At 40.9% G+C, this 72,089-nt stretch overlaps 1 protein-coding gene and 1 pseudogene across 2 annotated transcripts; one reads left to right on the top strand and one right to left on the bottom strand.

Moving 5' to 3' along the window:
• The first annotated feature begins 35,697 nt into the window (after positions 1-35,697).
• LOC308610241 (UDP-N-acetylglucosamine--peptide N-acetylglucosaminyltransferase 110 kDa subunit-like) lies at positions 35,698-38,912 on the top strand. Its single transcript, XM_081259452.1, has one exon. It carries the CDS (start codon positions 35,743-35,745, stop codon positions 38,881-38,883), a length of 3,141 nt encoding a protein of 1,046 aa, XP_081115578.1. The 5' UTR covers positions 35,698-35,742; the 3' UTR covers positions 38,884-38,912.
• A 7,054-nt stretch (positions 38,913-45,966) lies between these two features.
• Positions 45,967-52,604, bottom strand: LOC308610242 (ferritin light chain-like; annotated as a pseudogene). Its single transcript has 2 exons — positions 52,074-52,604; positions 45,967-46,025 (listed from the first exon to the last, which is right to left on the bottom strand). The product of its transcript is annotated as a ferritin light chain-like (transcript).
• Between the last annotated feature and the right edge of the window lie 19,485 nt (positions 52,605-72,089).

The raw sequence follows: 72,089 nt of genomic DNA, 5'->3' as shown, positions 1-72,089 counted from the left end.
TTTATAAAAACTTAGTTTGGACATTTCTGAACCTCTTTTTTGTTTCCTTATGGAAGAAAGTTGCTTGTTTAGGGATAATACTAAATCAATGGGGGTAAGATTTACACAGGACCAACCCTAACATTCATAGTGTGTGGCACAGGAAACAACTCTGAATGGCCATTTCAAGGAACAATATACTTAAGTGTATACAATGAGTAAAATGGATGAACTACACAAATTAATGAGTTGAAAAACCATAGAATCATAGAATTTTCTCACTGTAAAGGCTCTTACTTTCATAACTTTTCAGTTCCTATGGGTAAATACCAAAGAGCAGGATTACTAGATCACTGTATGGTAAAAGTACGTTTCTTTTGTCAGAAAATGCCAAGTATCCCGCTAGCCACAAATGAGAATTCCAATTGTTCTGCATCATCACCAACTTCGGTATTTCAGTTTGGGGATTTTAGCCATTTAAATAGGTGTGTAGTGGTATCTCATTATCGTTCTAATTCAAAATTCACTGATGACATGGAATGTGTAGCATCTTTTCATATGCTTATTTGCCATGTGTCTATTTTCTTTGTTTAACCATAGTAGTTTTGTTGTTGTTTTTTTTTAACCAAGGCCTGCTAACTCTTGTCCTCCTATGTCTATTTATGTTGTCTTTTTTCTTTCTTTCTTTTTTTGAACTTTTGATCATTTAGTCTTTTTCCTGGTTATGTCCAATTATTTTTTATACTAAAATTGGGCTTAACTTATTTTAGGAAACTATAAAGATACCTCCACATTCTGGATGTTGTTATCTTTCTCTTCAGAAGATTTACTTTGGCCCATGGCAGACAGTTACTATAGGGACTGGTAACCTTAGTCCATTCTCAGTTTGAGCTCATTCAAAGCCGTTTTTCAGTCTGTGTGAAGGTTGGTCTATTCCTGTCTTGTCCTTCCTCTACGGGTGTTGCCCTTTGGGATTACCATGTGAAAGTTTGGATTCTCCCTATTCCCAACTACCCTTGTATTTGTTAGGCTTTAAATGTAATGTTTCCCACAGCCCTGTGAGACTAAAGATACACTTAGCTTGTCATTCCATTAGTTGTTGCCTTTAGCTTGAGCTGTTGCCCATTGGCTTCTGTGGTTAGAGTCTTTTGAACTCCTTGGCTTTTCAGTTCGTAGGCTGTAAGATTTGAATCAGCAAATGCCCAAAGGAGAAAAGCTGCACCAAATGTCAAGCTTGTGTATGTGTTTCCCTTCTCTCCACAACTTGGCCCACGTCTTGGTGTCTCTCTAACATTCAGATGGCAGCGAACAGATGTTTTCTTACTTTATCCAGCTTTTCTAAAATTTCTTTAGACTTCACCTGATCTTATGTTATTATTGAACTACCATCTCAATTACCCCTAGGAAGAAAATTGACAATGTTATGTTTTATTTTTTTATTTTCTATATTACCTCAGTTTCTGTAGAGACCTTTTACCTCACTGTTCGGTCTAGTTCCTGTGTTAGCAGTAAGATGGAGATAAGCTGGAGGCTAAGAATACTGGGGGGAAATCACTGATGAATCATATGTCTCATTCTTTTTGTTTTTCCTCTCCTTATTTATTACTCTGGCAGCCTACACCTGCCTTTCTTCATTTGACCCAGTTGCCCAAATAAGAAACCCACTCTGGTAAAGACCAGACTTTACTCTCATAAATGTCTGCATGTTAGGATTAGCTAGATGATGAACACCATGCCAGAGTTCTTTGTGTGAGACTTTTGCAGACTTTTGTTAGCCCTTTAGTTTGCCTCTTGCAAACGCTGCTCAGATTGTTGAGGTTTTCTAAGATTCTGTAGGTCAAACCTCTCTACCTGCATACCAGATGAGCCCTTCTCTCTTTCCTGACTTCACTTGTGGGAGGTTAGCCCTCGGTTCTTCTTTTTCCTCATCCAATCATAATTGTTCATGAATTCCAAAAGGCCCTCAAAGTATCTGTCGTCCCTTTCTCTCTTCTTTTTATCAACACTGCTAAATATTAACCATATATTTGCATACCTCTTTCTTACTTACAGTGGAATATTGGAAGGCTCGATCATTAAGTGTGAGCCCCACCAAACTAGGACTCATACAACACTCTCCTCCAGGCCAAAACTTTTGATATCCACTGGGTTTTTTTAATACTATCTTATATGTAGCTAAATTTGTAAGGATTTAGTTAATGCCTGAGTTATGTGACAATAAGAAATCAGTCAAATTAGCACTACAGAAGTGCAGCTTAGACCTAGGGACCAGAACCAAGGACCACAAAAACCTGTTAACCAATAAGTTTCACTTGTACTACATGTTTAACAACTGCTGAGGGTGAATGGGAAGTGAGGGAAAAAGAGTTTATCACAGAAACTTGCACTAAAATGAAGAGGAAAATGACCCAGTTCCTGGTTCAAGTCACTGTAATCTGCTTCAATAAATAATAACAGCACACAAGGAAAACAAACACTATATGATAGGAACAATGGATAATTAATTACCAGATCAGGGAGGACAGATTACACTTGCTATGGGATTTCATTAAAGAAGGATTCCAAAAAGTACTGGCTTCTTCTGAGAAGACTTCTCAGAACAGGTAGCATTTAAACTGAGTCTTGAACAAGTATATAGAGGGTAGGGAACAGGCCTTCCGGGCAGGGAACAGGCACAGTGTCAGGAATGGCACAAAGGGCTTATGGAATAGGGGACAAAACTGGCTGAACACAGGAGTGCTACGTGTTGGGGAATATGGGGGAAGGCTGGCTGAGGTTGGTTAAATGAAACATAATTAGACGGAAGAGAAAGTAGGTGCAAAGACACATGGAAGACTGTAGAAAGCCCCTGAAGATGGAGGTCAGCATAATAATATGAAGAACTCAGTGGTACTTTGACACTGTATGAATGTCTAGGTTTAAAAAAATCAGGAAAACACAATAAAAGAATAAACTACTGATATAATGATATGTAACCAGAGGCCAGATACCAAAGAATACACACTGTGTGTTTCCACGTATGTCATATATGGTGATAGAGGTCAGCTTAGGTGTTGCCCTGGGAGAGTATGGAACAGAAAGAAGTAACAGAGAACCGTGTAGGGTGTTAGAAATATTTTATAATATCTTGATCTGGTGTTGGATACATGGGTGCATAGAGGTGTAAAAATTCAGTTATTAGCAATGCAGTTAACCTACTAGAGTTTTTTTAATATATGCGTACATTAAAAAAAAGACTCTAGTAGGTTAATTAGGCTGTCAGTTGTATGAAGTAAATTTTGATCAAGGAATAGCCAAGGTAGTAATGCAGTAATAAGTTATAAATGTACTCACTGTGCTCTAGAATGTCACAATTGGAATACAAGAAATATGTGTAAGAAAAAAGACAAATATTCAACTTTGATGGTTGGATGAGCTGAATAAGTTAGATCACTCTACTTTCAATTTAAGAACTTGGCCAGTGTTTGGATACCTTTGAACAAAGAAAAAAAAGAAATACAATTTTTATTACGCATATGCTATGTATCAATCCCTGACTTCTATTTTGACGCATATAAACATGGGAAATATTGCACCTTGTAACTGAGACAATGAAGATGAATGAGGTAGCTGGTTTTGACACTAGAGGCTGAGAAAACCATCAGCTCATAATTGTAAGAAGTCTGAAGTCGGAGGAAAAGAATCAAGAGGAAATAGTGGTAAGTGCCAGGAGCTTCTGGAAACTACATCACAGATGAAGACTCCAGGATTGTTGAGCTTTCTAAGAGTCCCAATAACTCAGATAAAAACAGAGGGCTTAAAACTGAATCCTGGGGATATATGTATGCATATAGCTGATTCACTTTGTTACACAGCAGAAACTAACACAACACTGTAAAGCAATTATACTCCAATAAAGATGTAAAAAAAAAACAAAAAAAAAACTGACGCCTGCAAAGTAACAGTTGTTAGGACAAACAGTAAAGAATTATAAGAAAAATAATCACATGCCTGTCCCAACAGAGAAATAGCCTAAGCTCCATCTCACCATTTCTCCGATTGGCCTTTCACAAAATACAGTCCCATCAGCTGAATATAGGTTTGTCAAGTAACTGTGAGTAAGACTGAATTAAACAAAAATAAATCAATTCCTTCCTCCAAAACTTTTCAGAGTATGTAATGAAACAAAGTGAAACTTGAATTTCATGTCGGGATGTAGAGTACAGTTCTTCCCAAATGCTTCTGTCCTGTAACTACATTAACATCATCTAAAACCAGTGTTCTGCAGGACAGAGATTGTGAAACGCTGCTCTCATCATGTAAGATATCAAGTCTTTCTGAAAATCCATTCTTCCTTCTGCCCTTTCTCCTGTTGTCCCTGTCACCTGGAATGTCTGTCCTAAGCTCCACCTGCCAAAACCCTACCCATTTTTAGGATCCAAGAGATAATAAAAGGCTTACATTACTGAAAGGCAGAGAAAGAAATCCCTTCCTAGGGATCTACATTTCCTTCCTAGGGAAAAGAAAAATTGTAAAGTATACCACGGTGACCTTAAGTCTATGAATGTAACTATGTTGTGTTACTTGGAGTTCTGTAAAAGTCAATGTGCTACAATATACATGGATATGAATGTTTGATCTCTTACAAGTAGAACTTGCTGATAACTTTCATCATGAGCGAGGTTAATGATTAAGGGAGCCATTGTATTTGGCTCAGCCCTTATAACTAGGGAATATTAAAATTGGAAAGGTCCCTAGATATTAGCAAATCTATCCACCTCATATTCTAAGTAAGGAAACTGAGACCTTCATAGATTGGATACTTATGTTAACAAAGGAAAAGGATATAAGATAGGCAGACCTACCTTTTAGATTAAGAATTTTGAGATTTTTATAGACTACTAGGACATTATGTCCACTGATACTGAGACAATGTGTTTCTTAGTCATCATTTCCTATTGCACTGACCAAGCGAGGTGGCAGTCAGTAGTTGTACAAAGGGAAAAAGAAAACTTTAGAAACTCCCAATTTATATACACAGGGAAATTCATCATTCATGTTATTTAAGCTAACTGGATGCAGTTTATCAGCTACATTGAGGAATGGTGAAGTGAAGTGTCTTTACAATTTACATGTTAGTTTGTGTCATGACCTCCCTGGTGTTCAAGTGAGTTAACGGTTAGCACTCAACTAGGCACTTAAGAGTCCATTATAAATCTAGACTAAACATTTATTTGTGGCATCTTTATTCTTCTTTGGTGCCCTTAGGCAGAATTAGCCCTCTTATATTTTGATAAATTCAAGTATTAAACAGGGCTAAGGTTTCACAAGTTCTTTGGCCTAAACATGGGGGTAAGGGAGACCAATGAGCTGGAGTACTTCTAGATTTAAGAATGGTCAGATTCAAAGCGAAAGAGAGGCATGGACATATATACACTACCAAACGTAAGGTAGATAGATAGTGGGAAGCAGCCGCAGAGCACAGGGAGATCAGCTCGGTGCTTTGTGACCGCCTGGAGGGGTGGGATGGGGAGGGTGGGAGGGAGGGAGATGCATGAGGGAAGGGATGTGGGAACAGATGTATATGTATGACTGATTCACTTTGTTATAAAGCAAAAACTAATTAAAAAAAAATAAAAAAATAAAAAATAAAAAAAAGAATGGTCAGATTGAGGAAGAAGAGTCTTATGCCAGAGGTGAAAGAAGACTGATTATAATTACCTATTTTTAAAAATTCCAACCCTTTTCAATGTTCTAAAGTGATCAGGAAGTACATGGGTATGCTAGGAAGTAAGGGAGTCAAGCAAGAATATTCTCTAAGAGTTTGTGGATGGCAATGAAGAGGAAAGGAAGATAGAGACAATCCTGGAAAAGGTTTTGGTTGGCCATAATAATGAAGTCAGAAGGAGAAGAAGAAGAAGAAAAAGAAGAATGACACATGCAATGGGAAAGAGAAAGCAAGAATAGAGAAGCAAAAGGGAGAGTAGAAAAATGAGACAAATTTGGAGAAGGAAATGAGGAAGAAAACTGGGTGAAAGAAGGAAGCACTGATGGTAGACCACCTGACACTCAAACATTAACACGATGCACATTTAAGATGTGTCATCAATGGCCATGGTCATTACCCTCAAATAGTTTACAGTATGTGTTTCAGAGACATTTATAAATTGAAAATGACATTAAAATAAGTGCCAGGGTATAAGTATTCATGGAATTGTATGGGAGAATAAAAAGTCCCCCGTCAAAGAGCCTTCTGAGACATCGGGAAAAAAGGAAAAACCTAAAAAGCATAAGACTCTTCCTATTTTCATTTCCAATGATACATCCCAATCTTGATGATCAATCAGCGATTTAAATATCAACTATAAACACAGTATTTTATGAGCTGCTATGCAGTGTACTAGAGCAATAGAACAGAGAGGACCTCAAACCCTCTGTTCCCTCAAATTGAAAGGCACGCTTCCTGACCTCTCCAGACCACTACTGGACACAGGGAACACACACTAATGTTTCAGGACCCCAACCAGCAGTCACCTGCTTAGTGATTACTTCCATGACACACCCTCACTAACACCACTGACTTTCCTGCTCCTACGGGACATGACATAAATTTCCTATTTTAACACATACCACAGTGCAGTATGATTGCGGGTAGATGTTCTAACAACTTAAAAGAGAATGATGACTTTTTTGCTCTTTACATCTTGTTATTTCCCTACTCATAATATTTCTTGAAGAGAAACCATAAAAATATAAACAAACACAAAAAACAGATAATATACAAAACGTGTGCTTTGCACCTTAACACAAACTTAAGTAAAATTAGTTCTGACAGTATCCGGCATGACAAACTTCCATGGTACAAATGAGAATGGACCAAGGTTTGAGCAGGTACAGGAGACAATCCAGGCATGAACAACACCAAGGAAAGGTAGACAGGAAGTAACATGGTGTGTAGGAAATCACGAGACCAGTCTGATGGGAAGAGACTGAAACAAGACTGAAACTCACTTTCTAAACCTCCATCTCCAATTGGACAATTCACAAGACACAGGTGCACCAAAGTGGCCAAATAGTCAATCCCTTTAATGGGGAGGAACAGTTTAAAATTTTATTGCTTTAGTTTGCCCAAAAGTAACTATCAAATGTTGGCAGGACACAATGAAGGCTTACCTTTGTTAACATAGTTAAGTCTCTCTCTCTCACAACTAGCCCACTTGGCTCCACGTTCCTTAGCGCATCCGATGCACTTACACAGCATTGATGGGCTTTACACAGCTGGAAGGTCACATCTTTATTTCTTATTGCAGGAACACAACATCTGGAAACTTTATTTCTATCGGAAGCTAAAGCAAAATTATTGTAAAATGAGTCATTTAAACCATACATTTTATCACCGTTAAAAAGCATCTGCTCTGTGCTAAGGATTAGAAATGACTCCTGTCCTTAAAGCCTCATTAAGGAGGAAGATCTATAAACTCAAAATTTCAATCACATGAGATAAAGAACCATAACCTTTAAGCACAGAAGTGCCTATGGAGGCCAAAAGTTATATCTAAGTGACGGCTTCATGATAACCCTGAAGTACAGTCTAGAAAGATGAGGCTATGCAGAGCTGGAGTAAGAGGTGCATTAACTGCACAGGGAGCACCTGTGCAAAGACACTCAAGCCTGACACCTGCTGGGCACTGTAAATACTGCAGGTGGGGATGACTAAAGACCAGGAGTCCAAGTGTGAGAAGAGACAGAAATAAAAATAGAGATGTTGGCCCAAGCAAGCCTGGGAGAGAGCATGGCTTGTATCCCACAGGTGATGAGGCCTGGGGACCACTGGCTGAGTAAGGGTGCCTCCGCTGATTAGAAAAAGGCGCCCCGCTGCTGAAGGACCAATTAGATAAAGGGAGTGATCACAAAAAGCTCCCCTTCCTCAAGGCCAAAGAGCCCCAGGAGGCTTGGCAAAGCACAGTTCAGACTACAGGCCTCTGTGCAGAGCACACGCTGGGCGGCTAGTATGCACTAACTCTGTGTGGGCAAGCCATTAGCAGCATTATTTTAGGCATATCTTGTCATGTTAGAAGATCACTCAACCCGAGTAGGCAGATGAACTTAGAGGACTGAGACCAGGGGCCGTGAAACCACCCAGCAGTTTCTGCCATAGCCTGGGCAAAATGTAATATGGATGAAGAAGCAAATTTAGGAGGAGGCCAAAATTTACAAGATAGACCCACTGGATGCAAGACATAAAGAAAGTTCAGTGAAGGAACTCTGAAGAGAATGGGCTCTACAATAAATTTTTCTTACATTCAATGTCAAATATCAGGCAAAATTAAGTACAGTGGCCTTTAAGGTCCCTTCCAGCTCTAATTTCTTTTGATTTCTAACTTATTACTCTGGTTAAGTAAAGTCCCTTCAGAGGTACAGAACAGTTCTTATACCTGAATGGGACGCAAAGAATAATCTGACTTCTCTTCACCAGGGGAGGAGTTGAACTATCCTTGCAGAAGAGATAACAGATGGTGTGAACCCCAGATCCTAGAAAAGGGCCAGGCACACGATAAGTATTCAGCTTTTCAAAATCAAATGAACAATCATTTCCTGTCCTAGATCTTTACACCCTTCCTCTGCTGGCTACTTTCTCACAGCTTATAAACATCCTCAAATATACCCACTTAAAAATCTCTCAGACCTATGATTCTTTGGATCTTCTTGTGGATAACCTAAGTCTCTACCATGCCTTCAAACACCTCTCCTCCCCAAAAGCCCAGATCTGAACCTTGGGCCCAGACCTGGCTACCAGGCCCCTCTAAAGCACTGAAGATGAACTAAAATCCTCTCCCCACCCCCAATACCTTCCTACGGTGCTCTGTATCTCTCAAAAAGATGCAGCTGTAAACTGTCACCCACGCTTGCTGCCCTCCCTTTTCTAACTGGTCACCAGGCCCCACCCATTCTCTCTCAGATCTGCAAAATCCAGTCCAACCTTTTATAACTTAAGTGGGAACCTTAGATTACAATTCACCCTGCACCCAATCAAGTGCCTTGCACATGGAGGTCCGGGTAAGTCTCTAAACCAGAAGTCCATCTCACTGTTCTTTAGGGTTTCCCACAGCCTTCAGGATAAACATCTAAACTTCTGACAGGACAAACAAGGCCCCGTTCTGTTGGGCCCCACTAGGTTTCCAGTATCAACTCTCATTTCTTTCCCAAACCCTGAGTTCCAGTCCTATACCTTAGTTTTGCCATATTTTCTTATATTTCTCTAACTTTGACACACACTGCTCCCTCCTGCCACCCCAGTAGCTTCTACATATCCTTAGAAAGGATGGCACCTCCTCCAAGAAGCCTACCCTGAACTTTCCCTTCCAAGATTCTGTGCTCTGCAAAGGGGAAAGGTGGGGGGGGGGATACATTAGGACTTTGGCATTAACATAGACACACGACTCTATATCAAATAGATCATCAACAAGGACCTACTGCACAGCACAGGGAACTCTACTCCATAGCCTGGAACAAACTGTACGGGAAAAGAATCTGAAAAGGAATGGATACATGTATAACGGAATCACTTTACTGTACACCTGAAACTAACACAATATTGTACATCAACTATCCTCCAATATAAAATAAAAATTAAATTAAAGAAAAAAGAGATTCTGTGCTCTATAGCACCAGAACTCACTTCTTCCAGAGCACTGACTACTGTGCTTGTGTTTACTTGCTGCCCAGTAGAAGGGAAGATTACCTAGGGCAGAAGCATCCTCTCCAGCAGCCCTTGGTTCTGACAACTCATTCAAGTGCCAGGCTACTTTACACACATAACCTGCTTAATTCATTCTAAGAACCCACAGAAAGAGTGGTTATTAATGTCATTTTACAAGTGTGGGGATTGTAGTGCAAAAGAAACCTGCCCAGGCCACAGACAGCATAAGCCCTGGAATTCAAACCCTAGGCTGCCTTCACACCAGTGCTCTTTCCACTATATGATACGACTACTGAAAAACAGATTTTTTCTTTCCTGAGCCCTGTTTTAATGGAAAGGAAATGAAGCTGGGATATATCCATTTCCTAATCGCTTTGGTGTGTACCAGGCAAAGTCATTCAACAGACCAGGTAACATCTGTGCAACAATTAACGATGCTCCAAACTGTGCTAAGTGTTCTACTTTGTAGAGTCTAGAAGCATTAACACAGTGCATCCTTGTAACCGCCAGAGAGACTGGGTCCTGTTAAGCCCACGCTACAGATGAGAACACTGAGACCTTGAAGCCTTAAGGCACTCGGCCGGGGTCACCGAGCCGGCAGGAGTCCTAGGCCACACGCCCTGTCTAGTGCACGCACACCCGGTCACTGGGCACTGGTTCTAGTGCCCACCCTCCACCTTGCACCATTTAAAACCCCGCTTCTCAGTGCCCACACGAGGGGCCCTGGAAGCGGGAAGTACAAACCTGTCTCGACACGCCGTGGCTGGAAGAAGCTCTGGACACAGATCAGGGGCAGCGGGTGCTCAGGAGCGGCGCCCAGTGCACCCCGCGGAGGCGGTCGGCCTTAAGTCCAGCAGGCCCTCCTGTAGGGAAGCGCGCACGGAGGGCAGAGGCACCGAGTCCTGCAGCGCGCACAGGTCCTCAGAGCGCGGAAAGATATCGGCCACGCCGTCCCGGCGCAGCTTCACCAAGGGATCATGGCCCGAGCGTGGCCTCGGGGACGCTGGCTGCGGACATGATGCCCACACCCGCCTGGGGGCCCCGGCTCGCCTCCCGGCCCCTCGGGCGCCCACCGCCCGGCGGCTGCGGCCCCACAGCGTGCGCAGGACCGGCGTCGCAGCCAGAAGACATAGGGCCACGGGCCCCAGCTACGCCAACCCCCCCATGCCGCGCTCCGGAGACCCCGCACGGCCTGGTGTTGGCGCACGCACCTACGCCCTCCACGCCGCGGGGCTGCCGTTTATAAGTCAGCGGGCGGGACCGTGGGGGCGGGGCTCGAGGACGCCAGCACGCTCGCCGTGCGTCGCGTCCGCATGCAGCCCTGTCTCCCATGGTGACGCGGCCTGAAGAGTAGGGGCTTGAGCTCTGAGACTAAGGCAGCGCGAAACGTTGGAGGTGTGGAGACTTTGGGGCTTCCAAAAAGCGTTTGCTGACTCATCCAAACAAAAGTGAGACCTGGTTGTATCAACGCATTTGAAAAGTAAACTCCCGTAAGTGTCTGTGCTCCCCCCGCCCAGGAGAGAGCGTGTATTCCGTGAGGGACACACGAAAGGCTGAGTGAACGTCTGCCTGTGGTCCCTTACCTGGTGCACGGGTGTGTGAATTTATGCGGAGAGCTCTTAATTTCCGTAGTTTCTGCTAACTTGACACGGTAGTTGGCAAATGGTGACGTGTTCCATGCATTCAGGACATGATCGTGGTTACTAATAATCACTTTGTTTTGTACTGACAACTCCACAGAGAATTTACTACTGAATATCCACTTTACAGAAGAGAAATTGAGGCGTAGGAAGTGAAGTGGCCGAGTAAGAGTAAGGACTCAGACAATTGGTGTTAGTAAATGAACCCTGCAAGGAGGCCGTTAGCCTGCGGTGGCTCTAGTGATGCGGCCGCCTACGTAAAGCAACCGAAATCTAAGCCTGTCAACGCCTCAGGGTGACGCACAGCGCTGAGGACAACTAGTCAGAAACCACCAACTAGGCTTTAAAGCGATAGCAAGTCAGTCATTTCCTTGCTTTGCTTCTGCCCTTTGAAACTAAAAATCTCTGCAGCTCCTGTGGCTGGAGTGCTCCTCACCACTTCCGCTTTGGCGGTGCCTGAATTGAATCTATTTTTGCTCACGTAAAGTCTTCTTTTAAACATGCCTCAGTTTGTCTTTTAACATTGGCCGTAGAAGTTGGATTTGTGTCCAGTTTCTAGAACAGTGGTCGTCCTCTGGTCAGGCCTTAGGCGTTATGCATACAACGTTCCTCTTCTACCACCACCTTCTGGATGCCTCCACCCACTACCAGCTCCCGCGTATCAGATCCCCTAGATGTGGTCAGCAATGGCTTTCACATGCAGCGTGCTCACATTATAACATTGCAGACACTCCTCCGTTCTCCAGCCAGCGTGTGAAGTGCAACATTACCATTCCTGTTGAAGAGCCTGCTGTGACCACTTTCCCAAACACAGCCACTCCCCAGCTGACCCTGGGTGACCACTCTTCTGAACTTGGTCTCCATCACTGCATGGATGTCTTTCTATTTAGGCTACATTTTTAAGTATTCTTAAACCTCATATAGTATTCTACTATGTTTTCTCTTCTTACTTGCTTTTTTTAGTGTTATCTTTGCTAGGTTCATCCATGCTGACACGTAAAGATCTGTCTAGTTCATGTAGTTTCCTCACTATGTAGGATTCCCATGTAGGGAAATGCAATAATTTATATGTGCATTTTCCTGTTGATGGACATTTAAGTTGTTTCCAATTTTCAGTATGATTTCTGTTGTAAAAAATTTTGTATACTTTTTAAAGGATACTTTACATCTACAGTTATTACAAAATATTGTCTATATTCCCTGTGTTGTACAATACATGTTTGAGCCTATCGTACACCCAGTAGTTGACATCTCTCACTTCCCCACCCCGTATTGCCCCCTCCTCCCCCTTCGCCCTGGCAACCATTAGTTTGTTCTCTATATCTGTGACTCCCCTTCTTTTTTGTTATATTCGGTAGATTGCTGTATTTTTTAGATTCCATATATAGGTGATATCCTACAGTGTTTGTTTTTGTTTGACTTATTTCACTTACCACAATGCCCTCCAAGTCCATCTATGTTGCTGCAAATGGCAACATTTCTTTCTTTTTTAAGGCTGAGTAGTATGCCATTGGTTATATGTACCACATCTTCTTTATCCATTCATCACTTGATGACACTTAGGTTGCTTCCATATCTTGGTAATTGTAAATACTGATGCTCCGAACATTGGGGTGCATGTATCTTTTCAAATACATGTTTTTGAAAACACATGTTTTTGTTCTTTTTGGATTTATACCCGGCACTGGAGTTGCGAGGTCATATGGTAGTTCTAGTTTTAGTTTTTGAGAACCCTCCATACTGTTGTCCACAGTGGCTGCACCAGTTGACATTCCTACCAACGGTGTACCAGGGTTCCGTTTTCTCTAAAAATTGTAGATTTGCTTCCTAGGGTTAATTGAGATGATAGTTGAATAATAACATAAGGTCAGGCGAAGTCTAAAGAAATGTTAGAGAAGCTGGATAGAGTAGGAGAACTTCTGTTCGCTGGCGTCTGAGTGTTAGAGAGACACCAAGACATGTGGGCCAAGTTCTGGAGAGAAGGGAAACACAGACGCAAGCTTGACATTTGGTGCAGCTTTTCTCCTTGGGGCATTTGCTGATTGAAATGTTACAGCCTAGGAGCTGAAAAGCCAAAGAGTTCAAAGGACTCTAACGACAGAAGCCAAACGGCAAGAACCGTTTTCCATTGATAAACAGCATTTTAACTATGTAGAAGCAGAAAATGAAAAGAAAGAACTTTGCATTACATTTAATACAAGTTTAGGGAGATCTTTGTGGTATATTAGTGAACTTATTTGTGGAAATTTAGCCATGTACATTGTGTTGGAGAGGCACCAAGGGTTCAAGATTTCTCACAATTTGAGGACACAGTTGCCTTAAATGTAGGCATGGTGGCATCCATTTACATAACAATGATTTGGAGGATGTTGTGTTAGTCAGCTCTTGCTGTGATAATGCTTTGGAACAAATCACCCCAAACTCAGTTACATAAACAAGAATTTATTTTTCTTGGACCTATGGGCTAGCTGCAGTGGCTCTCTTTTAGACCTCTAGATGGCTAGTTTTGCTCCGTGTTTTGGGTCAGTTTGAGGTCTGTCACACACCTCTTCGTCTGGAGCCCAACTGTGAGGCCGCAGCTCCCAGGCCCTGTCTTCTCTAAAAGTTCACTGAAACATAGGTGAGCCCAACCGCACAAGCCCATTTAAGGCCTCTTCTGCTCATTTAAGGCCATCATGTCTGCTCATACTTCAGTGACCAAAACATGTCACAGGTCTAAGCTGTATTTAGAATATGTGTATTTGTTTAAAGTTGGGTGCTCTCACAGAAGAATATTGCATTTTGGACAGTGTTAGCTTAGCATTTCCATCGGCATTTGCAAACGTGATAAACGTCGTGTGCACTTTTTCACCTTTGAGAACTTTTTGAAATTGTGGGACAATTTCTATGGGGAAAGAGGAAGGTAAGTTTTAGAACTCAACTCTAGTTATGGCAGTGTTGGGAGAAGAATTAATGAGATAAGGTCAATACAAATGAAAGATTTGGGATTCACATATTCATAATTAACATCAGCATTTGAAAGAACATTCCTGGAGAATTGTGATGCTTGCTTTACGTGATTTCTATCATAAATCATTATAATCTGACCAAGCCACTTCAGTAAAACATACATCATACAGTACATCGCATTTTAGTTTTTCCTACCACTGCACAACTTATCATCAGGCACGAAAGGCTACATATGGTATGGTTCCATTTCTACGAAATGCCCAGCAGTGGCACATCCATACACACGGCAAATATTATACATTAGTGGTTGCCAGGGGTTTGGAACAGAGGGAAATAGGGAATGAGTCCTTAAAATGGGTGTAGGTTTCCTCTTGGGGGGATGAAAATGTTTTGCAGCTGGACAGCGGTGATAGTTGCACAACATTGTGACAGTACTAAATTCCACTGAATTGTAAAATGATCAAAATGGTGCATTTTGTGTTCTGTTCATTTTACTACACTAAAAAGGAGAAAGAATTAGGGAAAGACTTAGAGTTTGGGAAAGTAAGGTGAACTGGTCAAGAAAAAGACAGCTCTACTGTTCAGTTTTCTCTCAGCTCTCCCAGTGCATTAATCCTCAGCAAAAAGTAGCCTGAACTTGTAGATGATAGTCATTCAACAGAGTCCAGGGAAAAGTAAATAAAATAAAAGCCAACTCTTCTTCTTTAGCACATCTACGAAAGGTTAACTTCCTGCTCAGCCACATGGACATTCATGAAGACGTTTCACTTTAGGTGTCCTCTACTTCAGTACTTTACTCACAGCTCATTCACACATGTAGGCAACAGCATTCCTTAATTCGATGGACTCTGCAGTGCTGGTTGTGATCAGTCTCATGAAAAGAAAGGGAAGGAGGAAAAAGCCTCCACATTGACTTGGTGGTCTTGACAAAATGGATGCAGAAGACAGCTTGAGTGTCAAACTGGAAACTTTTATTTTCCTTTTCCTTTGCTTTTTATCTTTCCTATCAGGTCTTCTGCCCACTTCCCACCCCCTTCTTTCAAATGGGAGAGACACTAATTAGCTGCTTTTTTGTGTTTGTGCTAAAACAACTATTGTTTTGGGTTTCTTGTTGTTCAGTGAACGTTATTGCTTTTACTGCCAAATGAGCTTTGGTGGTCGATGTAGGGGGTCTCTTGGGAACTTAACTTTTTCCAGTTTAAGTGGAAAAGCTTTTTTGTTTGAATGGGCTTTTACTGGGTGCTTCAAGGTTTGGTCTTGGCTCTTTGATGGGGGACTGGATAGCACTGTGTTTCCTTTGAGGCTCCGATAAACAAAGGATCCAATGTCCTCCTGGGCACTTTGTGTTGATTTTGCTGTGTGTCCTCTCTAATAGCCAGATGCAGATTCCAGGAAAATGACATATAAATGAATAGAAGTAATCTAATATTTTTAGAATTTGCTTTGGCCATACTCCTGGTCTTATTCTACTTGTAGCAGAGCATTAGTTATGTATATATTAAGTATAATATACCAATATTAAATATTATATTGATATATAAATGTAATATACTAATATTTATATTAATGTATAACAGTTATGTATTATATTAATATATATTTTTGCCTAGCATATATTATATACAAAATATATGAGTAATGAAATGTATTTATATGGTTAATATGTTCATAATATTAATATGATATATCCTGTAATATTGATTATAAAACAATTATATCATAATATATAAATTATAAATATATATATATATATTATAAATATATAATTATTATTATCTGATATAATACACTATAGTTAATATATTCTATATAACACAATACATAATGTATTAGTATAAGACAATTATATTATGTAATATAAATATAATACATCTATGAAACTATATATATTTTAATTATACATTACACATACAAGTATGTATAGCTATTTATAATTTTATTTACATAGGAATCTGTTCATCATAACAATTGATGTAAAAATATGCAGTATTTTCAATCAAATAGGCCTTAACCTCACTACCTACACATAACTACTTTTACAGTCGTGAACCCTGTCTAACTCATGCTTCCATATCTCTCAACCTGCTTTTCTACACATGCACATAGACACACATTTATACACTATATATATGTATACTACCAGTTTTCAGTTCAATGTGTATAACTATATAATATATATAATTATATTCCTGTGTATGTATACAAATATAAATCAAAGGTATGTGTATAGGTATGTATTTCATATGTTTATATAACTAGATCATACAAATAATGTATGTGTATATAAATACATGACTATATACATACATACACAGAAATATACTTATTTAAACAAAAGGGACCTAAATAAACATAGTTCTCTAAGAATAAAACTAGTTATGTCTCACTGTTTCAATAAGAGTGTATAGTTTTCTACTGTATGTGCTTCTATAATTGTTATGAACAATTCCCATTTGTTGAATGTTAAGTTGTTTTAATTTTTTGCCATTATTAATGAAGCTCTAAAGAATACGGTGGGCAAGATTACTTGAAAAACTCTCCTAAAGGAAAAGGGTTAGGTATGCTAGGTTAAATGTACACAACTTATTTTTAAGTGCGTGGTTGATTTTTGAAGTGTGCAGTAGAAATTTCCAGGACCCATGAAAGAAGGGTGGTACATGCGTGAGAGTTATAGCTATATTAGGAGTGGATTGAAGATCTTGATAGCTTAGAACAGAAGCTGGAAATCCTGTTTTTATGGAGCCAAGTGGCAAATATTTTAGGCTTTGTAGACCAAAGAGGCAAAATTGAGGATATTATTTAGGTACTTAGGTAACCGTTTAAAACGTTACCAGTTAAAATGTGTAAATTATTCATAGCTCATAGGCCATAAAAATAGGCCTCTGTCTGGATGCCTTAGTTTAATGACACACCTGACATAGAAACTTGTTTTTAAATGGCCATGACCACATGAGAGGCAGGAGGTAAGACTCCATTCTTACTAGATGGGAAGTTAGAACTAAACCTATCTATCCCTAGCTTCACCTTCAATGAAAGGGTGTGCCAGGAGAAAAAATATCTGCTGGCAAAGGGAGACTAAGACCAAATTCTCTTGGCCTCTGCTCTGGGTAGGAAACAGGTAGGAAATCTTCAGAATTCTGAACCCCAGATCTGTGTTCCCAGTGTTTGGGTTGCCAATTTATGTGCAGTCTTGCAAACAGAAGCTAAGAAATTAACTTAAAATGCTCCCAAATCGGTGGTATTCCAAACACAAAACTAAACCCTTTCTGGAGAGGTAGACCTTCAACACAGGCCTATAGCATTCCCACAGATAAAGTTTAGCTAAACATGAGCTCATGATCTAAATTTACACAATAATGAAGAAATCAGCTAGAAGTGAAGAGAATCAGCAAAAAGCAATCAATACCAGAATTAGATTCCCAAGGCCATCCATCAGATGTTGGACTAATCAGGTGCAAGGCAGAAAATATACATAAAACTGGAACTGAAACAAGGAACAAGGATGTTTTAAAAGACTGGGTAGGATCTTTAAAACATTTTTCAAGTACATGTCATTGATAAAGCTAAAAACTCGAAGGTCGTGTAATACAGCAGATTAATCATGGAGAAGAGTGAATTTATGCTGTTTTTAAAAATATGGCAGATCAGATTTTCTGCCTAATTATATAAGTAGATCTATCTTTAAAAAATACACATTATTTTAAAGACTTATTGGCTGTAAAATAAGTTAAGGGTATTTCAAAGGGCTTCTCTCCAAAGAAAAGTGAGAAGTAGCAAAACACAGAAAGTCGAGGGTAAAAAATGTCAATATATACATTGCAATAGGGTGAACTAAGCCTTAGGCTAGCAACAATGTGGACGAGCTGACCCTTAGATACTTACAACTAAGCTGGAATCTTCAAAAAGTTCAACTATTTATAACTAAAAAGATTTCTAAAAATTAATAATCAAGTGTTTTAATTGATATCAGAAGAGTAAAACAATAAACCCAGAGAACATAGAAAAATAGATAATAAATACATGAGCAGAACTTAATAAAACAGAAAAAAGTATAAAATTGAGGTGATTTAGTAAGTCAAAGGAATATTCTTTGAAAAGATTTAAAAAACACACTTTGATTAAGCAAAACAAAAACATAAGTAAATAATATACAGAAAGAATCAGGACAATGTTATAGCAGAGCGTACAAACAGAGAATATATAAAATGCCAGTAAATTTGAACATTTCTGTAAAGTGGACAATTTCCTAGCTCCTAAAGTTTACCAAAACTGACACAAGAGGAAATCTATAGCTGGAGTTCTTTCACCAGTAAAGGAATTATGTCAATAGTTTACAATCTTTCACCAAGAAAATACCAGACCCAGCCAGATCATTTGGGAGGTCAATTCTATCGAACTTCTATTAAACAGGTAACGTTAATATTAACAAAGAAAAACTTCTAGAGAAAGCGACGGAAGAATGCTCCTTTATTCATCTTATGAAGTCTATATAATCCTAATACTGAAAATAGATTAGGACTGTAAGGAAAAAGAAATTTACAGGTCAAATTTCCTTGTAAATATAAAAGCAAAAATTTTAAACTATGATATTAGCTACCCAAGTTCACTAGAGTAAGAAAAAGCATGAGCAAGTTAGGTCATCCAATGAATGAAAAGGTAGTTTAAAGTCAAGAATATATATCAATAGATTGAAATTACCACATTTTATTTCTTTCATCTGTCTCTTTAAAAAATTGATAAGTACTTATATTGATCTCTCTTGTACTAGGCACTGTGCTAAGGCACTTACATATTTACTCCTTTAAACCTTCTATCATCCCTGTGGGAAAGTTCTATTTTGCTTCCATTTCGTAGCTAAGACTCTAACCCCCAGGAAAGTGAAGCAACATTTGTAAGTTTTGTGGATGGTCAGTGATGGGACCAGTACAGGAACATCCAAAGTCTGTGCTTGGGAACAGTGCCACATGTTCACACTCACATTACAGATGAAAGGAAAGGAACCATGCACTTACCATATGGATTAAATCTCACATTACAGGTTAAAGGAAAGGAACCATGCACTTACATTATAGATGAATACCCCCATAACAGGTTAAAGGAAAAAGAAACATGTGCTTCTCTCAAAAGTTGTAAACAAAGCATATCCATTTCTTAATATATTTCCCAATTTCTTTTGCTTGTTTTCTGACCTTTGTAGTGCATTTTGCCATGAGGCAAATTTTAATTCTTATATAATTAAATGTATCCTTTTTTCTTTGTATCTTAGAAAGGTATTCCTCATGAATACTTTATTTCATGTCTCCCAGGTTTCTGATACTTTTACAGTTTCATTATTTTTTTAACTTTTAACTAGTTGCTGTATCTAGAATTTAGTAATGATAGCCATATTTTCCCACTTTTGTTGAATAATTTTTGCTACTGATCCAAAATGTGAATTTTATTTTAATCTCAATTCCCTTATGCTCTTGCATTTAATTTTAAGATGCTTCCTATTCCACTGGTTGTTTTGTCTATCTAAAACAAAATGCTACCTTAATTATAATGTAATTGTAATATAATAAATGTAATTAGTAAACATAATACGAAATATAATAAATAGCATATATAAAATAACAAAATATAATTTACCATATAACAAGGTCCAAGGAGAGCCAAACTATACAATCACTTGAAATAGCCCCCAAAAGATAGTTTATAAAGTTCAATATTCATTTGTAATTTAGAAGAAAGAGTAAAATAGGGATTGATGAATGCTTCCAAAATAAGAAGAAATTATATGTCTAAAAGAGAAAGAGGTAAATGATAAACTTTAGTAACACTGGCAATAAATGCAGGACAAGATGAGGATGCCTGATATAATGTTAAAGAAAAAGTATTATGTAACATTGTTTTTGCAGCACTGATGAGTTCAGTGAAAAGAGAATCTCATAGAAATGAGTATCTCGTTCTTCTTAATGTCTGTACACTTGTCCATTGCATGAACATAACAGCTTATTTAGCCAATATGTTACTGATCTGCATCTGGATTTCTAGGTTTTCATGGAATTTTATTATGCACAATTGTTTCAAACACTAGGACTTCCTCTCATGTTTATAACTTTTGAAAGAAACAATATCCCCACAGATGATTTATCTGTGCTGGCTGCTAGCTGACTTTGGGTACTTCTCAGTTCTTCCTTTTACCTTCCTTGTCAATATGAAAATGGAAGGCAAGAAGGTCTCCTGTTTAGAGACTGTAAAGATAGATCTTGATGATAAAGTCTTGGTGGTAAAGGCTAAAAGTATTAACCCAGAACAAACGTTTTTCCAGCTGTAACTATGTGTGATTCCCTTGGCTTGATTCCGTAGAGGATGTAAGACAACACTGTAGAATCTGCGTCAAAGTGCTTCCAGTGGGATGGGCTAAGTCAAGTATGGTGGCATATGTAATTCAAGACAAAATATAATGTCTCCTTTTCTCTCCTAGCAAAACTTGGTGGAGTGAATGTAGAAGTCACTGTATGCTTTGAATTAAAGGAACACAATAAATCTTGTTTTGGAAGGTAAGTATTCTGGTCTCTTTGTGGAGATGAATTGGAAATTGTCTAGAAGAAGGAAAATGAGGTTAACCAAAGTTAAACTCATAAATAATTGAGCATTAATTAAATAACTGTGGTCTATGTTTGTCTTTGATCATAATTTCTCCCAATTTATAGACCTCTTTGCTACTTGATGAATCCTTGTCAGAGATGCACTTAACAATGATTATTACTTGTGTATTAGGTTTTGCCTGGGCCCTGAAGAAACTACCCTAAATTACCAGCTATGATTGTCACTTGATTTCCTCACAGAGAACAATCAGAACTCCTTGTCTTAAGTGGCTTGGAATGTGAAACTAGTTAGTCTCTTAGATATTGTTAGAGGACCCTACAGAGCCCATTGGTGAAAGTTTGGAAAACACTGGGCTTCTTAAAATTGATTCTTGTAGTGCTTTAGGAAAGATCACTGAACCAAAAGGATAACGGTGTTTCTGGTTCTGTTGTTAGCATTCTCCATAGAAACATTGCTGAAGCTTCTGGACTCAATTTCCTTCCCCATGTGTGAATGTCACTGAAAATACCAACTCCATTCTATCCCCATATAACTTCAGAAACTAAGCAAAATGAGGACTCAAAATTCATTTCAAATAATGAAATGAATATATAACGTAGAATGGAACTGGAAAAATACCTGGTTTAAATTCTGGAAAGTACCAACTATACAATTCTGGATAAGTTGCTTACTCTTGCTTAGTCTAATTTAATGCCCATCTCACAGGATGTTATGATGATTAATTTAATATCTTTGTATAACACACAGTGTTATGTAATTTCTTCTTGTTTTTCTTGAGTAAATTCATATCCTTAAGCAACTCACTGTAAACAATAGTTACTTACTTGCTTAAATTACTCTTATCTTCTATTATCACCTGAACTGTGTCCTGCTCAAGTTAATATGTGGAAGTCTTAACCCCCAATACCTCGTAATCTGACTGTATTTGGAGATAAGGCCCTTAAATAGGTAACTGAGGTCAAATGAGGTCAAATGGGTGGGCTCTAATTCAATATGACTGGTGTCCTTATAAAAAGAAAATATTAGGACACAGACATGCACAGAGAGAAGACCATGTGAAGACAAAAGGAAAACATGGCCCCTACAAACCAAGAAGAGATACCTCAGAAGAAATCAATCCTATTGACGCCTTATCTCAGATTTCTAGCCTCTACACCCGTGAGTGAGTAAATTTCTGTTGTTTAACCTCCTCAGTCTCTGGTACTTTGTCATGGCAGCTCTAGGAAACTAATACAACTTTTTATGGCCTCCTTGTCTCAAGTTGAAAGTTCAATATTTGGCATCACAGCTAAGAAACAAAAATATCATCTACATTCCTTGTTGTAGTCTTTCTTCCCCATTCTCATTGCTAGTAATTTTCATATTTGGGTCTGTTTTCTGTATCTTGTAAACAGAGCATTACGCTCATTTCTAGTCTTACTGCTAACATACAATAAATGTGCAGATACCGAATAGATTTTGGAGAAGTGCAACATATAGTTGGTACATGTGTGAAATGTGTGTATTCATATAATTTATACTGTTTCTCTATTTTCTTCCTTTGGTGTGAGCTAAGATTCTCTGCTTTTGTGACTAGCGCTCCTGAATACTAATCCCTGAATTTAATTCACCAAAAATTGTCAATAATAATAATAATATGGGGAAAGAGAGAGTGATAGAGGGAGAAGAACAAACAATCAGGCAAGGGCAGTACTGTGAATTATTAGGGTCTTATTAATAACATTATGTTAGTCTAGAGGAAATGACTGTAAGTATCATCAGTGAGCCCAGTTGGTCTTTACTGACTGCTAGACACATCCCTGAGTTCTGTTCTTAGTCTCCAACTGTATGATGACTACTGTCTGGAAGTATTATCTGAACAACTAAAGTCACTTAATGGAAAAGGAATATGTCTTTAGAGAAGCAACAATAACTTTTCTATCTTATTAAAAAGCAATGTTGACTGTCTGGAAACCTCAGTCATATTTGTAAGCAGAAAAGCATTGGCTATTAAAAGTGGATGATGTAAAGAGATGAGCAGAAACTTTGGCGATAGGTATACCTGGATTTAATTCTCACTTCTACCACTTGGCAGCTGGATGGCCTTAGGCAAGTTTCATACCTCCCTGAAATTCACTTGATTCAGTCTGTAAAATGGCATAATAACTTATTATAGCATCCTTTTAGGAATTTTAAATCAGTTATTGAAATAAAAGTACACACTATATAGACAAGTATGGATTCCTCAATAGGTGTTTGACCTTTCACTTCTCCAGTATCCCACCCCCATGAAATAAAGAAAAATACTGTTTAAAATGTATGAATATTTCATTGTTCTAAAGTTAAAGCCATAAAAATAAAAATAATCAAATGGCCTACTATCATACCATTAGAAGAACAAAAAAATAGGTGTTCATGAGAGTTCCAAATTAGAATACAAGTTTTCATTAGGCACCTGTTTATGTATGCTATTCTGCTCTTTACAATAAATAATTAAATTTAAAAGACTTATTTCCTCACCTTTAAGACTTTATGAGTTTACAAATTACATATCGACCTATGCTAAAGTTTATACCGACCCATGCTAATGAATTCAGTACAGAAAACAAAAAACACTGCACTCAAGCAAACTACACATATATATATATTACTTAAATGCATTTATATCCTAGCGTGTCTCATAAAGCATTGTGGTAACTCACCGGAATACAGACAATCAAATATAACTGCAAAAGCACTTAATATAAACAGGGCCAAGGATACATAGACAGAAGATGAAGAAAAGATGAGGGAAATGTGAACAGGAGGAAGTGTAGTTAATCGAGTTGTATGTTTTGACCTTAAGATTCTCTGTGTGGGGACTTCCCTGGTGGCACAGTGGTTGGGAATCCACCTGCCAGTGCAGGGGACATGGGTTCGAGCCCTAGTCCGGGAAGATCCCACATGCCACGGAGCAACTAAGCCCGTGTGCCACAACTACTGAGCCTGTGCTCTAGGGCCCATGAGCCACAACTACTGAAGCCCGTGTGCCAAAACTACTGAAGCCCCAGCACCTAGAGCCCATGCTCCACAACAAGAGATGCCACAGCAATGAGGAGCCCGCACACCACAACGAAGAGTAGCCCCCGCTCACCCCAACTAGAGACAGCCTGTGTGCAGCAACAAAGACCCAACACAGCCAAAAATAAATAATAAATTTATTTTAAAAAAAAGATTCTCTGTGGATAAAACAACATGTAAATAATTGGTTACAAAGCCACATTATTTGAAGGTGCCAGACTGCACATTAACAGTCTGACACAAAAGGACAGCACAGGAAAACTATTCAAAGGTAAAGATTTTTAAATCTTTGCAGTTTGATCCTTTTAGAGCAACTATAATGAGCTCGACACACATTTCAACACTCAACATTTTAATCACATGTTCAAAGTATGTCTCAGAGTCATTGGAAATAGCTGTTGTCTCTGTCCCTGATATCCAAAACTGATCTGTGATGTGTAAAACTCAGGAGGTATTGATATCCACTTTTTGGCATCTGAACAGGAAACAAAGTTGTTTTGCAGTGATAATAAAGAATGAAGTAAATGCAAAAGGTTACAAAAGACAAAGTACTGAGGGAATGTATTAACAAAACGAGTCAAACTAAATTCTGGTGAACTGGGGCCTACGATTTTACACACTCCATGGAAATACCCCAGCCTAAATACTGGCATAGGAGGAAGGGTACTGCGAAGCCCATCACAGTATAATCCTTTAAAATGTCCCTTTCAAGGTTGGCTCCACTCAACACTGAGTATAGGAAATCTTCCCATCAGGCAGAAACACTGGCTGCCCAATGATTGACCAAGAAATTAACACACTAATGAATAAATGATGCTAATTTATTTCTATCCCTGACAACGGAAAACAGCACACACTCTGTGTCAATGGTATGTCCTCTTTCCCACTTTTCTAAATGGTAAATTATGCTTTTCCCTTCATTGCTTTATATCATGTGTGGCAGGCATGATGGGAAATGGCTATCAATGGTTCTGTTATTGATTTCTACCTTCATTTCACTGTGGCTAAAGAAGATACTTTGTATGATTTCAATTTCTTAAAAATGTATTGGTACTTGTATTGTGGCCTAACATATGGTCTTTCCCGGAGAACGTTCCATGTGTACTTGAGAAAAATGTGTATTCTGCTGTTGTTGAGTGGAGTGATCTATATATGGCTGTTAGGTTTAGTTGATTAAATGTGTTATTCAGTCCCCCTACCTCTCTACTGATCTTCTGTCTAGATGTGTTTTCCATTATTGAAAGCAAGGTATTGATCTCCACCTATTATTTTAGAACTATCTATTTCTTCCTTCAATTCTGTCAATGTTTGCTTCACATATTTGGGGGTTGTTTGGTACATATATGTTTATAGTTGTTATATCTTCTTGATAGATTGAACTTGTTATCAACATATAGTGGCCTCCTTTTCCTCTTGTGATAGTTTTTGATTTAAAGTTTATTTTGTGTGATAGTAACATAGCCATCCCAGATCTATCTTCCTTCCTTCCTTCCTTCCTTCCTTTCTTTCTTTTTCTGTCTCTCTTTCCTTCTTTTTTGTTACTATTTGCATGGGATATATTATTCTATGCTTTAACTTTCAAGTAACTTGTGTCTTTTGAAATCAAGTGAGTTTTTTGCGGACAGCATATACTTGGATTATGGTTGTTTTTAAAGTCCATTCTGCCAATGTTTATCTTTTTATTGGAGAGCTTAATCCACTTACTTTTTCAAAACTTACTGATGAGGAAGAACTTAATTCTGTCTGTTTCCTGCTTGTTTTCTGTATGTCTTATGCATTTTTTGCCCCTGCTTTACTCCATTACTGCCTTCTGTGCTTACCCGATTTTCTTGTGGTGAACTCTTGATTCCCTTTTCATTTCTTTTTGCATATAGTCTATTGATATTTTCTTTGTGGTTCTCAAGAAGATTCCATTTACCATTCTAAAGTTAAAACAATATAATTTCAATTGAAACCAACTTCAGTAGCACACAGAAACTCTGTTCCTCTACAGTTCCATTCCTCCTCTTTACACTATTGTTGTCACAAATTACACCTTTATACTTTGTGAGCCCCAAAACATGGATTTATGATTATTTTATGCATTTGTTTTTTCAATCATGTAAGAAATAAAAAGTAGAGTTACAAGCCAATAACACAATACTGGCTTTAGTATTTGCCCATGTATTTATCTTTACTGGAGATTTCTATTTCTTTCTACAGCTTCGAGTTGCTGTCTAGTGTCCTTTCATTTCAACCTGAAGGTTCAATTTAGCATTTCTCCTAGGGCAGTGGTAGGAAGCTGTAAAATAAACGCCCTCAGCCTTTGTTCATCTGGGAATGCGTTAATTTCTCCCTAAGTTTTGAAACCAGTTTGGCCAAATATAGAATTCTTGGTGGACAATTTTTTTTCTTTCAGCACTTTAAATATGTCTGGCCTCTTGCTTCCGTGGTTTCATATAGGAAATTAGCTCTAATCTTTCTGAGGATCCCTGCTTTGTAACAAATTTCTTTTTTCTTTCTCCTTTGGGAGAAAAGATTCTTTCTGTGTCTTTTGGCTTCTGAGAGTTTGATTGTACTGTTTCTTGCTGTGGGGTTCTTTGAGTTTCTCTTAGTCCTGAAATCAGCCAAAGATTTATAGCAACCAAACACATACTGAACCAGGGAAGAGGCAATTTGAAAATGGCAGGAAAGCTTTGTGGCATTTTTACCTGCCCTTGCCCCATCCACTGTTAGTGTAGTGATGGTCTTAAAGTGGTGGAGTCTTAATGCAGTGATAGTCTGAAAGTAGCAGCAGACCATTCCTAGTATGGGACCCTCAATCCTGCTTCAGGAGGGAGCAGAAGAGACCGTACTGTCAGATTATCATGTGTATCTGTTCTAACCTGTCTGGGAGCTACCTGAAGGACTGACACAAGATGCTTATCTCTGTCTTAGCTAACTTGGAACACAGTCTGGAAAAGCAGCGGTCATTGCTCAAAAAAAGTGCAAGGTGAACTAACAAAGCACAGATGGCTGGGGCAGAAGACTGTGCATTGAAATACACTAGACCACAGAAGATGCAGGAGCCAAAGTTGGGGGAGATTCTTTGGGAAATTAGAACCTACAAAAAGTACACATGTGCCCAGAGAAATTCAGAAAGCCACATGCATACTCAAGATAAGATGCATGTTCTGAAAACACCAGAGGAGTCTCTAAGCTTTGACCATGGGTTGAGCCCTGAACTCAATGCAGGTCAGCTAAATGTTGAAGGAGTGATCCATCAATCTGCACAATGGGCAGAGGTGTGTGGTTTTGAGTGTGCCTGTGGATGTGCTTGTGTATATTTGTTTTTGTTTGTTTTAGTTGCAGGAATTCAAGGAAATCTCTGTCAAAACATTAGCTAAACATGAACTAAAGGAACAGAGACTTCAGTGCGTACATACAATAAGGAAAACAGTCATTGCAAAAATAGTTTGGAAAGGTCCCTAAACAAACAGACTACTACAGCCTTCAACAATCAAAAGCCCAGAAAACCCTGGGAAAGTGGGAGAATCTGATTTCCATAGATACTACATTATAATATTTGAAAGACAAATTTTCAACCAAAAAAATCACAAGGTATACAAAGACATGGAAAAGTATGGTCCATTTAAGAAAACAAATTAATTGATGAAACCATCCCTAAGGAAGCCCAGACATTTCTCCATTGCATATTCTTGCCTCCTTTTTCATAGACTCATTGACCATAAGTGCATGGGTTTCTTTCTGGGCTCTGTATTCTGTTCCAGTAATCGATGTTTTGTGCCAGTACCACACTGTTTTGATTACTGTAGGTTTGTAGCACAGTCTGAAGCCAGGGAGCATGATTCCTCCAGTTGCGTTCTTCTTTCTCAAGACTGTTTTAACTATTCAGGATCTTTTGTGTTTCCATACAAAGTTTAAAATTATTTGTTCTAGGTCTGTGGAAAATGCCCTTGATATGTTGATACAGACTGCATTGAATCCGTAGATTTCCTTGGGTATGATGGTCATTTTAACAATATTAATTCTTCCAATCCGTGACCATGGTATATCTTTCCAGCTGTTTGTGTCATCTTTAATTTCTTGTATCAGTGTCGTATAGTTCCCTGGGTACAGGTCTTTTACCTCCTTAGGCAGATTTATTCTTATGTATTTTATTCTTTTTTACGCGATTGTAAATGGGATTGTTTCCTTAATTTCTCTTTCTGATAGTTCACTGTTAGTGTATAGAAATACAATAGATTTCTATATATAAATTTTGTATCCTGCAAATTTACCAAGTTCATTTTTGAGCTCTAATAATTTTTTGATGGTGTCTTTCAGATATTCTATGTATCATGCCATCTGCAAACAGTGACAGTTTTACTTTTTCCTTTCCATTTTGGAGTCCTTTTATTTATTTACTTTCTTGCCTGATTGCTGTGGCTAGGACTTCCAAAACTACCTTCAATAAAAGTGGTGAGAGTGGGCATCCTTGTCTTGTTCTGGATCTTAGGGGAAATGCTTTCAGCTTTTCACCATTGAGTATGTTAGCTATGGGCTTGTCATATATGGCCTTTATTATGTTGAGGTATGTTCCCTCTATGCCCACTTTCTGGAGAGTTTTTACCATGAATGGATATTGAATTATTTTCAAAAGCTTTTTCTGCATCTCTTGAGATGATCATATGGTTTTTAGTGTTCAATTTGTTACTGTGATGATGAGAGACCTAAGACAGCTACAGAGGCTAAGTGACCTTTCCTTCCCTGAATGGGTAGGTATCCTTGTTCTGCCTTCTAATTGAGTTAGTATCTGAGTAAAGAACTGCCAGGTGTCATTTAGTTCACAATACACTGCTGTGGCAATATAGAAATGAATTTGCCTAGATCATTTGACTTTTCTAAATTATAGTAAATGAATATACTGAATGAATACTTCAACTTAAGGAAATGTTCTTAAAAATATATTAATGTAGGCAGTTCAGCGGAGAATTGAAAGCAAAACAAATAACTCAGGTAAAGGGTTGAAATTAAGGTACACTCAGTTGTATCCAGTTTCCTTTTGTAAATCTCTCTTTTTAATTAGAGTGGACAATCACTGGAGAATATCTGACTTGGGGCTAAGGAAATCTAAGCCTTCTTGGCCACATTGTATTCTCTTAGGTCGTTTAATAAAGACACCAGTTGGGTTGCTGAAAAAGTAGTGGGAAAAATGAATCCCTCACATCCAAAGGGCGGCTCTTGAAAATATGTGGATTGTTGTAGTCATTTTGCTCTTCTGGCCTCAGAAGTTCTAATCTTAACCTTAGCCCTTCATGCAGAGAGACTTTTTAAACCAATTCCCACATTACTCATTATGTGACTGTTGAATAAGAGAAACCCAGCTCTTTTCTTTTTTTTTTTTGCGGTCTGCAGGCCTCTCACTGTTGTGGCCTCTCCCATTGTGGAGCACAGGCTCCGGACGCGCAGGCTGAGCGGCCATGGCTCACGGGCACAGCCGCTCCGCGGCATGTGGGATCTTCCCGGACCGGGGCCCGAACCCGCGTCCCCTGCATCGGCAGGCGGACTCTCAAACACTGCGCCACCAGGGAAGCCCCCCAGCTCTTTTCTTATGCTTTCAACCAGTTATCTTCTTCAAAAATTTGTTTGGATTGTTATACCTTAATCTTCCCGGCAAGGGACTTATGGGAAGGTTCTTATTGTTTGAAAGTTTGGTGCCAGTATCTGCAAAGAAAGAAGAAAGTAAAGAAGGAAAGGTGTGTTTATCAATCATCCCAATAGTGAAGGTGTGTGAAAGCAACTTTTGAAAAAGTTAATCTGTCAGAGTTTAGCTGTATTATTACATTTTATTTTATTCATTGAACATAAATAATTATCAATGAATCCTTTCTAGATTTTCTAGTTTCCCAAAGTTCCCTGTATTCACATTCTAAGCTGAAAAATGGTATTTTAAGTCACTGTTCTCCACCTTATATTATTTATAATCACTCCTCATGACCTCTTCCTTCAAAGAAATGTGATCCTGAGAAGTGTCCTTTGTTTGTCTTTGTGGAATAAGTGATGGGGAGGTATCCTGGAGACCTGTGAGATGTTTAAATTGTGGCCTAATGAAACTAGGATGGAGAGTTCTGGAAAGATCTGGAAAGATGGCTGGTAGAGTGTGGCCAGATGTGGGAGAAGAGAGACGTACAGAGAGAGGGAGAGGAAATTTTCAGAGGGAGAAAATTAAACAAAGAATTCAATAAGTTTTGTTGTGTGGTGTGGGATGCAAGCCTTTCTCTCTCCCTTTCCTTCACAATCTCTTTGTTAAAGACTGTGTTTTTCATTAGTTTTACTAAGATAGGATTTGCCGTTTTGTTTGGATACTGAGAATGGACCCATGGAAACAGTTACATTTGGGTTATCTCTGACTATCTTTAATGAAGAACATAAATATCGGCCACACTATCTATGCACATGCTATCACCATGCCTTTTTTGTTCTCTGTTCATATATCTAAGTCCTCTTCTTTAAGGTCAATCTCAAATCTCATCTGAAATATACATTTATTGATAGATTCAACCCATAATGAACTGTCCCTTCTTTGTCCTCCTTATGCTCTGATTATCTATAAAAACTAATTTTTGAACTTAGAAACTGTCCAATATGATATATTATGATAATATGATATATTAGTTATTTCATCAGCATCCTCAACACAGTTATAAGCTTTTGTGGGGCTGGGATCATACATTCTGTAATTTTTCTCAGTACTTACACTTACTTTGATAAAAAGCGCATTCATTCATCTAAACATCATTTATTGAGTGTTAATTAAATGTCTCAACTCAGTAAATATTGTTTGAATAAATGCATGCATGAATGAGGGAGTATGCAATAAGTAGCCTAATGTACCGCCCAATGTGAAAAAACCAAAAACATAAACACAAAAGCAAGCCAAAAAGTGGACCAGGACTTTCTGTAAAATATCCTGCTTTTTGTTGGATGAGGCCATGAAAATCAAGATGCTCCTGAAAGGTCTTAAGAGCTGACCAAGAATAGTAAACAAATGAAATTCTCTCAGGCTTATTCAACCCTATCACTGGACACATTTATACCTCTCAGGAATGTTATTAAAATAAGAGATTAATAAAGCTTTTAGAGATGAGTTGATAAATCTCTAAATATTTAAATCTTCATTTCCTCCTAGGTTTCTCTATTTTGGGTTTCCAAAAGATTTCAAGAAACCACAGGATAATTAAAAAATTAGACATTATCTTTCTTACCTTCATGTTTTTTGATGGCAAACACCGTTTTATTTTCTCCATAGTGCCGCCCAATTTCCACCAGTACAGTTCTTAAGTGAATTTTGCTCTGGATGGTGGGATATATAAGATGTAAATGAATTGTTTGTATATGTTTTCGAATTCTTCAAAAGGGCCTGGCCATGGAAATGCATTGAATATTACGTAAATAACTAGAGTAACTTCTTCAGAATTATTATTCTATTCTGGTTAGGATACTCTCTGCTCTGGTTTGTTAAAATTTCCCTCTAGAGTGGTTTTAATTTTGTTTCTGATAGGGTCCTAGGATTTATTGCCACACCCATCCTGCATCTGTTTTTCTTTGAATTACTCTCCTTGCAGTTTCTGATTCCTACAGGGCCTTACAGGTTAGTGACAACCTGGCCATCACAACTCTGGGAAGGACAGGCCTACTTTTCAGAGGTGTTGATGTTTTCTGTACCTGAAGGTTTTCAAGAGATATCAGTCTTCCTCACCATCTCCCTTGGCCCTCTTAATGGACTAAGCAGTTCCTCATGAAATTTCTGTAGGATATCTGTACTAACTTCTCAATATTGTTCCATCCTGAGTCTAAATTCCTGGCCTCAAGGTAATGTTAGATTTCTAGCTCCAGCCCCTATTTACATAAGGCCTATACTAAGGAACGGAACCCATACACATCAGTCTGCTCTTATTTCTCTGGATTTAATTTCTCTGTTACTTTCTGAAACATGCAGGTATTCCTTTCTTTCTTTTAATCTCAGCTATGTGCTTTTAACTTTTTCAAAATTGACCCAGAATTTACATGTGTCTCCAATAAGAGTACATTAAATTGAGCTTAGTCTGCTCTTCTACTGGCATATTTGATACCCAAATAATTTGCTACTTAACTGGATTCAGTTACCTGTATTTTCAGGCACCTAAAACTCACCATGTTCCAAATTTCCCCCTTTATTGTTAGTAATTTTCTTGGGAATCTGGATATCATTAGACAGAATAAAGTTAGTGAGTGGCCCAGGAATGCCTGAAATTTTGTTTGTCAGAGTGGCCAGAGAAAGTTAAGCAAAGAAGAAAACCAAATGAAAAGCAGAATCACATTATTATGGCTGAGACAAGATTCCATGCAGAGCTCTCTGTGGAGCTGGGTTGGGTCATAACTTATGCCAGAGCTCTAGGAGGGGTTGACACCATCTCATGCCAAGCTCTCAGTTCTGGGCTAATGTCAACTCTGGTCCACTCTATGGAGTGGAAACTTTGGAGGAATGGCCAATGTGTTCCACGGTGTAGGAAGAGGGAAATTGTGAATGTTACTTTCTAAATTGTGGAGGAACTAACCACTGTAAATGTGCCTTGAACTATGGTGTTTAATTTGACCAGTCAGATCAATGGCTTTCCCCTTGAATGAAATGCTGCTAAGTATATGAGTGGAAAAACAAAACTGGTGTAAGGAATAGATAACTAGTGGGAAGCAGCCGCATAGCACAGGGAGATCAGCTCTGTGCTTTGTGACCACCTAGAGGGGTGAGATAGGGAGGGTGGGAGGGAGGGAGATCCAAGAGGGAAGAGATATTGGGACATATGTATATGTATAACTGATTTACTTTGTTATAAAGCAGAAACTAACACACCATTGTAAAGCAATTATACTCCAATAAAGATGTTAAAAAAAAAACTAGTATAAGGAGATGGAGAGACTGGGAGTCTTATTTTCCCAGCAATTAACTTTTCCTCGACCATGACCTTCCCTTTGAGTCTCCTAGACCTTGGGGATGATTGCAACCCCTTGGGTTGGGTGATGGCAACCCCATCTTCACTAGAACCTCTATAGTTAACTTTGATTTTTCCCACTCCGTCTATCCATCCCATGTATGCAGTCAGACATTTGATCTTGGACTTTTACTGACAAAATATCCTTGAATATAACCATTTCTTTTCACTCCCACTGCTACTGCTTTTGTCACTGCCTTAACTAGGGCTTTATCTTTAAGTCCTTTATATAAATATATAAATAAAATATACAAATAAATAAAATATAATATTAATTCTGATGATTTTAAAGTCTTTTCTTGATAAAGACTTTTCCTGATAAAGATACACAATATCTTATATAAATATTTTTGTATTATCTGTTCCTTTCTTAGAATTTTAGTCAAATGATTCTATCTCTTGGTATGTCTAGAACTTTTTGATTGAATGCTGACTATTTTATTTGGCTTTTAAAATTTTTCTCCGTGGAAATGTTGTTTTGCTTTACTCTACCTGGAAGTAGCAAATCTTCAAATTACAATTTTTTAAATGCTTTCAAATATCAATACTATAGGTGTCACAAAATCTAGAAAAATGACATTTGAAAATTCACTACTGCCAGATGTGTCTCTATAAAACTTTTTCCCCACTCTTGTAGCTATATATTCTTTAACTTCCTCCTCATATGACAGTTTATGTGTTTTAGAAATAAAATTTTCAGAAATAAACTTTGTAGTTTATAGACATAGATTTCTTTTAATGGTTGATTAGAGTTTGCTTTTAGTTATTAATAGTTTAGAAAAGTTTATTTCAGCGTCACAATTTATTATTGATAATGTCACATTAATTTTCATTGTTAACTTTGAGAAAACCTCTATGGATTACTTCCTCATAACTATTTACTATTATAAATGCATTACTGATTTCACTACTGCTATAGGATTGTGCATTACAGGAATTCTGATAAAATACTCATTCACACCATTCCATTACACACATTATTGATGGGCTATATTCTTTTATTTATTTATTTATTTATTTATTTTTGACTGTGTTGTGTCTTCGTTGCTGTGCGCAGGCTTTCTCTAGTTGCAGCGACTGGGGGATACTCTTTGTTGCGGTGTGCAGTCTTCTTATTGCAGTGGCTTCTCTTGTTGCAGAGCACGGGCTCTAGGCACGCAAGCTTCAGTAGTTGTGGCTCGCAGGCTCAGTAGTTGTGGCTCACGGGCTCTAGAGCACAGGCTCCATAGTTGTGGCACATGGTCTTAGTTGCTCCGCGGCATGTGGGATCTTCCCGGACCAGGGCTCGAACCCGTGTCCCCTGCATTGGCAGGTGGCTTCCTAACCACTGTGCCATCAGGGAAGCCCCTGGAGTTTATTGTTTTTTTGTTTTTTTGTGTTTGCGGTATGCTGGCCTCTCACTGTTGTGGCCTCTCCCCGTTGCGGGGCACAGTCTCCGGACATGCAGGATCAGTGGCCATGGCTCACGGGCCTAGCCGCTACACGGCATTTGGGATCTTCCCGGACCGGGGCACGAACCCGTGTCCCCTGCATCGGCAGGCAGACTCTCAACCACTGCACCACCAGGGAAGCCCTGGAGTATATTCTTGACAGAAGGAAATGTCCGTTTTGACTAAGCATTGAAGAAAACTGAATCTTTGACTTATCTTTCACATGCCTGATGATTGAAATAATTTTCCACAGAATAACTTCTGGTTTTATACTTTTCAGTTTTTTTTTTCTTCTTCAAATGCACATGCTTTGAGAGCTGTGAAGTGCAAGACATGGCTATATTGTAAGGTGGTTTTTGTCCTTACATTTCTGTGTCTTGTGCTAGTTAAGTCAGTAGAGTAGTCAGTAAGAGTACTGGAAGTTATTCCTGTAATGGGATATTATATAGTCAATTACATATGGTGGTGTCTGAAAATCACATAATAGCCTCACTTAAAACATCTCCTTAGCCAGGTTTCAAAAAAGCCTGTGACCAATCCAATATGATCCAACATAGCGGACTATGATAGAAGGAAAATTGGCAAAGAAATAGACGCTGGTCTTACCTGATGGAAGTTAAAATATCTCACTTTTGACAATTTTGCAAAAACCTATAATTACATGAACTAATTTCTAGGGTTCTTCGTAGGACCTAAAAAGGAACCCATAGAGTTGTGGAACAACAACAGAAGCTACTGTGATGAGAAGCCCCGGCACCACAACAAAGAGTAGCCCCCGCTCACCTCAACTAGAGAAAGCCTGCACGCAGCACTGAAGACCCAATGCAGCCAAAATAAAAATAAATAAATAAAAATAAATAAATTTATCTTTTAAAAAGTAACACTCAGGTTTGAGTCATGAGAAATTTGATGAGGAGAAATTAGCTAATGTTTTCAGAACTTTTAAAATATCAAACTCAGTCTCTAAGATTTTAGCATCATATACAACATCGGTTACTTATTAGTGGTTTGGGAAGGCCAATTTAAAATTTTCTCATCTTACTGTATTGAAATTCATGGCCCTAATGTTTTCCACGTTGACTATATGAATGATGAAGAAAAGTCAATCATGTATCTCATTTCCAACTGGACAGAAAACAATATTTTAAAAAGTGTTTGGACTACTGACTTTTGATTTCTTGTAAGGCAAATGGATAGGTAATTTTTATTCCCTGATTAGCAGAAAAATGGTGGAAGAGGGCAGGGTTAAGAATTAAGATTTCAAGAGCATGAGAGGTAGATGGCCAACCAGAGTTCCTAAGGTTCGGTGCCTGTAACCGTTGCCGCCGCTTAAGCAGCAGTACGGCTGCTGCGCTCGTGTTTGCTACCTCTAGAAACATTCTTGCCAGTAGTGGCGGCAGCGGGACTCAATTACCCCCTTTTTTCACTCTCTCCAGAAGCTCCAGATGGCGTCTTCCGTGGGCAACGTGGCCGACAGCACAGAACCAACGAAATGTATGCTTTCCTTCCAAGGGTTAGCTGAGTTGGCACATCGAGAATATCAGGCAGGAGATTTTGAGACAGCTGAGAGACACTGCATGCAGCTCTGGAGACAAGAGCCAGGCAATACTGGTGTACTTTTATTACTTTCATCTCTACACTTCCAGTGTCGAAGGCTGGACAGATCTGCCCACTTTAGTACTCTGGCAATTAAACAGAACCCTCTTCTGGCAGAAGCCTATTCGAATTTGGGGAATGTGTACAAGGAAAGAGGGCAGTTGCAGGAAGCAACTGAGCATTACCGGCATGCATTGCGTCTCAAACCAGATTTCATCGATGGTTATATTAACCTGGCAGCCGCATTGGTAGCAGCAGGCGACATGGAAGGGGCAGTACAAGCTTACGTCTCTGCTCTTCAGTACAATCCTTATTTGTACTGTGTTCGCAGTGACCTGGGGAACCTGCTCAAAGCCCTGGGTGGCTTAGAAGAAGCCAAGGCATGTTATTTGAAAGCAATTGAGACGCAACCGAACTTTGCAGTAGCTTGGAGTAATCTTGGCTGTGTTTTCAATGCACAAGGGGAGATTTGGCTTGCAATTCATCACTTTGAAAAGGCTGTCACCCTTGACCCCAATTTTCTGGATGCTTATATCAATTTAGGAAATGTCTTCAATGAGGCACGGATTTTTGACAGAGCTGTGGCAGCTTACCTTTGTGCCCTAAGCTTGAGTCCAAATCATGCAGTGGTACATGGCAACCTGGCTTGTGTATACTATGAGCAAGGCCTGATGGATCTGGCAATAGACACCTACAGGCGAGCTATTGAATTGCAACCACATTTCCCTGATGCTTACTGCAACCTAGGAAACGCTCTCAAAGAGAAGGGCAGTGTTGCTGAAGCAGAAGATTGTTATCATACAGCTCTCCGGCTGTGTCCCACCCATGCAGACTCTCTGAATAACCTAGCCAATATCAAAGGAGAACAGGGAAACAGTGAAGAGGCAGTTCGCTTGTATCGTAAAGCATTAGAGCTCTGCCCAGACTTTGCTGATGCCCATTCAAATTTAGCAAGTGTATTGAAGCAGCAGGGAAAAGTGCACGAAGCTCTGATGCATTATAAGGAGGCTATTCGAATCAGTCCTACCTTTGCTGATGCCTACTGCAATATGGGAAACACCCTACGGGAGATGCAGGATGTTCAGGGAGCCTTGCAGTGTTATACTCGTGCCGTTCAGATCAGCCCTGCATTTGCGGATGCCCACAGCAATCTGGCTTCCATTCACCACGATTCAGGGAATATTCCAGAAGCAATTGCTTCTTATCGCACTGTTCTGAAGCTTCAACCTGACTTTCCTGACGCTTATTGTAATTTGGCTCATTGCCTGCAGGTTGTCTGTGATTGGACAGACTATGATGAGCGAATGAAGAAGTTGGTCAGCATTGTGGCTGACCAGTTGGAGAGGAATAGGTTGCCTTCTGTGCAGCCTCATCATAGTATGCTCTATCCTCTTTCTCATGGCTTCAGGAAGGCTATTGCTGAGAGGCATGGGAACCTCTGCTTGGCTAATATAAGTGTCCTTCATAAACCACCGTATGAACATCCAAAAGACTTGAAGCTCAGTGATGGTCGACTGCGTGTAGGATACGTGAGTTCTGACTTTGGGAATCATCCTACTTCTCATCTTATGCAGTCTATTCCAGGCATGCACAATCCTGATAAATTTGAGATATTCTGTTATGGCCTGAGCCCACATGATGGCACAAACTTCCGAGCGAAGGTGATGGCAGAAGCCAATCATTTCATTGATCTTTCTCAGATTCCATGCAATGGGAAAGCAGCTGATCGCATCCATCAAGATGGTATACACATCCTCGTAAATCTGAATGGTTATACCAGGGGTGCTCGAAATGAACTCTTTGCTCTCAGGCCAGCTCCTATTCAGGCAATGTGGCTGGGGTACCCTGGGACTAGTGGCACGCTTTTCATGGATTATATCATCACTGATCAGGAAACTTCACCTGCTGAAGTTGCTGAGCAGTATTCTGAGAAACTGGCTTATATGCCCCATACTTTCTTTATTGGTGATCATGCTAATATGTTTCCTCACCTGAAGAAAAAAGCCGTCATCGATTTTAAGTCCAATGGGCACATTTATGACAATCGGATTGTGCTGAATGGCATCGACCTCCAAGCATTTCTTGATAGTCTATCAGATGTGCAAATAGTCAAGATGAAATGTCCTGATGGAGAAGACAACGCAGACAGCAGTAATACAACTCTTAATATGCCTGTCATTCCTATGAATACTGTTGCAGAAGCAGTTATTGAAATGATTAACAGAGGACAAATTCAGATTACAATTAATGGATTCAGTATTAGCAATGGACTGGCAACTACCCTGATCAACAATAAGGCTGCCACTGGAGAGGAGGTTCCCCGTACCATTATTGTAACCACACGTTCTCAGTACGGGTTACCAGAAGATGCCATTGTGTACTGTAACTTTAATCAGTTATACAAACTTGACCCATCTACTTTGCAGATGTGGGCAAATATTCTGAAGCGTGTTCCCAATAGTGTACTGTGGCTGTTGCGTTTTCCAGCAGCAGGAGAAGCTAATATTCAACAGTACGCACAAAATATGGGCCTTCCCCCGAACCGTATCATTTTTTCCCCTGTTGCTCCTAAAGAGGAACATGTTCGGAGAGGCCAGCTGGCTGATGTCTGCTTGGACACTCCACTCTGTAATGGACACACCACAGGGATGGACGTCCTTTGGGCAGGGACCCCCATGGTGACTCTGCCAGGAGAGACTCTTGCTTCCCGAGTTGCAGCTTCCCAGCTCACTTGTTTAGGCTGTCTTGAGCTGATTGCTAAAAATAGACAAGAATATGAAGAGATAGCTGTGAAACTGGGAACTGATGTAGAATACCTGAAGAAAATTCGTGGCAAAGTCTGGAAGCAGAGAACATCTAGCCCTCTGTTCAACACCAGACAATACACGATGGAACTAGAGCGGCTCTATCTACAGATGTGGGAGCATTATGCAGCTGGCAACAAACCTGATGACATGATTAAGCCTGTTGAAGTCACTGAGTCGGCCTAAATAATGACTGTGTGCCCAGGAGAATTACCCCTGTAGCTGAGCCTCAACCTTCTGGGGGAAGGGGAACTACTTTTTCAATATCATGTTGCAGATGGGTGACACACAATGATAAGAAATAGCACAGCCAGACTTGCTTCCTGCATGATCATGACAGGGAGAGACACAAGAGATGGGAAACTGCTGTTCCACAAGGAGATTCCATCGAATTTTGCTGCAGCCAGGTGTCTGGAAGGTCTGGAAGGTAAGTCTGGAAGGTCTGATCTCCCTTGGTCTTCCAGGGGTTGGATGGTTAGTGTGGAAGGGAGATAGAGATTGCCCAGCCATTTTGTGATTATCATGGATGGATTGAGTCTTCTGAATTAATTTTTTTCTTTCTATTTTGGGTATTGGAGCTTTTAAAAATGTTTGGTTTCAGGTATTTTTATTCATGTGAAGTGTATATGATTCTCTTGAGATAAGGTGTTAAGCTGAAATATTCCTTGTTTTAGTTTCTGAACTCTACAGATAAATGGGGACTTTGCTGGTGTAGTCTTTTTCTAGGTTTTATAAACCATTTGAGCCTGTATCAGTCATTTTAGTGTCTGACATAACGTTTGGAACTCTCAGTGCTTTGTTGGTTTGTAGATGATGGCTTCAATCCTTTTTCTGGTCCGTTTCCTTCTTCCCTTCCCCCCACTTTAAAAATTCTCCTGTAACTTGGCTAACAAAAAACCAAGTCTGATTCAAAACCTCCCAGAGTGTTTCTCTTAAACACATCATCTGGTGCCAAATGAAGACTCTTAGGAGTGCTTATTAATTATGAAGGGCACAGTTGTGGTACTGTCACGGATGATAATAATAATGGATTTTTGGCCTAGAGTTTTGTCCTATTTCACCAGTGTTTTACTGTTGACTGCCCCTCTATGCTGCTTCCAAAAGTGATAGTGTGTGATAAGATGTTTACTTTCATTTCTAAAGTTTGTTTTTTTTTAGGTGAGTCCTGTTCTTCCTTTTTCTTTCAGCAGAAATGAAATTCCAGGTAAGTATAAGTATTCAAATATTTGATCAGTAATTCACAGTTATCTCCAGTACATTAAATAACTTTCATCAAAAAACATGTTATAGGTAAAAAGTTCTGAAGGACCAGCTATGTATATGATAATTATGTTTCAGGCCTTCTAGGGTATTATATATAATAACTTGTCTTCTGGTCGTGGTCTTGAAGTCTTTATGGATTCAGCCTCAGTAGTAGCGAACTGCACTGCTACTTGGTTTGGAGTACAAATTAGACTTTAACCCTCCTGGAGGTAGAGTTTTTGGTATTGAAAACCATAGGAATGAAATTATTGTATTTCAACAAAGGATCGAGGGCTTGAGGCTTAAACAAGCCAACATATGTGTGGGAAGCAGTCAGCCTTGAGAGCACCTTCGGACATGCCAGGCATGCCGCTGCTGCTCGAAGGGACTGTCCCTACTTGTTCCCCTCCTTGTTCCATTCCATGGGAGATAAATCACCAGGGCCCAGAAATCAGAAAGAAAGTAAAATGAGACAAGCAAAGCTGTCTCCTCCCTGCACATGCAGGTTATTTTGGATGATTCTGGGCTTATGGGTTTTCTCCCAGGGAAGTTAACCTTGAGCCGAGACAGTCATTAGATAATGTAAACCACCGTCTGGCAACCTTCCCTTTTCTAGTCTATATAATCTGCACCTGTAGCATAATAAAACTTACCTTGCAACCATCAGTTGTCTTGGTCCTTCTGACCCCATTCGTCGGTGCTACTTCAGTTCCTTACCCCGTCCCTTCTGACCCTGGGTGGTGAAATCCTCTTTCTCCGGCTGGTCCATGGCAAGTGGTGCCCGAACAGGGACCTGAAGCATGAAGGCAATTAAAAGGAAAAGAAAGTGCAGGTAAGAGAACCCTTATGCAAAATATGTGTGGCCACGAGTAAAAGTGAAACTAATAGAGGCATAAGGCAACAGTCAGAAGTAAAATAAGATGGGGCAAAAGGGCTCAAAGGAGCGTGAATTATTTGCTCAGGTTTTACTTTCGATGCTTATAGCTCGGGGTAATAAAGTTTCTACCTCACAGTTGACTGAATTTTTGCAGCATATCCATGATGTATCTCCCTGGTTTCCTGATGGCGGCTCTGTGACAGAAATCTGGCAGAAAGTTGGAGAAGATTTAAAAAATTATTATGAGTCTCGAGGGCCTACTCATACTGCTGTTGTTACATTTAGTTTGTGGAATCTGATAAAAATATGTTTAGGTTCTTCTCATGATAGTGTTGATTTGAATGTAAAGTCAGAAAAACATAAGCCTCTGACAGAAGACAAGACTGTATTATCAGCTACTGTGTCGCCACTTCCTAAACCGAAAGAGCTAATTAATTTAAATATTTCAGATGAAGAGGAACATTTTGACTTAACCGATGAGGCTATTAAACATAAAAGAGAGAGAAAAAAAAACATAAAAGAGAGAATCATCCTGAGGATGATTTTCTAATGGCTATGACAGATAAGTCAGTGAAAAAGCTGCAAATTAGTAAGGACTGTCTTCCTCAAAAATCTACATCTGTAAAAATGCTCAGTCTCTTGCAACGTGCTGTATAAGCAGCAATAAAACGAGGAGAAGATCCTATTTTCTGTTGTCCTGTCATAGAAAGACCTGATCCTAATCATCCTCAACAGGCTATTAGGGAGCATCAGGCTCTTCCTTTTAAAGTTTTGAAAGATTTAAAATCTGCTTGTGCTCAATATGGGCCCACTGCTCCTTTTACTACTGCTATGGTTGACACTATTTCAGGAGAAGCTCTTTCCCCCGCTGATTGGAAGTCTATTGCACGAGCTTGTTTAAATGGTGGAGATTATTTAATATGGAAGTTTGATTTTTATGAATGGGCTGCTGAACAAGCAGAAAAGAATGCTACCCATGATATTCCAGTGGATTATCATATGCTGATTGGGGAAGGACCATATATTTCTTTACAACATCAACTAACTTATACCTTTGTTGCTTATCCTCAAATAAATCATTTGGCATTACAAGCCTGGAGGAAATTACCTTCTACACACAAAACTGAGGATCTTTCAAAAATGAGACAGGGACCTGATGAACCATATGCTGATTTTGTAGATAGATTGTTACAGGCGGTGGGGAGACTCATTGTGGATGGACTCACTGGTACAATTGTAGTTAAGCAACTTGCTTTTGAAAACGCTAATAATGCAGGTCAGGCTGCGATTCGACCTTGGAGAAAACGGGGAACACTGGAGGATTATATTCGCCTTTGTGCAGACATTGGGCCTGCTTATATACAGGGTGCTGCTATGGCTGCAGCATTAACTAAAGTGGGGTTTAAAAACAATCAAAAAAGAACAAAGACTAGTTTTCAATGCGGAAAGGCAGGTCATTTTGCTGGAGAATGTGGATCTTTTCATTGTAACCCTGCTCCTTCCTTCCCTACTCAAAAACCTCCAGATGGTCCGAAAATCCCTGGTTTATGCCCTAAATGCAACAGGGGAAAACGTTGGGCACGAGATTGTCGCTCAGTGGCCCACAGGGATGGGACACCACTGTTGCGAAACTCCTCCCGGGGCCTTCCCCGGCCCCAACAAATAATAGGGGCAACGTCTGCGTATCCTCCTCAAACTATCAATCAGACATTAACCAAAAACAAAAACATACAATATCTTCGCTCTCCAGAGCAACAGCAGGAAGCACAGGACTGGACCTCAGTACCTCCGCTCGATATGTATTAGCTCCTGCAATGGGTCCTCAGGCCCTCTCTATGGGCATCTATGGACCTTTACCCAAGGGTTTGATTGGACTGTTACTGGGAAGAAGTAGTGTCGCCATGAAAGGTTTAACTATTATGCCAGGACTCATAGACTCTGAGTACGAAGGAGAAATAAAAATCATGGCACAAACTATTAAAAATATAATAACGATTTCTCCTGGTGATAAAATTCCACAGTTGCTACTTTTGCCCTTTGTACCTCATGGACAAATTTTACAACATCAAAAGAGAGAAACAAAGGCTTTTGGATCATCTAGTGCTGCCTACTGGATTCAGAAGATAGGGAAAGAACGTCCAGAAATGAAATGAACCATGAATGGAAAGGTTTTTTCAGGTTTTTTAGACACTGGAGCTGATGTCTCTGTTATGACGCAGATGCACTGGCCTAAACATTGGCCCGTTAGTCCTATTATTACAGAACTTCAAGGAACAGGACAGAGTTCTCCTATGCAAAGTAGTCAGTTATTATTATGGCAAGATAGTGAGGGCCATTCAGGATACTTCCAGCCTTATGTTTTGCCTGGGCTGCCTTTAAACCTCTTGGGCCAAGATATATGAAAAGAAATGGGAGTATTACTTTATAGTCCAAATTCTCACGTCTCTAATATGGTGTTGGATCAAGGATTTCTTCCCACAAAAGGGCTGGGAACAAATCAAAAAGGAACTGTCTATCCTATTGATGTGAAAATAAAAAGTGATAGACAAGGTTTGGGTTTTTCTTAGGGGCCTTGGATTCTCCTCCACTCACTGCTGGTCTAATTACTTGGCTGAGTGATGACCCTGTATGGGTGGACCAATGGCCCCTCACAAAGGAGAAATTAGAAGCTGCAGAACAATTAGTACTGGAACAATTCGGGCATTTAGAAATTTCCAATAGTCCTTGGAATACTCCTATTTTTATTATCAAGAAAAAGTCTGGAAAATAGAGGTTATTACAGGGTCTAAGAGCTGTTAATAAAACTATGCTAATAATGGGAGCTCTTCAACTAGGCCTACCCTCTCCAACAGCCATACCACACAGTTATCATCTTTTAGTTATAGATTTAAAGATTGTTTTTTCACTATTCCTTTGTTTCCTGAAGATAGAAAACATTTTGCTTTTAGCTTGCCTTCCTTAAATTTTAAGGAACCCATGAGGAGATGTCAATGGAAAGTATTGCCTCAGGGCATGGCAAATAGTCCTACATTATGCCAAATATATGTGGCTCAGGCCTTAACTCCTGTGAGAAAAAGGTTTCCAACGTTATATCTCATACATTATATGGATGATATACTTTTAGCCACTGACAATATTTCTTGATTAGAGACTGCTTCTCAATTTTTACAACAATCCTTACAATCATTTGGCTTGGTCATTGCCTCAGAAAAAATTCAAAGACAATCTCCATTTTTCTATTTGGGAAAATATATTGATAACTCTACCATTAGGCCTCAAAAACTGCAAATTCGAGTTGATAATTTAAAAACATGAAATGATTTTCAAAAATTACTTGGAGATATTAATTGGCTAAGGCCTTCCTTAGAACTTCCTACTGCTCAGTTAGAGCCTTTACTTGATATTCTTAAAGGTGACTCAGATCCTTCTACTTCACGCTCTATGACTCCAGAGGATTCCAAGCTTACCAAATAGTTAATAGAGCTATCCGCTCTGCACAGTTAACTCGAATACATACTCACCTGCCCATGTCTTTAGTTGTTTGTCCAACACCTCATGTGCCTACTGCCATCTTATGGCAAACTGTTGGAATTATTGAATGGATTCATATGAAAGCTCCATCCTCTAAAGTTATTAACCCTTATTATGAACTTATTATTAAGTTAATAATGCAAGGTAGAACTAGATGCTTACAACTTATAGGTATAGAACCTTCTCAAATTATTATCCCTTATTCAGTTAGTCAACAAAATTGGCTTTTTCAACATAGTAATGAATGGGGTCTTGTTCTTGCAGGATTTTCAGGTACCTTGGAATGCCATTAGCCTGCTGATAAATTGATCCAATTCAGCAAACTTAACTCTTATATCTTTCCTTCTATAATTAGGCAACAGCCTATTCCTCATGTACCTTTGGTTTTTACAGACAGTTCTTCTTCAGGAGTGGCTACTGTAATCATTGACGACGGAACAAAACTCATTAAACAAACTTCCTTGACTTCAGCTCAACGTGTTGAACTGTATGCTGTCATTACGGCTTTTAAACATTTGCCTTCTATATCTTTTAATTTGTTTTCTGATAGTAAATATCTTATTAGCTTATTATTTCTTCTGGAGACTGCGACCAGAGGATATACTAATGACCCTGAATTATCATCGTCTTTTCGTTTGCTTCAACAGCTTATTCGTTCCCACGATGGTCCTGTTGCAGCTCTGCATATCCGTGCTCATTCTAACTTGTCTGGTCCATTGTCTAAAATGAATGGGACTGCAGATGTTTTAACTCGATCTAAACGTGATCTTTATCCTGTGCATTTTCCTCCCAAAAATAAAGTTAAAGTTACTCTTCCTCCTCAATCTCTTTTCCCTAAAGCAGGACATATCCCAATTTACCGTCCTCCTCCTTTCCGTTCGTCATGCTGTCAAGAATGGCTAAGGTATTGCATTCATTATCTTCATACTGTTGATACTCATGGTCCATGTCCTGGACACCCTCATATTATGGTAAGTTATGATCAAACTGCTTCACAAGCAGCACAACAATCGCATGCTTTACACCATCAGTCGGCAGCTACATTACGCAAACAATTTTCCCTTCCTCGTGAAGGTGCCCTGACAAATTGTTAAGCAATGCCCACAGTGCTTACCTCACCTTCCTGTTCCACATTATGGTGTTAATCCTTGTGGATTATTACCTAGTCATTTATGGCAAATGGATGTTACTCATATCCCGTCTTTTGGGAAATTACAGTTTGTTCATGTCACTATTGATACTTATTCTGGTTTCCTCTGTGCTACAGCACAGACCCGAGAAGCTACTAAACATGTCATCACTCACTTATTACACTGTTTTGCTTTCATGAACCTTCCCAAAATTATTAAAACAGACAATGGGCGCACTTACACTAGTGTTGCTTTGCAACATTTTGTAATTCATTACAAATTACCAATATTACAGGCATTCCACGTAACCCTCAAGGACAAGGTATTATACAACGTGCAAATAGATCTTTAAAGCTAACTATTGAAAAAATAAAAATGGGGGAATTATATAGAACAACACTACATAACCTTATAAATCATGCTCTGTTTATTTTAAATTTTCTCACTGTTGACAGGGGAAAGGTTGGTGGCTGAGCCAAGATTGGCCTTTCAGTCTCTGGAGGTCCTCGGGAAAGATCCGCTAACCAGCACTTGGCGTGGTCCTGATCCTGTGTTGATTTGGGGACGTGGTCACGTGTGTATATTTCCCAGATCAGCTCCTGGACCTCTCTGGCTTCCTGAGCGCTTGCTTAGTCAAGCAAATAGATGGCTCGCCACAGCTCACAACTAGTTCAGAAGATGAAGAAGCTCTGCATCTCTCCCGAAAATTTGACAGTGTTGATTCAGCAAAAGAAGAAGAAGAGGAGACCACTTGCCAGGACGACTCAAAGGAGTGATGTTCCAACTTGGGGACAAATTAAACAATTGGTTTCACGAGCTCTAGAGTTAGTGAAACAACAGAATAATCCTGTTACACCTGTGACTTTATTTTTGGCTATGTTGGCAACCATTTCATGTGTTCCCTCTGTTAATGCAGCAACTTACTGGGCCTATGTACCTGATCCTCCACTATTAAAACCCATATCTTGGTCTGAAGCAGAGTTTCCTGTATTTTACAATGATACTGTTTATGGGCCTCTTATTGGGAATATAAAACAAATCAATATGTCTGTAAATTATACTAACTGGTTTAGTACCTATCCTGTCTGTCTTAGCCCATTGAATCTGGAAACTGGATGTGTAAAGGCTATTAGTTATGAGCATACAGATGTTTATGAGGGAACGGATGAATCAATTAGTTTGTCAGGCTCTCCAGGCATCCTTCGTTTTACAGGAACCAACATTACTCTTACATGCCCGGCTACCAGCCGACGAGAGGATCTTAAGGATACCATCATTTGCTATAAAAATGGGCAACCTGGGCCTCCCTGGTGGCGCAGTGGTTGAGAGTCCGCCTGCCGATGCAGGGGATACGGGTTCGTGCCCCGGTCTGGGAGGATCCCATATGCCGCGGAGCGGCTGGGCCCGTGAGCCATGGCCGCTGGGCCTGCGCGTCCGGAGCCTGTGCTCCGCAACGGGAGAGGCCACAACAGTGAGAGGCCCGCATACCGCAAAAAGAAAAAAAAAAAAAAAAAAAAAAAAAATGGGCAACCTGTTAATATTAGAGGTCAAATCTCATACGCCTCACCACTTAGGGATTCCACTATTACTATAGCCAAGGTTACAGGTGAAGATTCAGGAAATTATTTGTGTATGAAGCGTTTACTTGGAGGACAAGGGATACTTATGGCTGGACATATGGTTACTATTCTTAAGAGAAAATCAAAAAATCAATTTCCTCCTTTTATGACCATTAACTTTCCTGGATCCAATTTTGAATGTTGCAATGCATCTTGGAATAATAACCAAATATGGTGTACTATAGATTATACCAAGGGGTAAATTCTTATCTCTTGTATTCCCGTCATAGATAGGTTTATCGCATTTCAAAAGAACTGGGGTATATGGAAACTAGCTCTAACTTATTCCAATACACCTGTTATAACTTGTGTTGCTCCTCCATATACACTTTTGATTGGTTCTATTAGCATTGGTAATTCTTCCAAAGGAGGATATAATATTAGCTGTGTTCATTGTATTTTTACAGTTGTATGTTCCCTTCTGCAGGAACACAATCTGTGCTTATACTAAAGTAACCCATATATGTTATGGTGCCTGTACATCTGAGAGAACCTTGGTAGGAAGATACTGGAGTACAGGCATGGGTGGAACTCTCTAAAGCCTTGCAGAGAAGGAGACGCTTTATTGGGTGGCTAATAGTAAGTTTACTTGCCTTGGCTGCTCTGTCTGCTACCGCGGCTACTGCCTGTCTTGCTCTTTCACAGAGTATTAATCATGCTCACTTTGCTAATCAATTATCTCAAAATACCAGTCTTGCTTTATCTTTACAAAGTCACATAGATTTACAGATGAATAACAAGTTAGATGAATTTAAAAACACAATTTGGGGGATTGGAGATCAGATGGCAGCATTAAAATTGAGGATGCGTTTAGCTTGTCATGAAAAGTATACATGGATTTGTGTTACTCCTTACAAGTACAATGACTGTATTTGGGAATGGGAAAAAGTAAAAATGCATCTGCTGAGTGTTTGGTCAGATAATAATATTAGTCTTGACCTTAAGAAATTAAATGCTGAAATTCAGGATATGCAAAATGCACATCTTGATGATATTTGGCAAGAAGATGTAATTAAAACTTTACTGGACCATTTAAAGTGGTTAAACCCTCAGTCGTGGATTACTGGAGGGTTGTCAGGATTTATTACCCTGGCCATAATTTGCCTATTTTTGATAATAATCTTCTCATGTCTGTTTCGTATCCTCATGCAACAATATACTACTCTCGGCACTACGCTTCATGGAATTATTTTGCAGCAAAAATTAAAAAATAAAAAAGGGGGAACTGAGGGAAACAGTCAGCCTTGAGATCAGGCTATGGACATGCCAGGCATGCCGCCGCTGCTCGAAGGGACTGTCCCTACTTGTTCCCTTCCTTGTTCCATTCCATGGGAGATAAATCACCAGGGCCCAGAAATCAGAAAGAATGTAAAATGAGACAAGCAAAGCTGTCTCCCCCTTGCACATGCAGGTTATTTTGGATGATTCTGGGCTTATGGGTTTTCTCCCAGGGAAGTTAACCTTGAGCCAAGACAGTCTATAGATAATGTAAACCACCATCTGGCAACCTTCCATTTCTAGTCTATATAATCTGCAACCGTAGCATAATAAAACTTGCCTTGCAACCATCAGTTGTCTTGGTCCTTCTGACCCCATTCGTCGGTGCTACTTCAGTTCCTTACCCCGTCCCTTCTGACCCTGGGCGGTGAAATCCTCTTTCTCCGGCTGGTCCGCGGCACATATGAATATATGTTTTTGTCTTGCTGTACTGCACATATGCTGTCTAGTAACAGATATTTTGTCTGCTAGTAGTGTTGTAGATTATGTCTTTCCAAAGCGCTGAGGCAGTTCACCTATTCTGTAGTTGCAGCTGATGCCTGAATGTATCCTAGCTGACAAATTATTGATTAATAAGAACTTGAATTTTTTTTTTTTTAATAAATTTATTATTTATTTATTTATTTATTTATGGCTGTGTTGGGTCTTCGTTTCTGTGCGAGGGCTTTCTCTAGTTGCGGCGAGCGGGGGCCACTCTTCATCGCGGTGCGCAGGCCTCTCACTGTCGCGGCCTCTCCTGTTGCGGAGCGCATGCTCCAGATGCGCAGGCTCAGTAGTTGTGGCGCACGGGCTTAGTTGCTCCGCGGCATGTGGGATCTTCCCAGACCAGGGCTCGAACCCGTGTCCCCTGCATTGGCAGGCAGATTCTTAACCACTGCGCCACCAGGGAAGCCCCAGAACTTGAATTTCTAAAGATTAGTACTGTTAACCAAAATCTGAGCAAGGAGTCTCAAATGTAATTCTTAGCCAGAATTACATGTTAATGAACCATTTAACAGTGTAAATCGAGGAACATCAGTGTAAGGATTTCTTTTCATTTATTTTTTACCTGTTTGAAATATCAGTTAAAGGTTGGCAGCTTGGTTGCAGACGAACGGTCGTTTGAAGTTCACCAAACTACTTAATGTGGAATAGGATAACAGACTTCCAACGCCCTCAAGGCTGTGACCTTGCAGCCATTTTACACAGCACATCATCATCCTATAGGGATGAACCTTTCCCTGGCCCGAAAAGTAGCCGCTCTGTTGAAGCTTTGCTTATTGGAACAGGCTTTTGTTTCCAGGTTACATGTCTGTGGAAGACTTAATTCTGAATAGAAATATAGATATTACTGGAAACTAATTGTTTTTCTATTATACTCTGCTTTATCAAAAAAGTAAAACATTTAAATTGTGCTACAAAAATTCCGATGTTGTCTTGCAATCTTTAAACAATAAATGAATGATTTGCCCTTAAAAAAAAGAATTAAGCAGTTAAGCTGTTGGTCCCACATCAGACAAATCATCCTTATACCTCCTGTCAATATTGTTAACAGAGACTGTTACTTTATGAATCCTTATGATCCCGTGATTCTTTCTTTCACGTTTCAGGGCACAGCAGGTGAGAGAGTGGATTTGTTAAACTGGGTGGGTTTATCCTTCTTTTATGCGTTCATTCAATTTTATGTTCATTTACTTACTATACACATATGGCAATAGAAGCTGCTAAAGCAATCATTGCTATTCTGCAAAACAACAAGGCACAGAAGCAGATGTCTTATTTCCGAGATTTCTCCCCCCAGGATTATTGTGATTAAAGATACCTTCCCGCAGTTTCCTGGAGAGGACAAGGGGCTACTCGCTGGAGGTTTTTTAATGACTTGGAGAAAGGCTCAAATATGCCCCCATTATGGTAATCCACCCCAGGGGCAAACCACACAAGAATATTATGAATTTATTTTATTTTTCTATCCTTGCAAAGGTAATACTCAGCTCATTAGAATATGAAAACTATACTGTCAAATTTCAGAATTACATGGATGAAGAAAATCACCAAAGTGGCATCATATCATGTGTGTTATAGTTGTATTGACTATATTAACTATGTTGTGTTAACAATGTATTGTATAACTATATATTGAAAAGGCAAAATGCTGTACCTTATTTCAGAGAAAATAATTATGTTGGCAAACCCCAAACTGTACATTGTAGACGGGTCCTAGGAAAAGAAGATTTAATTCATAGTGGACAAGAGGTTAGCTTCTGTTTTCAGCCATGTGCTATTTCAAGAATTAAACATCATGAATAATACAGGATATAAGAGGAATAGTCTAAAGACGGAAAAGCACATTTTGATTAGGAAAGAGAATTTAAGGCTTAAGTCTTTATTTTTTTTTAAGGAAAACTGCCTTATTACTATGAGATAAGAAAATTGTTTCCTTCTTTTCTTCCTTGCTTTCTTCTTCTTCTTCTTTTCTTTAACCTTTTTTACTTTGGATATTTGGATATTTGACCTCTAAGCTGAGATGACTGGAAATGCCTCCTCTGGGCACTAAATGCTGACACCTCCTGATAAGAGGGAAGCTGCAAAGTAGAAGAATTGACGGTCAGTATGTTGATGTTGGTCTCAAGCACACTGATGTACATTTGTGTATTGGGGAAGGGGAGTGAAGCTTGAGAGTGGGCCAGTGGGGAGGGGTAAATATTTTGTGATGCTGTCTACCTATGGGCTTATAAAGTTTACAGCTGCCTTAGGAGGACAAGCACTACCATTCGCATGAAAAGTAGGGCAGACGTCAGTTGCAAAAGCTTCTAGCCATACACATAGGGAAATACATAAATGATACACCTTATTGCATTCACCCATTCACCCTCCCCTGTTCACGCTAATTGGAAATTTCTATCCATTTCAGAGAAGTAACACAACTATCAATCATTTTCCCTGGCACGAATCTTCCAGGAGGAAGAAAATGGAACACGCCTAGCAGCAGAGCTCACGCACTAGCCCATGTGTCTTAGATTTAATATCTGATCACTAGCTGGATTGAAGCCAAGAGGTGGTTCACAAAGTTGCTGCATATTAGAATCACCTGGGGAACTCTGAGACCTCCCCGTGCCCAGGCTCCTCCCTAGACCTACTGAATCAAAATCTCTGGGGCTGGGACCCAGACACCAAAGTTTCTCTTAAAAGCTCTTTAGGGAAAGGGATATGGGAACAGATGTATATGTATAACTGATTCAGTTTGTTATAAAGCAGAAACTAATTAAAAAAATATTTAATACTAAAAAAAAAAAAGAGCTCTTTAGGTAATTCATACGAGCAGCAAAGCTTGAGAACCAGCCCAATAACGGGAACAAACGTATTTCACACAGATAAAGTGGGGCAATTCATATGTTAAAAGAACATGAATATATATATATATATTTCTTTTTTTCTCTTTATTCTGTTTGTGTTTCAAATAGGCTTTTTTTTTCCTTCTGCAAAAAGCGTTATTGTTTCCATTTGGTCCAAGGCTTGGGAGAGTGCTCCAGGGCGGTTACAAAGCTGCCTAGTGGCTGCAGAGCTGGGCTTCGGGCAGAAGCTCTGACGCCAGAGGGGCTCCTCAGAGGCCGCTGGACTTCAGAGACTCCTGTTTGTGCTCGAGCGTGAGCCTTTCGAAAAGATACTCGCCCAGCACAGCCTGCGGACCAGCCAGCCTGCGGAGGTTGGTCAGGTGGTTGCCCATCTTCTTGATGAGTTTCAGCTGCTCCTCCAGGAAGCGGCTCTCCACGAAAAGATACTCGCCCAGCACAGCCTGCAGACCAGCCAGCCTGCGGAGGTTGGTCAGGTGGTTGCCCATCTTCTTGATGAGTTTCAGCTGCTCCTCCCGGAAGCGGCTCTCCAGGAAGTCACAGAGGTGAGAGTCTGCGTGGGCAGGACCCAGGGCGCGCAGATCCGATAGTGCCTGGTTCAGGTTCTTCTCCCTAAGAATGGCGGCTTGCACAGTGTCCTGGGTTTTACCCCACTCATCTTGAGAAGGCTTCCGCGCATCCTGGAAGAGGGCGCGGCCGCAGCACTTGTTTTGCATTTTCAAGAGTCGCTGGGCGCCCTCACACTTCTCTTCAGCCAGTTGGCGAAAAATGTGGCCCCCATTGTCCAGAGTCCCACTGTTGCTGTGGAAATAGAAGCTTAGAGAGAGGTAAGTGTCCACAGATGCATGTTGAACAGGCGGTGGATGGCGGCCTCCACCTCGATGGAATAATTCTGACGAACCTGGGAACTCGTGGTTGATCAGTGATAAGGAGCTAAGCTCCAAAAACGGTGTTGGCCTGTCCTGGAGGCTGAGGATAGCTGAGTGGCTGATTCCAAAGGTTGCGACAGGAAGAAATGTTGGAGTGTGGTCGGGGGCTGGAGCAAGGAGCGTCCCTGGGTCTGTTCATTCCAAACACTGTTGAAGCCAAAGACAGATCTGCAGGACTGCCGAGTGCACTGCCTCAAATAGGCTTTGATATAAATGAACAAGAAGTCCAAGCAAGGACAAAACTTACCCTTCCCCCCACCAAAATAGCTGGTGATACTAGAATCTAGATCTGGGAAGGGCTTCTTCCATTACTCTAACATTCCAAGCCACTAGAGCAGTGGTTCTCAAAGTATGGTCACCTTGTAACCAAGCAGTACCCTATGGGGCCTTCCTAGGACAGACCCATCCTCCATAGCCTCTGCTGTAGTTCCTCTCTGAAGTCCTCAGATAATAGTATCTCAGGCATATTTCTTGAGTTTTCAGATGCTAAAAACCACCACCCAATGGAAGAAGTTAACTCCTCGATGATCATGAGCACACAGCCCCCAGACCTTCTGGCACCTAAGGATGGATAATGTTACCTGCCCTGTGGCCTCAACATCAGCCAGTCAGATGATTGTGCACGAGCTGATCACATTCCCTGGGACGTCCCTCCCTCACGTGGCCTTTAAAAATGCTTTGCTGAAATCCTTTGGAGATTTCAGGGTTTTTGGAACACGGGCCACCCCTCTCCTTGCTCAATCCTGCAATAAACCTTTCTCTGCCCCAGACTCCAACCTTTCGGTTTGTTTGGCCTCACTGTGCTTCAGACACACGAACGTGCATTCGGTAACAACCTGAGCAGCTTTACCAGCGTCCCCTGATAATGTGTCAGATATTCAAGTTTTAGGGCCCTGTCCCAGCCCTATGGAATGAGCAACTCTAGTGGGGCTCAGTGATCTCTGTTATAACTGGCCCTCCAGATGATTTTTTTTTCTTTTTTTTTTTTGCAGTACGCGGGCCTCTCACCGTTGTGTCCTCTCCCGCTGCGGAGCACAGGCTCCGGACGCGCAGGCCCAGCCGCTCCGCGGCATATGGGATCCTCCCAGACCGGGGCACGAACCCGTATCCCCTGCATCGGCAGGCGGACTCCCAACCACTGCGCCACCAGGGAGGCCCCAGATGATTTTTATTCACCTTAAAGTTTGAAAATATCTGCATTGTCAGCTGCCAAAGCGTCCACCAGCAGGTGAAGGGGAGAGACGCCTGGAAAAGATAGGGAGTAGCCAAGGCAAGTAGAGCAGCATTTGCCGTGGTAGTAATGGAGAATGCCTTTTCTCCACTGGTTGGCACAGACAAGTATCTGGGGGCAGTGGCAGGGTTATTTAGGATGCTTTACATTTCAATGTAGAGTGACCTCTGTCCTGGTTTGCCAGGGACTTCCCCTGTGTGAGCGCTTAAAATCTCATCCTGGCAAACCCCTTAGCCCTGGATTTGAAGAACTTAGGAAATCACATGAAATTTAGGGGAAACATGATCTAGGTTTTGGGCAAGTCACAAGTGCTAATTAAAGCTAAGCAAGTATGGACAACATCTAGCCTTCTTTACCCCTTTGCAGGAAGGTAAATCTGATTGGGTGAAAGAACTTATTGTTAAGAAATCTTTGTAGAAACATCCCCTTCTGCTTAGTCCGCTGGTTCTCACTTCTGGCTAGACAATGGCATCGTCTGAGGAGATTTAAAATGATTTTATTGGTTTAGGATGACCAACTGTTGGTGTGAGGGTTTTTAAAAAGTGCTTCAGATGATTCTAATGTGCAGCCAAATTTAGGTGCCACTGCTTAAGCTTTTGAACCGCTGCTACATATTTTCACCTCATCTTCCTATGAGACTATCCAACTGTAGTTGGTTTGTTTTTTTTTTCTTTTTCTTTTTTTAACTGTCTTATTATAAGATTTACTGTCTAAAATAAGATTGAATGTACAGAAAATCCTGCTAGTCCATCTGGTATAGCTGGATCCTTAGAATAATATCGTTAAGATATATACCATTTAAGTGTTGTGATTGGCCTTTTAAAAATGAACATATGCATTGAATTATTACCATCTGTTTTGAAGCTGTCATGTTGGGTAGCTATACCTCTAATCTGCTGCCATTGCTAAATATCTGGACACCTCTTATTAGGAATTGCTTTTAAACATCTTTCGGGGTTAAAACCAAGATTGCTGTATTATTTGTACTGGGACCACAAAAACCTCACAAAGATCCCCCGCTGTACTTTCTACCCCCATGTCTAACCCTTGGCAACTTCTAATCTGTTCTCCATCTCCACAGTTTTGTTATTTTAAGAATAATATGTAAATATCATCATGAATTACTTCATCTTCGGAGATTGGCTTTTTAAAATTTTTCCCTCGGCATCATTCCCTTGAAGTTCATTTCAATTTTTGCATATATTAATAATTTGTTCCTTTTTGTTGCTCGGTAGTATTCTATCATAAGATTTTATCACAATTTGTTTCAACATTCATCCATTGAAAGACATTTGGGTAGTGGCCAGTTTTGGGCTGTTATAAATAAAACTGCTATGAACATTTATGTGTAAGTTGCTGTGGGAACTTAATGAAGTTTTTGTTTCTTTTGGATAAATGCTCAAGAGTACAATTACTGTGTTGTAGGGTGAATCTACTTTTAGGATTAAAAGAGACTGTCAAGCTGTTTCTCAGAGTGGCTAAACCATTTTATTTTCCCACCAGTGATGTGAGATCCTTTTTCTATGTACTCACCAGCATTTGATGTTGTCACTATACTTTAATTTTCGTTATTCTCTGATATCTCATTATGGTCTGAATTTGCATTTCCCTAATGGCTAATGATGTTGAGCATCTTTTCATGTGCTTCTTTGCCATGTGTATATTCTCTTCCATGAAATGTCTGTTCCTGTCTTCTGCCTATTTTCTAGTTGGGTTTTTTTAAGTTGTTTGGAGAGTTCTTTGTATATTATAGATACAAGTCATTTGTCTCATGTGGGATTTTCAAATATGTTTTCCCACTGTGTAATCTGAGTTTTCATCCACTTAAAATGATCTTCTATGAAGCATTTTTAACTCATTTTGATGAGATCCAATTTATCAATGTTTGCTTTTATTGATCATACTTTCCGTGTCAAGTCTAAGAATTATTCACGTAGTTCTAGATGCCAAAGATTTTCTCCTATTTTTTTTCTCAAAGTGTCCTGCTTTTACATTGAAGATTATGATCCATTTTGATTTAATTTTTGTGTAAGGTGTGGAGGTTTAGGTTAAGGTTCATTTTTTGTTTGTTTGTTTTTGTCGAGGGATGTCCAACTGTTTCAGTACCATTTTTTGAAAAGTCTATTCTTCCTTGATAGCTTTCACACTGCTGTCAAGAACAAGTTAAATGTATTTATGTCAGTCTATTTCTGGGTTCTCTATTCCATTCCATTGATCTGTGTATCTAACCTCCATCATTACTGCAAAATCTTGAAATTGGGTAGATGAATTCCTCCCATTTTAATCTTCCTTTACAAATTGTTTTAGCTATTCTTCAGCCTCTTCTTACTATATAAATCTTAGAATAAGCTTGTCTATATACACAAAAACCTTGAGGGCATTTTAAGAGTAACTCTGTTAAGCCTCTTAACTTGGGGAGAATTGACATCTTTATTATGTTGTGTTTTCTAATCCATGAACAAGGTATGTCTCACTATTTGTTTGGGACTTTTACATTTTTCTTCATCAGCATTTTGTAATTTTCAGTATAGAGGACCTATAAATGTCTTATTGGGCTTATATTTAAGTATTTATTTAGGTCAGTTGTAAATGGCATCACATATTTTTATTTAAGCTTCTACACATTTGTTATTAATATATAATTTGATAAAACTGTGTTGATTTGTACTCTAAAACATTTACAAACTAATATTATTTCTCAAGCTTTTTGTGGATTCCTTGGTATTTTCTCCATTTAGATTATCATCTCCTCTTCAGATACCGTTTTACTTTTCCTTATTTAATATAATAGTATATATTACTGTTCAACATTCAGTAGGATATATTCCTTCCTATTCAACGTAGTAGGAATAGTCCTTTTATCTTTTAAATAAATGTTTTAAAAATTTAACTTTTAAATTTATGTATTTATTTATTTTTGCTTTACTTTCTTACTAGAACCTCCATTAATATATTTAATAAAAGTGGTGAGAACAGATATCGGTGCCTTGTTTCTGATCTTACAGAGAAAGCATTCAGTCTTTCACAGTTAAATATAATGTCGGTATAGGTTGTTTGTAGACCCTCTTGATGAGTTTCAGTATGTTCCTTTTCTATTCCTAGTTTGCTTGGGGGTTTTTTTCTTCTTTTTAAAAAATTTTTAACTTTATTATTATTTTTTACAACTTTATTGGAGTATAATTTCTTCACAATGGTGTGTTAGTTTCTGTTTTATAACAAAGTGAATCAGTTATACATATACATATGTTCCCATATCTCTTCCCTCTTGCGTCTCCTTCCCATCCTCCCTATCCCACCCCTCCAGGCGGTCACAAAGCACTGAGCTGATCTCCCTGTGCTATGCGGCTGCTTCCCACTAGCTATCTACCTTACGTTTGGTAGTGTATATATGTCCATGCTGCTCTTTCACTTTGTCACAGCTTACCCTTCCGCCTCCCCATATATTCAAGTCCATTCTCTAGTAGGTCTGTGTCTTTATTCCTGTCTTACCCCTATGTTCTTCATGACATTTTTTTTTCTTAAATTCCATATATATGTGTCAGCATACAGTATTTGTCTTTCTCTTTCTGACTTACTTCACTCTGTATGACAGGCTCTGGGTCCATCCACCTCATTACAAATAGCTCAATTTCGTTTCTTTTTATGGCTGAGTAATATTCCATTGTATATATGTGCCACATCTTCTTTACCCATTCATCCGATGATGGACACTTAGGTTGTTTCCATCTCCGGGCTATTGTAAATAGGGCTGCTATGAACATTTTGGTACATGTCTCTTTTTGAATTATGGTTTTCTCAGGGTATATGCCCAGTAGTGGGATTGCTGGGTCATATGGTAGTTCTATTTGTAGTTTTTTAACGAACCTCCATACCGTTCTCCATAGTGGCTGTACCAATTCACATTCCCACCAGCAGTGCAAGAGTGTTCCCTTTTTTCCACACCCTCTCCAGCATTTATTGTTTCTAGATTTTTTGATGATGGCCATTCTGACTGGTGTGAGATGATATCTCATTGTAGTTTTGATTTGCATTTCTCTACTGAGTAAAGATGTTGAGCATCCTTTCATGTGTTTGTTGGCAGTCTGTATATCTTCTGTGGAGAAATGTCTATTTAGGTCTTCTGCCCATTTTTGGATTGGGTTGTTTGTTTATTTGTTATTGAGCTGCATGAGCTGCTTATAAATTTTGGAGATTAATCCTTTGTCAGTTGCTTCATTAGCAAATATTTTCTCCCATTCTGAGGGTTGTCTTTTGGTCTTGTTTATGGTTTCCTTTGCTGTGCAAAAGCTTTTAAGTTTCATTAGGTCCCATGTGTTTATTTTTGTTTTGATTTCCATTTCTCTAGGAGGAGGGTCAAAAAGGATCTTGCTGTGATTTATGTCATAGAGTGTTCTGCCTATGTTTTCCTCTAAGAGTTTGATAGTTTCTGGCCTTACATTTAGGTCTTTAACCCATTTTGAGCTTATTTTTGTGTATGGTGTTAGGGAGTGATCGAATCTCATACTTTTACATGTCCCTATCCAGTTTTCCCAGCACCACTTATTGAAGAGACTGTCCTTTCTCCACTGTACATTCCTGCCTCCTTTATCAAAGATAAGTTGAGCATATGTGCGTGGGTTTATCTCTGGGCTTTCTATCCTGTTCCATTGATCTATCTTTCTGTTTTTGTGCCAGTACCATGCTGTCTTGATTACTGTAGCTTTGTAGTATAGTCTGAAGTCAGGGAGCCTGATTCCTCCAGCTCCATTTTTCGTCCTCAAGATTGCTTTGGCTATTCGGGGTCTTTTGTGTTTCCATACAAATTGTGAAATTTTTTGTTCTAGTTCTGTGAAAAATGCCAGTGGTAGTTTGATAGGGATTGCATTGAATCTGTAGATTGCTTTGGGTAGTAGAGTCATTTTCACAATGTTGATTCTTCCAATCCAAGAACATGGTACATCTCTCCATCTATTTGTATCATCTTTAATTTCTTTCATCAGTGTCTTATAATTTTCTGCATACAGGTCTTTTGTCTCCTTAGGTAGGTTTATTCCTAGATATTTTATTCTTTTTGTTGCAATGGTAAATGGGAGTGTTTCCTTGATTTCACTTTCAGATTTTTCATCATTAGTATATGGGGATGCCAGAGATTTCTTTGCATTAATTTTGTATCCTGCAACTTTACCAAATTCATTGATTAGCTCTAGTAGTTTTCTGGTAGCATCTTTAGGATTCTCTATGTATAGTATCATGTCATCTGCAAACAGTGACAGCTTTACTTCTTCTTTTCTGATTTGGATTCCTTTTATTTCCTTTTCTTCTCTGATTGCTGTGGCTATAACTTCCAAAACTATGTTGAATAAGAGTGGTGAGAGTGGGCAACCTTGTCTTGTTCCTGATCTTAGTGGAAATGGTTTCAGTTTTTCACCATTGAGGACGATGCTGGCTGTGGGTTTGTCATATATGGCCTTTATTATGTTGAGGAAAGTTCCCTCTATGCCTACTTTCTGCAGGGTTTTTATCATAAATGGGTGTTGAATTTTGTCGAAAGCTTTCTCTGCATCTATTGAGATGATCATATGGTTTTTCTCCTTCAATTTGTTAATATGGTGTATCACGTTGATTGATTTGCGTATATTGAAGAATCCTTGCATTCCTGGAATAAACCCCACTTGATCATGGTGTATGATCCTTTTAATGTGCTGTTGGATTCTGTTTGCTAGTATTTTGTTGAGGATTTTTGCATCTATGTTCATCAGTGATATTGGCCTGTAGTTTTCTTTCTTTGTGACATCCTTGTCTGGTTTTGGTATCAAGGTGATGGTGGCCTCGTAGAATGAGTTTGGGAGTGTTCCTCCCTCTGCTATATTTTGGAAGAGTTTCAGAAGGATAGGTGTTAGCTCTTCTCTAAATGCTTGATAGAATTCGCCTGTGAAGCCATCTGGTCCTGGGCTTTTGTTTGTTGGAAGATTTTTTATCACAGTTTCAATTTCAGTGCTTGTGATTGGTCTGTTCATATTTTCTATTTCTTCCTGATTCAGTCTTTGCAGGTTGTGCATTTCTAAGAATCTGTCCATTTCTTCCAGGTTGTCCATTTTATTGGCATAGAGTTGCTTGTAGTAATCTCTCATGATCTTTTGTATTTCTGCAGTGTCAGTTGTTACTTCTCCTTTTTCATTTCTAATTCTATTGATTTGAGTCTTCTCCCTTTTTTTCTTGATGAGTCTGGCTAATGGTTTATCAATTTTGTTTATCTTCTCAAAGAACCAGCTTTTAGTTTTATTGATCTTTGCTATCATTTCCTTCATTTCTTTTTCATTTATTTCTGATCTGATTTTTATGATTTCTTTCCTTCTGTTAACTTTGGGATGTTTTTGTTCTTCTTTCTCTAATTGCTTGAGGTGCAAGATTAGGTTATTTATTCGAGATGTTTCCTGTTTCTTAAGGTGGGATTGTATTGCTATAAACTTCCCTCTTAGAACTGCTTTTGCTGCATCCCATAGGTTTTGGGTCGTCGTGTCTCCATTGTCATTTGTTTCTAGGTATTTTTTAATTTCCTCTTTGATTTCTTCAGTGATCACTTCGTTATTGAGTAGTGTATTCTTTAGCCTCCATGTGTTTGTATTTTTTTACAGCTCTTTTCCTGTAATTGATGTCTAGTCTCATAGCATTGTGGTCGGAAAAGATACTTGATACAATTTCAATTCAAACAAAATTTTTTTTTAGCTAAGTAGTATTCCATTGTATATATATATATATCACATCTTCCTTACCCATTCATCTCTTAATAAACACTTAGCTTGCTTCCATATGTTGTCAATTGTAAATAATGCTGCCATGAACATTAGGGTGCATATATCTTTTCAAATTAATGTTTTTTGGTTTTATTTTTTTCGATATATATCCAGGAATGAAAATGCTATGTCATATGGTAGTTCTAATTTTTTTTACAAGTTTATTGGAGTACAGTTGATTCACAATGGCGTATTAGTTTCTGCTTTATAACAAAGCGAATCAGTTATACATATACACCTGTTCCCATATCCCCTCCCTCTTGTGTCTCCCTCCCTCCCACCCTGGACCCCTCTTTACTGCTTCCCAGCAGGTGCACTGTCCTCTCCCTGCTGGACTCTCCCTCTCCCTCCCATTCCTCTTCCACGGCCTGGTGGGAGACTGGGGAGAGGGACAAGGAAACTTAGGGGAAGCAGCAACGTTTCAGCCTTATAAGAGTGAGATAATGGCTTCCGTGGTGGTGCAGTGGTTGAGAGTCCACCTGCCGATGCAGGGGACACGGGTTGGTACCCCAGTTCGGGAAGATCCCACATGCCGCGGAGTGGCTGGGCCCATGAGCCATGGCCGCTGAGCCTGCGCGTCCAGAGCCTGTGCTCCGCAACGGGAGAGGCCACAACCGTGAGAGGCCCGCGTACCGCCCCCCCAAAAAATAAATAAAGAGTGAGATAAGTATGTAAAAAAAGATCCCAGGTACATCGACTCAGTGGATTAAAAAGTTACGTTAAAACACGCAATTTGGCAAAGCTCTTGGGCTGAATGTTTACTGACACTGCGTTCAGAATTCTGTACTGGGGGAGTACACGTCCGCTCCCCTCAGGCACCTTTGAGTCCAAGAGCCATTTGGAGAAGCTAAAATCATAGAAAACTACAGGTGCTCACGCACCCTTCAAAGGGTGTCTACAAACACACACACACACACACACACACACACACACACACACAAAAAGGGTACCTTTGGATGTCACAAAGTCCGTGGATTGTCCAAAGCCTGCCCCTTGATTCCAGTTAAGAAGTTCTAGTCTACTTATCAAAATCTTGAGAATGTGGTATCACTGTTGACCCAGAGATTTCACTACCTGAATAAAAATGTCACATGTACAAAATACTAAATGGAAAAAACTCCAGTTCAACACAGATTATTTTTCTGAATAAAAATGTCACATGCACAAAAAGACTAAATGGAAAAATTTCCAATTCCAGACAGGTTATTTTTCTATGAGGGTAGGAAGTATATGGTAGCCGAGATGCAGAGAAGAAAATAGCCAACTCAGGGTCATGCAGTGTCACTGGAAGCTTCTTCTGAACCTCCCAACTCGTACTTCCACTCCTCCCCTTGGGGTCTGAGTCTTGCTTTTTTTCTTGGGTTTCCCTGGTGGCACAGTGGTCAAGAATCCGCCTGCCGATGCAGGGGACACAGGTTCGAGCCCTGGTCCGGGAAGATCCCACATACCGCGGAGCACCTAACGCCCGTGCGCCACAACTACTGAGCCTGCAAGCCATAACTCCTCAGCCCACGAGCCACAACTACTGAGCCCACGCGCCTAGGGCCCATGCTCTGCCGCAAAGAGAAGCCACCTCAATGAGAAGCCTGCACACCGCACCGAAGAGTAGCCCCCGCTCGCCGCGACTAGAGAAAGCCTGCGCCCAGCAACGAAGACCCAACGCAGCCAAAAATAAGTAAAACAGAAATCTTAAGGAAGGAAAACAAGAATTCTCATTGTTGTGCAACCATCCCGACCATCCATCTCCAGAATGTTTTCATCCTGTCCAAGTGAAACTCTGTCCCCATTAAACACTGACTCCCCACCCCACTCCCAGCCCCTGACACCCACCACTCCACTTTCTGTCTCTATGAATTTGACCCATCTGGGGACCTCACAGAAGTGGAATCATGTAACATTTGTCCATTTGTATCTGACTTATCCACTTAGCTTAATGTCTTCGCATGTCATCTGTGTGGTAGCCTGTGTCAAAATTTCCTTCCTAGACCCCAAAGCCAGTGTGGACAGTACACAGTGAGTGAGAAGGAAATAAAACCGTGGGTCTGAAGAAGTTCAGATGTTTGCCAAGTGCAGTGGGAAAGCAGTGAATGAGAGGTGTCCTGATCCAGTTTGCACTGAAAGAGGAACAATTGATTTTGGCTGCTGCATAAATGGATGGGGTGGGGATTCAGTAAGAGTGGAAGTCAGGAGACCCAGATAAGGTTAGGAATTTGGCGTGGTAGTCCAGGAAGACGATGTCTGAGAAGATGGAGAGAAGTAAACAGGTTCTCTATATTTGGAGGGAGAATCAGCAGGGCTCATCGGGGGATCAGATTGCGGGGAGGTAGCGGGGCGCTATTCTGTTTACTCTGTGTGCACGTGTGTGCTTATGCCTCTACTGCTGAGACTTAATTGTTTCTACAAAGAAACACTAAGCTTTCCTCTTAAAAGTGGAATTGTTAAATTTTCACTGTTCATACAAAGAAATATCAATCTTTGAAAAATACATAAATGGTCTTTGTATCAATTAGAAACTTTCCTTCCTGTTTGTGGGTGAATAATATCTGTTGTGTGAATATACACACTACATTTTCTTGATCCATTCATCTGTCAGTGAACACTTGGTTTGTTTCCACATTTTGGCTCTGAATCTTGCTTTTGAATTATTGTTTGGACTTTGATGAGAAGTATCTCTGTTGTTCAGGATGTGCCCAGAGGTTTATTCTGTCTTCTGATCACTTCCATATTTCTAATTAGCCCAAGCAATGCATACGTAGAGTCAAATCAGTTCATCCAAGGTGCAGGGACTGAGTGTCTCTTTGGTTTGCACTCGTGGACTTTCTGAGATGTTCTAGGTCTCAGAGGCCGTGCAAAGAGTGTCTGAGGTCCTCCAGAGCTGCCACAGCCTGGCTCTCCTCAGGGTCTGCACTGCTGGGAAAAGCACTGCTGCTTGAGGACCTGTGTCCCTCTGCTGTAGACGTTGCATTGTTAGGAGGCAAATGAATTCAGATTTGCGTTCATCATGCTTTCAACCATCACAGCTGATTGGGTCCTTGTATAACAAAACAGAAGTTCACTCTCCCTCTTGGCTAACAGGCTTTCAAATATTAGAAGGTTGGTATTCTGTCCCCATGAAAATTTCTCTTGTATACTGTGAAATACCCTGATTGCTTTATCTAGTCTTCAGATCTGGATTTGCATAATCCCACCCCACCGCACCTTGTCCAAATGTGCTACAGTCGGGTGGGACCCATCTTAAGATGTGTTGGTATGTTGTCCAAAAATGGCGTAAACAGCCCAGATTGAATGTGATGTTGTAAGTGAGCAGGACCTTGTGGGGCCTTCCTGGGACGGATTCTCCCCATGTCTTCTGCCTGCTTCTTGTCTTTAGAAAATTTTAGCCTCCTAGCCTTCCGTGAGTTGGAAACAAGCAATTTAATCAGAGAAGGGAGAAAGTGCCAAAAGAAAGGAAAAGAGTCCCAAAAGACCAAATAATACTAGTGTAGCCGTTAAACAAAGTCAAGGACCTTTAGTTCCTCCTCAAGGGCTGTAGATACTGTTCTGAGCCACGTCCTTGGAGCTGTTTTGCAGAGACTGAAGCCCCCAGCAGGGGGGAGGAAGGTAACTGCATGCTGCCCACAAGCACGTAGACCCCAGACCAGCTGGAACCAGCCGGTTGATGATGTTGACCTCAGATTACCTCACCACCAACCAATCGGAAGAATGTCCACAAGCTGACCACACACCCCTCAACCTCCTCTCCCTCACCCCACTCGTTTGTAATTCACTTTAAACATTTTTTAAATTTTATATTGGGAGTATAGTTGATTTACAGTGTTGTGTTAGTTTCCGGTGTACAGCAAAGTGATTCAGTTATATGGACACAGATATCTATTCTTTTTCAGATTGTTTTCCCATTTAGGTTATTACCGAATTTTGCTTTTTTTTCGTGGTGCTGTGTGGCTTGTAGGATCTCAGTTCCCTGACCAGGGATTGAACCCGGGCCACGGCCGTGAAAGACCAGAATCCTAACCTCTGGGCCACCAGGGAACTCCCTAGGTTACTACAGAATATTGAGTAGAGATCCCTGTGCTCTACAGGAGGTCCTTGTTGATTTCCTGTTTTATATATAGTTGTGTGCATATGTTAGCCCCAGCCTCCTGATCTATCCCTCTCCCCCACCTTTTCCCTTTGGTAAACATAAGTTTTTTTTCTATGTCTGTGAGTCTGTTTCCGTTCTGTTCAGAAGTTCATTCGTATCACTGTTTTAGATTCCACACAGGAGTGGTAGCGTATGGTGTTTGTCTTTGTCTGACATCCTTCACTTAGTCTGATAATCTCTAGGTCCATCCATGTTGCTGCACATGGCATAATCTCATTCTTTTTTATGGCTGAGTAGTATTCCATCACACATATGTACCACATCTTCCCTATCCATTCCTCTGTCGATGGACATTTAAGTTGCTTCCATGTCTTGGCTATTGTAAATCGTACTGCTATACATATTGGGGTGCGTGTGTCTTCTTGAATTATGGTTTTCTCTGGGTATATGCCCAGGAGTGGGATTGCTGGGTCCTACGGTAGCTCTAGCTTTAGTGTTTTGAGGAACCTCCACACTGTTCTGCATAGCGGCAGCACCAGTGTACATTCCCACCAACAGCCTCACCCCATCTGTCAACACCTTTCCCTGAAAGCCACGGGGGAGTGGGGGCCTTCTGAGCCCTAGATACCTGGACCCCTTGCTTGTTGCCCCGCCATAAACGCGGCACTTTCCTTCACCGTGACCCGTGTCCGTAGACGGGCTTTAGTGCGTGCGGGCGAGTGGACCCAAGTGTGGTTCCGTAACAGCGTGTTTGGAGATCAGCAGAACTGTCACCTCTCCTCCTCTCTCTTCCTCCTGCGGATGCAGTTTAATACAACAACGGCTGTAGCTCTAGTGCAGAAATACCAGTGGGGTGAAGCAGAAGGGCTTTGTCAATACAGTCCTTTGGGCATGAGAGTCCCGTGGAGAAAATATTCCAACACAGATGCCTGGACCCAGCCTCACAGATTCTAATTCCACAGCACTGAGCCAGGGCCTAATTTTAACCTTCTCAATGGACATGCTTCTGATGTGGAAATGACTGGGTGGAATGTGCCACCCAGGCTGGTGCAGTAGGGGGTCTTCAAGGCATCGTTGAATGCAATAAGCAGGAGGGAGGTGAACCGTGACCTGGATTTCAACCAGGCAGCCTCTGGCAGGGCTGTGGCCGGGCCATGGGTCCACAGCTGAGCAGACGTCTGTGTCAGCCTGCAGTCCTCCTGCCAACGGGTCCGTGACAAGCCCTCCAGCGGCCTGGTGCAGCTGCGGATGAGCAGCCCTGGGATCGGAGTTCAGCCCAGGCACCTACCTGCTACATACATAGTGCATGTGCTTGTGAGGAAACCGCCCTCTCCACCAGGAAGCCTGGAGCACATCCTCCCGTACAGCCCTCAGAGGGGACCAACCCTGCTGACACCTTGATCTCAGACTTGCAGCCTGCGTAAATGTCGGACAGTGCATTTGTGTTGCTTAAGCCCGCCAGTGTGTCGTATTTTGTGACGCAGCCCAAGTAAACTGCTACGACCTGTATTTTGAATAAGAAGGAATTCACATGAGACGGTCACTTTCCTGTTTCCCCTGCCTTTATTTTTTTATTTTTATTTGTAAAAAATTATTTATCTCTCTTAGGCTGCATCGTGTCTAATTGCAGCACGCGGGCTTAATTGCCCCGTGGCGTGTGGGATCTTAGCTCCCGGACCAGTGTTCCCAGGCTTTGAACCCACGTACCCTGTATTAGAAGGCGGATTCTTTACCACTGGAACACCAGGGAAGTCCCTCCCCTGCCTTTAAATTAAGACGTGTCGCTGAGCTTCAAAGAAGAGTCTGTCCTTTTCTGTTAGATTACAAACTTGAGTTTTCTTCTTAAACAGTGCGTTTCCTGGTTGTGGTAGATGTGTTAGTGTTGAAAAAAATGGTTGAGAGACTTTAAGAGGAAAATGATTTTACAAATCCTGAAGATGGGTGCCAGTTATCTTGATAAAATTGGTATGTTAAGAGACCCAAAATAAACAGGAGAAAACACAGGCAACTACTTAGGAAATGCAGGATGGGAAAGGCTTCTTCAAGTACAGTGTCCAAGCTGATGAAAAGTATGAAGTGAAAGTGAAAGATTTGAACACAAAATATCTTTTTAAGTGTCTGTATAACAGAATGTGAGAGTAAAAAATTAAGTTAAAAAGATAAAGAACAGGGATTAACAGATACACACTTTTATATGTAAAATAGATAAACAGTAAGGACCTACTGTATAGCCCAGGGAACTATGTTCAATATCTTGTAATAACCCATAATGGAAAAAAGAACCTGAAAAAGAATACATATATTCTTACATAAATACATGTAACTGATTCACTTTGCTGTACACCTGAAATATTGCAAACGAAGTATACTTCAATAAAAATAGATAAGTGACAAAGTAGGGAAAATATCTGTATTTAATAGAAATGCAGATACAAAAAGAGAAAGCTTTATATTGTAAATCTCCATATATATGAAGAGATCTTAATGAAAGCAAACTAAAAGGTGGCCATTGCTGCTTCTGGTCAAGGTGAAATCGCAGGGTCCAGGTTTACCCTCCTAGCTTCAACAACTTTAAAAAGGGGGAAATGTATGAAATGACAGTTTTTCGCCTTTTGGAGAGAGGGGTGAGTCGTGAGAGACATCAGCTCACTGCTGGACATCCTGTTCATTGGGATGACTCCGTACTTATTATTCCCTTTTTTAGAGCATTTCCTGAAGACAGCTTGTAATAGAAAGACTTCCAGAGAGTGTCCAGGGCAGGGGGCTGGGGAGCCCAGCATGTCTCTGGGCTGGAGGGATAGAGTGGGGTGATGAGGTGGGCACAGCAGCTGGGGTTCACAGGCCACCCCAGTCTTCTGCTGAGACACGGTCAGTGCACGTGGGTGAGGTGAGAACTGGAGGCCTGGTGGCGTGCTCATGGGCGCACTGCCCTTCCAAGGCGCTTCCCAGCAAGGTACTCCGTGTAGCTGATGTCCTTATGTGGTGAACTTGGAAAATGCGAGAAATGCGCCCTGGAGGTTTGCCAGGCTCAGGCTCAGAGGAGGTGTGGTCGCTGTCATTCCCACACAAGCAGCATTTCATCGGTGAGAATTCAGGCAGAGGCCACAGTCAGCAGCAGCAAGAACTGGAAAAGACCATTCGTGGCTCTAAGCAGCCACTTCCAAGAGCAGTTTTGGAGAAGCACACATTTTGTGCAGGATTCATTTAATGTGGCAGTTCAGCTGGGGAAATCAGGAATGGGTTAGGTGCTTATTCATTTGCATGAATCATCACTTCTTATTTCCGTTTTTAGAGGATTTCCTCAAGACGCTTGTAATAGAAATACTTCCTCTGTCCCTTTCGTAAGTATCTAAATCTTTTTAAAAGCTAAATCAGTCTCTTGCCAGCATTACAACCCAGGAATGTTTATGTTAAGGACCTGAGAGCTATCTTCTTTATCTCACTGTCACCAGGGGAGTTTAGGCTAGGTGTTAGGCACTTTCCTCTGAGCTATAAGTACGTGCTTGTCCTAGAGATAGGAGAAGTTGTCTTTCTCCTTTGGATAAAGGGTATTAACTAGCATGGACAACCACCGAGATGACCAGGTGAATTTAGGATGTACTCTGAAAGAATGTATGCCATTTTTATGGTGGTGTCAAGTCTATTCCCATGAGGCAAGTTCCCGTTTATCTTGAGAACCTGTATGCAACAGATTTTATCTGCTGAGCTATAAAAAAAAAAGGTGAGGTTGATTTCATTTGCACAAACATTAGTGGTTCACCTGTGGGTGCACAGCACAGTCTGGTTTAATGGTTATTCAACAGTAAAACCGTTTTCTTTATCTCTACATTTGTGGAGAGGATTTTCTCGGTTGGCGAGAGATTTTTTATTTTTATTTTGTGTGTTCGTTAATTAATTAATTAATGAGACTGTGCTGCACAGCATGCGGGATCTTAGTTCCCCAACCAGGAGTCAAACACGTGCCCCCTGCAGTGGAAACTAGGAGTCTTCACCACTGGACCACCAGGGAAGTCCCTGGAGATTTTATTTTTACCTTTTCCCCTAGCAGCTTTTAAGGAACAGTTGGCCAAGAACACAGTTATATTATTTCACCCCCAGTGATAAATAGTGATAAATCATTACCCTTCTGATTCCATTTTTGAAAAATGATATTTTTACCTAACATAAACAGTATCCTGTATAAGAGGTCAGATCCCAGGTATCTGTTTTCTGTTTTCAGTTTGTGTGTACGTTCTGATTTTCGTACAGTTTTTAATGCGTTGGTTGTGTAATCTAAACAGCTACAGTTTCTATTTTCTTTTCCTTCCGTGGGCAATATTAGTTTGTGTCATGGCTGGGCATTTATTGTATTCTAGGATTTGAATGAAAGTTGTAGCGTTTCAGTTAAGCGAACATGATACCCTCCTTCCCCTCTCCTGGTGGTGGGGGAATCTCAGATGTAACCCGAAATGTCCCAGGGCCGGGAAAGGACCAAGGACCCTGGAGACCATCACACAGCCCCCACTTGAGGCCACACCTTTCCTTGATCCCTAACAGGAGTGAAGACAAATGGGCAATGGAGTCCCTGGTCCAGGCGGCACACCCTCGCAGCACAGCAGCACTTGAGCGCCAGATGAGAAGGAGACATTTCATACGTTCACTATCTTGACGGCACGGAGACTTCTGGGAGGCTTCTGGAGTCCGGGTACTTGTCCCGTGCTCCTGGCGGGCTTTGGCAGGCGGACTTCGGGCGTCCGCCTGCGCAGGTGCGCCTCATGATTTGTGCGTGTTGGCGCCCGCGCACCGTCGCCGCCCCGCCCTCGCTTCCTGTGCGGGCCCAGGTTGTCGCTGGCCGTCGTTCCCCCGTCTTGGCCTCTTGCGGGCGAGCGTTTCGGGGGCCTGCGGGGCGGTACGCTGTCCGGGCCGGCCGGCAGCCCGCGGGAGCGGGCTGTGCGGGCGAGGGTTCGCGTGGGCCGGGCGGAGGCTGGAACTGTGACCTCCGAGCTCGAGCCGCGGAGCCCGCGTTTGGGCCGGAGTGGCCGGGCGGCCGGCAGCGGTGCAGTGCCCGACCATGTGCAGCGCGGGGCCAAGCGAGGTCCCGGGAGGGACGTGGGCCCAGAGCCGGCTTCTCTGGCCCAGTGGTCTCGGGAGGCGGAGCGGAGGGACCCCGAGAGAGGAGCGCGCCCGAGGAGCAGCCCCCGGACCGGAGCCTCGGGAGCCCGGGGCCGGTGAGCGAGTCCCGACCGGGTAGGTGTTGCGTCTGCAGGCCTGTAGTTGGTTGTGGAGCCTGCGGCCCTTGAAGAGCAGGGCTTGGGGTAGTCCGCCCCGGTCGCCGCGGTAGAGCCACCTGGAGGGTTTGACCGCTTCCCGGAGGTGGAGGGGCCGGGCTGGAGGACAGGGCTGGCTGCTCCGGATGGGGCTCCCCTGGGACTTGTGAGCTCTGGGTGTCCTGGGGGAGCAGGGTCCACAGGCTCGGCCGGGACGTGCCGCGTCCTCCCCTCCGTCCAACCCCGATCCTCCTCCTCGTCCTCCCCCTCCTGTCGCCGTCTCGGCATCTCGCACGTGTGTCTCAAGGCGCGTCAGCACCTTGGTTGTGTAATGTAAGCGTCCGCCGCCCCCCTGGGTTGTGCCCTGTGGAGTCGCCCAGTGTAATCGGTGCAGGATGAGTCTGCAGGGCTTCTGTCCTGCTGCCTCGGGTGAGGAAGGAAGCAATGGGGCCTGAGAAAGGAGATGACTTGTCCTAGACCCTCACCGGGTGTGCACGTGGGGTCGCTCACAGGACTCCAAACTCCTAGGGCAGGTGTTCTGTCCACTTAAAGTCAGCTTTAATAAAAGATGTTTTCGAGCGTCGCACTTAAGTTTGTAAAGTTTGTACAAATCATTGCAAGACTGAAACGCACCTGAGTGTGTCCCTTTATTCTGGGTATCCTGTGGATGTTCTGACCTAAGTTGTTAACAGACTGAGAAGAGATAAACTATAAGCGTTTTTTAATTTCATATTTAATGACGGAGGTTTATTTTAATAGGATTCAATGTACACTCGCTATGGAAAAATAAAGTATCCCCTCAGGTACCAGAGTCACGTGGGAGTTACAGACCTGAGGGTGGTTGCTCCCTCCTTATTCTCACAGGCCCTTCTGAAGGTGAAAGGACGGGTCTCCCACAGGTGTCTCTTGTGGAGCGCGGGGCGGGTGCTCGTGCACCCCGAGCCGCTTCAGTCGTAGCTTCACTGCCTGCGTTTTCCTTCTCCAGGTCCGCCTCCACTGTCACAGTCCTGCACGTTGTTCCAAGAGCAGCGGAAAATGAGTCAGCCTCTGGTGAGTTTTGCTGTTTACGTATTTACCTGCTGCTGTTCTTTTGTGATAACACCTTGGGAGGCGAATAGTTCAAAAGTTAAAATGGGAAAGTAGGAGTCGGTAAAAGATGTGGTTAGACAAAGTGTAGAGGAGCAGGTCAGCACCAAGTGTTTCTGGCAAGTTCTACGTGTAGATCCCAGGATCCTCTTAGAGCCACAGTACAAGCCTCGTGTTCTTGACATTTGTGGCAAAACACCATCCCTTGCTTGACTTATATGGTCCTGCCAAATCACTTTTGTTCTCGAGTGTTAAAAGGTTTCCCTGAGGATCCCGCTGTAGGCCGCGAGCCTTCCTGAGAGAGACAGCCCCTAACGTGTTGACATTGGTGCCTTCCTTGTGCTTCCTGTAAGCCGAGAGCGTGCTGTCCAGGGAGCACTTAGTGCATATAAGTTGTCTGTTCAGTAGAACACCGTTGTCACATAGGTACATTGTTTTCAGTGCTCAGTCGAGGGATGCAATGAGGATCATCTGGAAGAACAGCCTTGTCACCCTTCCAGTAAATTGCGCTCTTTGTCTCTTACAATCTCAGAGGGTCGCGCTACACACCATGCAGTGAGGTCTCTGGCAAAGATTCTTGTTTCCCAGCTGAATTGTATCGTGCAGCCTGCGGTCTTGGTTCTGCCCCTCCACGGAACCTGATCCGGTTGAGGTGACCTGGCATCCAGCATACAAAGCAGTGGAGGTTTGCCAGTCGTCACCTCAGACCACTGTCGCCTTGCCACCTGCAGAGTCTGCGCTGTTGGTTTCTGTGACAGATCTCTCCTTGCTGTCTTCCTGACTGACTCTGTCTTCCGCCCTCTGTGTGTGTTGTCGTTTCACCCTTGGTCCATGACTCTCCACCCCGTCTGATCTCACCCTCTGGTGCTTTTCACCTCCAGCTCTGTCAGTTCTCCCACCTGGACCAGACAGATGCCTCTGTCCAGCCACTTGCCAGCATCTCTATGGAGTTTGTCCAAAGGGCACCTCGGGTGACTAGATCCAGTAGATCCAGAAATGATTATTTACAGCTCCCCTGCCCCTTGCCTTGTCCTGTTGTC

The sequence above is a fragment of the Mesoplodon bidens genome (assembly GCF_964165515.1).
Source record: "Mesoplodon bidens genome assembly, contig: HAP1_SCAFFOLD_621, whole genome shotgun sequence".
NCBI lineage: Eukaryota > Metazoa > Chordata > Mammalia > Artiodactyla > Ziphiidae > Mesoplodon > Mesoplodon bidens.
The sequence above is the reverse complement of the archived record's forward strand: the minus strand, read 5'-3'. Positions and strand labels throughout refer to the sequence as shown.

Bases quoted from the DNA above. Each gene is read 5' to 3' on its own strand.
- LOC308610241 (XM_081259452.1), top strand. From the start codon at position 35,743: ATGGCGTCTTCCGTGGGCAACGTGGCCGACAGCACAGAACCAACGAAA.